At 36.6% G+C, this 72,089-nt stretch overlaps 1 protein-coding gene across 1 annotated transcript; it reads right to left on the bottom strand.

Annotated features, from left to right (window-relative positions):
• Positions 1–27,064: 27,064 nt before the first annotated feature.
• On the bottom strand, positions 27,065–66,025 carry cnr1.S (cannabinoid receptor 1 (brain) S homeolog). Its single transcript, XM_018264217.2, has 2 exons — positions 65,729–66,025; positions 27,065–28,900 (listed from the first exon to the last, which is right to left on the bottom strand). Exon 2 carries the CDS (start codon positions 28,839–28,841, stop codon positions 27,429–27,431), a length of 1,413 nt encoding a protein of 470 aa, XP_018119706.1. The 5' UTR covers positions 28,842–28,900; positions 65,729–66,025; the 3' UTR covers positions 27,065–27,428.
• Positions 66,026–72,089: the final 6,064 nt, after the last annotated feature.

The following is a 72,089-nucleotide window of genomic DNA, read 5'->3' as shown; positions in this document are numbered from 1 at the left end:
CAGTCCACTTTGGATCCAGGTTGACATCTCTGTATTTTAATACTTTCAGATGAGCAAATCAGTGATGGAAACTGTCATTAGTGTCTCAAATCTTAATAAAATGTAGAAGTTAAGCAAGAAAAAAATATGTACAGAATATTCTCATATTTAGTTATCCATGCAAAGTGTCTTAAAACTCTCAACTGATAACGGTGTTGCTTCCAGTGCTAAAGCTGCATCTAGTAGCATCTATCATATCTATCACTGTTTAAATCATGTTTAACAGCGCTTTTCAAAAAGAATATATACATCAAAATTGTAGGATATTCACATTGTGGTTGAATCAAAGAAATAAATTCCATAACATTCTGTTTAAAAGAGTAGAACAGTCTGTGAAGCTACCTTTAAATAATTAACACTTGTGGAAAATGCTGTTGGGTTTAGAATTTTGCGATGGTTATCAGATTTTCTTTCTACGTATATATATATATATATATATATATATATATATATATATAAGCCTCTTCAGGCAGAATGCTCTGGAAATTTCCACTGACCAGAACCAATTAATTTTGTATGAAAATATAGCATGGTAGTAATGGATGTTCAATGAAAATCCAGTGAAGCAGCAAAGTTAAGTGGCTGGGGCCATAGTGTGGTGAAGACAACAATACTTTAGACAAGTGAAGGTCAGGTGAAGGTGAGAAAGAAAACTCTTATAGATCTGTGTGATGCTATTGTAAAACAGTGTAGTCATCCGTATACATAACCTGTACATTGTTCTTCATTTGTAAAAATGTTCGAAAAAATTGTAAATGAATCCTAGGTTTAGGAAAGTCTAAAAATGTCCTTAAATTTGCAAAGGATAGACTGAGAGGTCTCCTATATTTTTCACATCAAAGGCTTTACAATCCATTGCCAAGTTTTAAGCTTCAACCTTAATTCCCACAAGAAATCATCCATGAAACAAAGATTTGAGGGCTCATTTATGATGTGCAGTGTGCAAAATGCAATTTTGGATGCCATGGTATTTACCCAAAATGCAGCATCAATTGACCTCATAATTGTCAGAGTGGGGATTGCCTTGTGTCTTGGGCCTGGTTGAAATTATATATGTGTTAGATTCTTAAGGTGAAAGACTCCTGTGTTAATACAGTAGGTGGACTCACCTGTAGTGATGAGCGAAACATTTTACCATGTACAAATCAGCCATGAACTTTCGGATTTCACTGAAATTTTTTCTGCAAACTGCAGCAAAAATTTGTCTCGTGGCTCGTTTCGCTTTGTGCAACAAAAAGATACGGGACTAGCACATACATCATTTTATCCTTCCTCGCTCCTTCCACATCAACCAAAGGCATCTGAGCATCCCACTGTCTATATACAGGTTAAACAGAAATAATTACTAAGTGTAGTAGTAGATATCATTACCAGCTGACCAGACGTAATGTCAAAAATCACAGGCATGTTTTTTAAGATATTGGCAACATGGGAAGCTTTTTTTTCTATTGAAAAATCAGTTGTAGCATAGTGGATAGGAGGTCATCTAACAATGTAGGGCATGTGTGTAGCAGTGAAAAATGCATGTGATTTTGTCCTACAAACTTTTATTGGTAGCCCCAAAGCAGAAACAAGGTGCCAAGAAGAAACACCCATCGACTCTAATGTAGTTTGCTACAACAATGCTACAACACTGACGCCAGACAAAATATTTGCGTCAAAAGTGTTTCATGAATTTTTCAGTGAAGCAAAACAGGACAGATTCTCTTTCGGCTTCTTCTTTCTTCAAATTTCTCAGGCAAGACGATTGTGCAGTAGAACGAAATTGGCGACTTTTTAGTTAAAGTTCTGCTTTTCGTTCTACTGCGTATGAGCAGCCGTGCGAAGAGAGAGGAAGACGGAAGAGGATCGCTCCATGGTGCTCAGGTTTCAGGTAAGTAACTGCAATCACTTGGGGGTGCCTAAAATTCAGTGTCGGACTGGTACACAAGGGGCCCATCCCGGTGGGCCAGTCCGACACTGCTAATATTTGGCACCCCCAAGTGCAAGATGACTTCCCTTCTCCTTTAATTATTAACTGATGGAATGAAGCTAATGAGACATACCTTGTGTTTCAACCCCTTCTCCTTTTCTATTGTAAACTCTTTTAGATATGGCCCGCTTCACCTCTTATTTGTATTTGTTGCTTTGTATGTAATCTTTATGTTCATAAACTATGTTGAAACATGTTGGTGCTTTATAAATATGTTGATAACAATAATAAATTGTGTAGACAAAGTATTGGTACTATATTGTTCTCTGTGGAAAGAATTGGTGCACTCACTGACCTTTTTATAATATTTCCCTTAATGCAATTTACCTGCTGCTTTCCCATTAAATTGCTTACACCAGGCCTATCCAACAGAAGTTTCAGTTTAAGGCATTTTACAGTCCCAAGCCTGCCCACTGGCACCAAAACATCATCATATAATTCTGCCCAGAGAGAGAGACATGAATCAAAGTCAATATTATACTTTTTAAGTGCCAACAGTGTTCCATATACAGCAATCATGTTTTAACAAGCATAGATACAAATAAAACTTTACACTGATGAATGAATGTGTTTTGCTAGCTGTTTCGTTGCTCAGCATTTATGCCTTTGCACATGCTGCACACACTGTAAAGACAAATATCCACTGTCATAAGTATATTTTTAAATAATTCGTAATGTCTGCTCACTGCTATATTTATGCTCTATGTGACATTTAGAAGCCTCGCCAAAGAAATGACATATAATTTAATAAACTAATACTCCTACTAATGCATTCCCATTCTTTGTTGGCTTTTCCATCATTTGTGATAAAAATGTTGTTTTTCTGAACTTTCTCCTGTTACCAGAAAGACTAAGATACACATGACCCATGATTTACATTTAATGTAGCCAAGAAATGGATGTCTGCCATTACATGCTAATCAAGTTAACCTCACAGAACATCCAAGCTAATGGCTTTTTTCTTAACACAAATACCAGCAAGTCAAATCTGTGCTGTTTCCTAACTGCTGTATTTCAACACTGTTTTTGAAAGGGTTAGCACTACACTTGAACCATAAAGGAAAACCTGGCACTAATTTAAAAGATAAAAAAAACCTTGTCTTTTTTATGAGTTGGATTTTAATATTTTTTTACATTGCATTAAGTCAGTGGTTCCCAAACTATGGGGCTTGCAAACTAGGTAGGCCTAGTAGAGAAAAGGGGTTTAGAAATATTGGTGTGCTTATCACCTTCTGTCTTTAATACCCCCTCTCCTTTAGAATTGTAAGCTTCAATTAAGAGGGCCACTTTCCCCTTAGATATTGATCATTTGATTGTATTATAATAACAATAATAATAACTGTTATTTGATGTCTTGGATATCCTGCAACAATAGATGAATGACTGTTAGGACCATCATGGTTTTATTAAACCTTCAACCTTTCCTTAGGCAGAGGGAGGCCCATAAATATGTCTGTCTGCAAATGGGAAACTGAAGCTCTGCAATAATACCAAATTAACACAAACAACATTCTGGGTCAGCTGTTTTGATGCTGTATTATGCGCATGAATAAATGAGGAAAGCCATATTATTTTATTTCATCCTGACTGTCGGGCAGCATATTAGAGATCTACGAAACTGTTAATTTAGGCAAAAGCTAATTGGCTTTTGTTTTGGACAGACATTTATAAAGAACATGCACAATTTGCAGATCTTACTGTCACTTGCAAGTGAGTCAAATTTATTAAAACAAATGTTGTCTTTTTAATGCCACTGACTGACAGTGACAACTTAAAATAAAAGTCTAAGCCTCAGCACCTGGTAGGCCGTGGAACCTTGAAGGGTTTTAACTACATGATCACCATATACAGTTCTCAGCTATATAAATTATGTCAACCAAAGGAGTAAAATCTTTGTGTAGCCGCACGATAGACTCCACACATTGTATCCCACTGCCATGGACACCTGCAGAAAAAAATGTGTCATAATATAGAAACCTTAAAACATATATGGTGGGACTGTTACATTCACAAACGACTTTGGTTACAAATAAACTCATTTCTAAAATAATAGTTTATAATAATAAGAAAAGTTCAAACATTATTTTGAGAACCTTTTTTTGTTGATAATTCTGCTCAGATTTCAAATAGTGCTTCACTGTTTTCTATTTGTAACAAGGGCAAGAATTGCAAAAAATATATAATTGAGTATTGGTGGGAAAACCTTTGGGTTGTTTGGTAGGTTAGTCATACTTTGAACACAGAATGATACAATAAAAGCATACCGAATGGTATAACCACTGCAGCAACAACAGCCTTCTAAGTGTTAATTGGTTTAACAAAAATGTAATTTAAAGTTGGTGGCAGAGCTGTTTCAGAAAAAAAACAATGATTAGAAGCAGGAGTCAGCTATTTTTCTTTAACATAAATCATGTTTCAGGCACAAGACCTTTGCATTTAACACCTTTCCTAGGTCACTGAATAATATATGACGATTGCTTTGTATTATATTATAGTGGCCTCTACTAAACCCCATTTTTTTTATCCAGCATTAAAGAGAAACCATGCATAAAAGAGTGTTTGTGATTTTATAAATCCGTATGAACTCAAATGTAATAGTAACCATATTTTAGTTATCTACTTGAATGTAAGCTATTGTCTCTTCCACTGACTTATTTAGCCATAGGGTGGGAACAGTGGCATAACTAGATATTAAAGGGCTCCACAGTAAATAATTTTTCAGGACCCCAAAATGTCTAGAGGTTGACCTGTTTTACCAATATTTATTTAACTTCTATATGAAGGGGGTCCCTATACCTCCTGGGCCCCCCTGCAGCCACAGGGTCTGCTTCCTCTGCAGTTACACCCCTGTGTGGGAATGACTATAGAGCTTGGAAATACAGAAATACTGTTTCCCTGAGGAACTCACTAGCTGTTATTTTTTGAGGCTGACCATAGCATAACTAATGCAATGGTTATTGCGCCCTTGATTCAGTGTGAATTGCTTTGAATGCACTCTTATTCAGTCATTTTGGTGTTACTTGTCCTTTTGTATTTTTTTAAACTGTAATTTCAATATCTGTGTTAATATATTAATGACCCCAGTGGCAGTTTTAGAAATCATGCTTGTTTTTTATTTATTTTTTCTTGAAGGGTCGGTGTTAATAAGTGAAATCTAGTAACAGGCAAGTACTCATGAAAAATAGCAGCAGTTAGTGCACAAAAAAGCCATTAATTCATAATACAATAGGTGCTAGGAGAAGGCAGAAGAAAAGGACAAAACATTACTTGGCCAAAGTCTGAAAGAGTAAATCCTTGAGACTGAGGGAAGAAAATCAATGGGATGTATTTGAGAATCAAATTAACATATGCTCATCATATGATATGAAATAATTGCTCCATTTGTTATACTTTACCATGGTCTAAAAAGATCTGAAAAGTCTAAAAAGATGCAATATTCCCAGATTAAAGGGAACACTTTAAAGGTATTCAAATAATCTGTTTTCAGAATTAGATTTTTAATAATTTTTCTAAAATGCAGGTTTAAAACATAAATTAATTTAATTTTCCTACTTACACCTGTAGTTCTGTTATATATCTAATATAATTGTAAAGCTTAAGATATTAGCTGCTCACCTTTATAGTCTGGGTGGATATTGTTTGTGTCATTTCAACAAAATGACTGCTCATAGAAACTGGTCAACATTAAAATATTTCCAACTTGGCCAGCCTTTCTTCATAGCTGTCATTAATTTATCAATTAAATAAAAGTGGATCCTACTCCGTGTAGAGTATGTACCATTGACTGAATCTTTTAGTCAGCTTCCTATAATGTACAACCATTACCAAGACCACCAGACTTTAGTTTAGGAAGTAGTTGTTAATGCAGCATCAGATCAAACACTTTGGCAAAATCCAAATAGATTACATCTACAGCAACCCACTACATTCCTACATACCTCATCTTAAAAAGTTATTATGTTTGCCTGACGTTCTATCTTTCATACATCGATGCTCATTACTACTTGTAATGCTATTCTCCAGAACATAATATTATATGTGATTCCTTAAGAAACTTTCAAATACCTTACCCAGCACAGATGTCAAACTTACAGGCCTGTAATTGCCAGGCTCAGATCATAATTAATTTTTAAATACTGCCATTACATCAGCTTTTCTCCAATCCATAGGTCCAATACCAGATGAAAATGAGAAAACCAGAGAAAAAATTTGCCTGGCTAAACTTGAACTAAGCTGTTAGTACACCGTAAAGTCCTGGTGCCTTGCTCACATTAGCTTTAATTAAATATTTAAGTACCGTATCATGTGTTAGCCATTAGTTTGATACAGCTCAGTCATCTGTGTCCCTGCCTAGTTGGTTTTGTATAAATGTCCATAACTGGTCCCCCGGTTCTTGCTTTATAATTAATTATAATTTCTAAGTGCTAATTAAAGTATGATAAATGCATATTTAAACCTTTTTATTTAATATTTCAATTTGTTTGTCTTTTACCTAGTATCTTAGCTTTAACAGTGTACAGTAGTGCCACCTGTCTGTCACAAAAATAGTACAGTGTAACAGGCTGACTAAACAAATGTAATGGAAAGGATTGTGTAGTGTGCATAACAAAATCATTGTGTGATGATAGCTTTGTAAATAAGCGCTCCACACTGAAAATTGTTCCACCACTACTTTTATACGCATCCATGTTTCTGCCTGTATCAGGTCCGGACTGAGAATTAAAATAGGCCCTGGCATTTCAGGTACACAGAGGCCCAATCAGCCCACATAGAGGCCCAAACAGCCCCCACCAGCCCACTAAATACTGACTTTCTATGGCACCTTATAGCAGCCCCTCTGGCATTTGCCAGAACCCACAGATTGCCAGTCCAGGCCTGGCCTGTATCTAACCCCTAATCACAATGTCCATCACAATGACTATCAATCCTGAAATTGACATTTTAGCACAATTATGTACAATCCCCTGCAGATAACCACAAAACAGAACAAAAGCAAATGATCCTGGATCTCTGTATTGATTTGTGAATGAAAGCATGCATATTCATATGTGATGCCACAAAGGATACCTTAGTGTATCTTGCTGAATAAGTGCTTTTGACAATGAATAACTTAATGCAGTTTCAGAAAGAAGAAATTGTAATCTGTAATTTATTTCTGTATTTTATATTGCAATGCAAACTTTTAGTCCTGGATTTCAAATACATGTGGGCCATGTTAAATTAGCTAGTTATTCTCCTTGTGTAGTCCTTTTGTGGTTGGTCTAGGTTAAGCTTGCATTTGCTGTTTCTTTAATTAATGTAAGGCTTAAGGGTACATCCCAGGGGATATACCCCTAGACCGCCTGCTCAGTACATATTGCTTTCTCATCTTTCCTTTCACTGTAATACAAAATAGAAAGCTGTTGTTCATTTCTTCACCTTTAATAATCAATTTCTGTTTATATGTTGACATAGTGTTCATATGTGTAAATTTCCTTCCACTTTTACTAATGGCCTCAAACCTCACTACATAAAATAAAAATTCCATACCGCAACACAGATCATCTTTACTTACCTCTCTGATATCTCAGGCTGGGGTTTAATGGAGAAGTAAAAACATTAGTCAGAAATATCCAGCCTGTGGAATGTGCAGTGTTTGTTGTGTGGAAAAGCAGAAGTGTTCAATATATTAATAGGTGTAGTAAATATAATTTAAAAAACATATTAATAAAACAACTAGGGGATTTGTTGCCACAACCTGTCCGAAAAAGAATAAAGAACATTGCATAAGTACTGTAAGTATCTCATGTAAACACCAATGTTTATTTTCACTATATATTCATACACACACACTCCTTATATGGCGCCTTGTGTGTCTTTTTTGCCTCTTTATCAATCACTATTCTGGGTATAAAAATGTATGTGTTAAAATCTTGTGTAAAATGTATGAGGCTAAAGGGCAGATTTATTAAGGGTCGAAGTGAAAATTCAAATTTTCTATTATTTTTTAGTGGAATTCGACTAGGAAATAGTTAAAATTCAATAAGAGTTTTTTTTAAAAAAATTTAATTAGATTTTTGAAATTTATCATGTACTGACCCTTTAAGAATTCTAAGTTTTCGAGTCCAGTTATTTTGTGACTCTCTCATGTCTAGTTTTCCTCTATAGCATAATCTAAAATAATAATGCAAGCAAATTAAACCTTAGGGTCCTGCTAGAGAAGAAGATTTGCTAACAATTGAGATAATGAAGTCAAAAACCCTCATTGACCTGATATGCTGGATGTTGTTTGTGCCCTGCATTACATCTGACTACAGGAGAATATTAGTTTAGGACATTCTGTGCTGTTTGAATGAAAGAACACCTTGTATTGGCATATCCAGCACAAGGACGTCTGGTTGCAAAGGAACCAGAGCTATATTACTGTATCTGGGAGACAATGCATAGACTGAAAAACAGCTTCCAGTTCTCCTCTTTACAAGTTTTCTTGGAGAATACTGATTTGAGATATTTTAACTCTCACATGAAAGTAGACCTAGGCACTACCTAAATTTAACCAAGTGTTTCCTAACCCCTTCAAACAAACTAATTCCCTTTAACACCTTCTTATCCTTTGCATATTTTATATATAAATCAATCACTAGAAAAAGCTTTTGCACTCAAGGGACTTTGTGAAAAATAAAAAATAAAAACTATTTAGATCAACCAAAGTGTTTAAATGAATATTGCTTGCTCATATTTGTCTTTTCTAGATGAATGTTAAAAATGGGCTTTTAACTTAATGAGTTAATGACTACATGTTTTTATTTATTTATTTTTGATAGCTTTGTGCTTTACCCTTACGTGGCAGTGTTAATTAATATCTTCACATGGATAGTGGGAATATTTGGCTTGGTGTTGGACACTTTGATGGGGCTGGTCTGTGGGTGTGTTTGGGGGAAACTTTTAATATGTTGTTTGGAGTTACAGGATTTTTTTAATAACCACCATCCCACCTATCCCATAAATTTTAATGCATGGGTTTTAACATAACTTAAACAGTGATTGTTTAGTGGTAACACAATTTACACATAACAGTATACAAAAATGGATATACCATAACTGTAAAATAGCAGAAATTCCACAGTCATGTACACAGCAAGGCCACCAGCCCACCTACATTGCAACAAACAGTTATTACTAGATATCCCTGGGAACATATTACAGGATATTTCATAACCTTATAGAGTTAATTTCATAACCTTATAGAGTATACATTATAACACTGTCAATCTCTAGAAATCCTGCCCGTTTTCCTTAAAAAAAAAACGGCATACCTCCCAACTGTCCCTTTTTCGGAGGGACAGTCCCTCTTTTGACAGCTCAACCCGCAGTCCCTCATTTGTACTGGAAAGTCCCTCTTTTCTCTGCACTGAACAGCCAGAAAAAGAAACAAAGTTTCTCACTTAATTGGCTTTTAGCAGAGAGCCCAGAACAGCTAACAGGTGCAAATAAGATACTTTGTAACAATTTTGAGACACAAAAACACAGTTTAGATAAGGAGAAATATTTTCAAACTTTCATAAACTGCCAAATTTTGTAAAACAAACACGGTAATTAGGGGGTGTGGGCACAGAAAGGGGTGTGTTCAAAAAATTGCTGCGCTATGTGCGGAAATTTTTTTTTGTCCCTCTTTTTACTTCCAAAATGTTGGGAGGTATGAAAACGGGCTGTCCGAGTCAAAACCGGACAGGTGGCAACCCTAAGCAGCCATCTTGGGATGTACCATGTGCTCTGCAAGGCTTCACTATAAACTTCAGCTAATCTGCAGTGTAAACTCTGCAAAGTTGCGGCACAACACACAGTAACTACAGCAGAGAGTATAGGAAATCCCTGGAGCTATAAACGCAAGGGCTGCATGACAAGGGATCCGAATGACCAGCAGCCAAATTATACTGGTCTAGGTCAGGGATGTGCAGAATCACATGTAGCTGTGTTTAGGTGAGAAGGAATGAGTTAAAGTAGGACATGGCCAGGCCCAGGAGTGGAGTAAGAGAGGGATGTGATGTCAGGGGAAGAAGCTGTTCACTTCCTTCTCTTCTGAGCAGGTAGAAACATCCCACCCACAACCTCTTTTTTTTTTTTTTTTGCATATTTTGTGAAATGTCAGGAGTTTCTCGTTATGTTCCCATATTGTTTATTAATAAGCAAATGTGGAGGCATTACTGCATGTACTGTTATATTGTGGTTTATACAGTATAAACATGAGAGTGTTTGCATGTTATTATTCATGTTAAATGAATGTCAAGTGCTTGATCCAGGGAATGTTTGCAATCGCCATTGGGGTCAGGAAGGAATTTTTTCCCTCTGGAGGCATAATTGGCACTGGCTTCAGGCTGGGTTTTTTTTTTTGCCTGGATCAAAACAGTGGATATATGATAATGTATTTAAGTTTTTATTTGCCACAGCAACGGTAGGACCTTGTCAGAGTACTGCACAGGTAAATTTAGAAGAGGGAGAAAGGAGGTTCTCTCCTGTGACTGCACAGTGGGTTGATTGATACAGACGCTACTACTGTTTGTGCTAGGTTGACGTCAGCCTGCTTGGATTTCCTATTATCGACCCACTGCAGATTCTGGACCGACAGCAGGGCTGCTGAACTTCTCTCATGGTAGGAGATGCAGCTCCTACTCGTAGCAGAGTTTGGGGCCATCCTCTCTGTAGGTAGAGGCAGCCTAATACTCAGTGGTGGATATAATGACATAGTGCTGATCTCAAGTGAGGAGCGGCAGAGCATAGTCACGACCCCTTCTGGAATTCTGGCTTTGAATATTGCCTTGGGGAGAGGATGGCAAGGTCCTATTTGCTTGATAAAATGTGAATAAATTCTGTGGCCATTTTCACCATTTCTGGCTCCTTGTGTTTCATTACTGTGTGTAACTAAGGAGTTCAATGGGTAGGCTGAAGGCGAAGGGTCAATTGATGAGTCCCATTGTCAATAACTTAATGCAAAGGAAAAATTAACTTCTAGAACAGAATATTGTACTTTTTCATTAACACAACAGTGACAGAGCTCTTACCCCTCCCATATGCACTGGGGAGGGACTAGACCATTTGGCAGCATTCACTAAGGGATTTAGGGAGGGCCCATTACATAGCTATGGTCTGTATATATTCTCCACTGATTTATTCTACAATGTGATATCAAACAATCAGGTTTAGCTTCTGCCAGAAATCACTTGTAACCAGCTTTGCTCCTAATAAACAGTTGCATGAACAAGTTTTCATTGCAAATCCCGGTAAACGTGTTGGCAGAGCCCAAAGGTTTTCCTTCCTATTATTCCTTTCACCATTCACAAACTTACGTATATATTTTGGGAAGATTCACTGTATATATAAATTACATCACATAAGTTTCACAGAACTTAAGGAAAGAAAATTGCCCCCTCCCCGAGGACTGCAATTGTTCTGCAATTACAAGGTATTACTCAAGACTGTCTAGGTTAATATATAAACTAAGCATGTTAGAGCTTTCATGTTGCATTATATAATAAAATAATATTGCCATTGGCAGCAATATGTACCCTGTCTATGTGACTTAGTCAGTCAGACATATTGAGGCCAAATATACCCAACAGTACAAAATTCTACTGATGCATTTTGTGCTGGTAGCATTTTATAACTGTCATCTAATATTTGCAGTAAGTGTATGTAACATACTGCTTGCTGTTGCTATTTAGGTTAATGACATCAATATTAATGTCTGAAATACTTATTGTATGTTGGCATAAATTGTATTGTTATGGGATAATTTCACATGTATTGTTTCATGTATGTAATGTAAATGAATGTTCTTTACCCTTTTAGAACTAAGTTAAATGAGTAAACAACAGACAAAAACAATTTAGAAAAAAATCAGAACAGAAATATGTGCCAACATATTATTCAGTGCCTATAATGAAAGCAGTTTTACAATGATCAAATAAGGCTTCAGAATATAACTGTAGAAATAGAGGGCCCTGTTTAAAAAAGCAATACATGCATACTACTACTGTATGTCAGTAAACACGTAGGTCTCAACTGAACAGAAGCATATGGGATAAAACACACTCAAGCGTCACTGTCATGCAGTGAATGATTCAGTATGTCAGTTTCTGAAAACCAGCAGAACCATTACAGGAATGTTATGTCATTAATGAATGTTCTTGCTTATTTTAGATACAGTTGCCACTGGTGCATTTTGTCCTGTAAACCTGTCACCTCACATTCTCTTATTGGCAATTGTATATATATATCTATATATATATATATATATATATCTATATATATATATATCTATATATATATATATCTATATATATATATATATATATATATATATATATATATATATATATATATATATATATATATATATATATATATATATATATATATATATATGAAGATAGAAGGACTCACACACCATTTTTCAGTGAATAAAACAGTGTTATTTTATTCTTTGATGCATCAAAGGAAATGCATCAAAGAATAAAATAACACTGTTTTATTCACTGAAAAATGGTGTGTGAGTCCTTCTATCTTCCTGTATAACCAAAATTGACCAACGCACCCGAAGTAACTACAAATCTGGTAAGAGTGCATACACACAAAAACTTTGTGTGTGTGTATATATATATGTAACCCTATCTAGGCTGAGCTAGACCTTGTCAGGCTAGGAAACAGGCAGAGCATCGGTTACATTTGACCCTCTCTCCACAGGATGGGCTTTTGCTACATGAAAGGGTGAAGGGATGGTGTTGAGCAACTACACCTCACTTGTGCTGTATGTCTAAATAAAAGAATTGGATGGCAGAAGGTTCTTGAACAAAACATAGCAACAGGCATTATTCACTTAAAGCGCAAATCAGGGTTTTATTCTCTGAGGTATTTACATACATGTCAGGTAACATCACAGCATTTCAGGTCAGAACCTTGTGACATCCCTGTGAACATAGTGTACCACATGGATAGATGCACCCTCAGGATCTCTGTACTGCGACCTGAATCCCCACATGTTAGACTGAAAATTCTATTAGGCTGTGATCCCTACACTACAGGCCAGTGTATGTTGCCTGAAGGGAGAGCTATGCCCTTGCTATCACTCCTAGTTGGTACCAAGCTGCTCTTTGGCACTAGTTCTATCTGCCTAACTTTCCTAGAAAGTGTTTTACAGAGAACTACCCTGTCCTGACTACTCCTCAGGTCCCTAGGTCCCTGTATCCTTGACTTCACCAGGGGCCTTCCCTTTACAAGGGCTTAAGCTCCAGGCTCCCAGTGCATTCACTCCCTCCTGGAGTGACAGGGGAAAGCAGAAGCTCCACTCTCTATCCAGCACTATACTGAAGTGTAGCAGGAACTTGTCATCAGCCTCTGGGCCAATGATACACTGTACACATTATGCTAATGAGCAAAAGCAGATACATGAGCTTTCACCCAGCAACCAGAGAACAAGGAAGTGTAGGCATTTAAAGGTGGGTATATATATATATATATATATATATATATATATATATATATATATATATATATATAGATAGATATATATATACCTTCCTGAAGACAGCCCCAGTGATGGCGCCGAAACAATGAAATAAACACTAAATATTTTTGCACTATAAAGTGCATTTTTTTGGTATGTATTTATATATATAATATATATATATATAGGGGCACATTTACTAAGGGTCGAACGTGAAAAAAACGTTGAAATTCGACCATCAAATTGCATAGTTCGACATTCAAAGTCGAAGTTTTTTTGATCGAATATGGCCATATTCGATCGAAGTAAAATCATTCGATCCAACGATTTTCCTAAAAAAAAACTTTGACTTCTAGAAACTTAGCCAAATGTTGGCTATAGGTTCTAGGAGGTCCCCATAGGCTAACATAGCAATTCGGCAGGTTTAAGGTGGCGAAGTGTCGAGGTTTTTTGAAGAGACAGTAATTCGATTTTCGAATGGTCGAATATTCAAAGTCTTTTCAATTTGAGTCGAATTACCCAAAAATCACTTTGAAATTTGACGTTTTTGAAATCGAAAATTCACTTCAAATTCACTTCGACCCTTAGTAAATGTGCCCCATACTGTATATATAGAAAATGCTGGCACACTGCTGCAGCAAAGCCAGGTTTTCACCTTGCCTCAGGCAACAGTAAGTGGCCAGTTACAAGGGGCCGAAAAAATCCACCTCCTGTAACTTCAAGAGCTGAATTTCCACTATATGTTCATTGCACTAGCAATGCAGCCCCTTTTGACCCACTCTGCCACTAACGCGTGGAGCTGCCTCAAGCGGTAGCTGATTATCCATGGCGTTCTACAGCTACAATACATACAGTATTCAGTTCTAGTACCTTTGCTGACATACAGTACAGTACTACAGTTTTTATTACATGTGGGGGCAGATGTATCAAGGGTCGAATTTCGAGAGGTTAAATCCCTCGAAATTCGACTGGAGAATAGAATCGAATAGGGAAATCGAGCGAATTTATGCGCTGGCGAATAGTCGAATGGGCGAATATTCGATAGAAGGATTTTCATTAGATCGAATGATCGAAGTAGGCAGTCGAATGATTTTTAAAAGAGACATTACTTCGACTATCGAATGGGCGAATAGTCGCAGTGTTTTTTCGCTCGATCTATTCGAATCATTCTACTCAGGCGAATTTACGCCAATTCGATAGTCGAGAAACACAAAAAACTCCTCGAAATTTGAGTTTTTTTCCCTCTATTCATTCACCCGAGCTTAGTGAATGTGCCCCGTGGAGTATACACTTATTCATTTTAGATTTGTCTGCTCCCATAATGCTGGAATCAAGAGCAAGAGCCCATCCCTGTTATGTGAAACATATTTTATACATTAGGGGGGTCAGGCAATTACTTTCACTTTCCATTCAGCTCTTACTGCTGGGTTTAATTCATGTTAAAATGATATTTTAGTAGCCTAAAGTTATGAAGATCTCAATTACGGAAGGACCCTTATTCTGAAAACCCCAGGTCCTGAGCAGTCTGTATAACAGGTCCCATACCTGTACTGCATATGCTTTAACACTGAAGGTTTGAAGGGTACTTACTTATGAATCTGCCCTTCCTTGCACAAAGGACATATGCTTCGTAACTTGCTCTACTTCACTGCATCCAACTACAAAAAATTCTAGCAGTATTCTTGTCTACACCATATATCTTTTAACACTGATAGCACCTATATGAAATTGCAAAGTAAGAAGTTGTTTATAAGCCCTACATAGCAAAGGAATTAAGATCACATTGTCTAAATGTCTGTAATTAGCAAGTGACAAATAACAATGTTTTTAAAAAATGTAAATAAATATGAAACAGCAGGTTCTGATACCATATTCCTTTTTAAATGGGTAAGTGATGAAAATGTTTGGATTAATCTGATGGGGTCATACCCTCTCCTTAGAATCTGGTTTGTAAGAGTAAGACTGTGGTTCCTGAGTTCTCTGTTTAAACATAAACGGGGTCATTTATTAATAATTAAATTTTTTTCCAGAAATGTGTGGTTTTCTAATTTTTTTAAAAAAAGTTAGAAAAAACTGAGACTTATTAAGTGCCAAAATTTACTTAACATCTAAAAGTTCTATAGAAGTCAATAGGAGCTTCTCTGATCCTAGTGGACTGCTCTTAGGGTAAGGCCACACTAAGCGATAGCGCGGCGATTTGACTCGCCGCGACTATTCGCCGCGACTTTTAATCCTCAATCGCTGGCGAAACTTTGGCGCTGGCGTCTATGGGGAATCGCTGCGTAAAAACACACGCGGCGATCTTTTTTCTATTGTCGCTCGAAATCGCCTCGCTAGGCGATTTCGAGCGACAATAGAAAAAAGATCGCCGCGTGTGTTTTTACGCTGGCGATTTTGCGCGATTTCCCATAGACGCCAGCGCCAAAGTTTCGCCAGCGATTGAGGATTAAAAGTCGCGGCGAATAGTCGCGGCGAGTCAAATCGCCGCGCTATCGCTTAGTGTGGCCTTACCCTTAGACTTTTAGATGTTTCATATTTTATTTCACTAGGAATTGGCCGAAAGCTGAATTTTTTGGAGATTTTAAACATATCTTTTTGAGCATCATTCAATGTAATTTTCCATTCTTACTTTTTTTATTCAGATTTTATTATGTCTCAGTACATTAATAGTTTTATGGGTTATTTACTATACTCCGAATGCGAAATCACGAAAAATTTGTAATTTTTTTTATAAAATCTGACTTAGAAATTACAAATGTTTCGGAAATTTATTAAACCCTGAGGATGGAAAAGTCAGAATCTGAAAATCCGGCATGTTAGACCTGTCGAGGTTGCATAGTCAAGTCAATGGGAGAAGTCCCAATGATTTTTTGATGTGCACTGGATTTTGGGCAATACCCCAAAGTTTTCTGAGTTTTCGGGTAAAAAAATACAAAAAAACGTGAAAATCGTGAAAATTCTATGAAAAAAAACAAAAAAATTTGTGAAATTTACATTTTTTTTCCGCAAAGCAAATTTTCGGGAAAATGTAATAATAAATAAGCGTAAAAACCCTGAGCGGATTTGATCGGAGTTTGCAGCAGAAAATATTGAGATAAATTCGGACTTTGATAAATAACCCCTTTAGAGTTTGTGAGTTTAGCTGAGGTTTCAAAAACCTCTAAAATCAGACCTTTGATTAATTGGCCCCTTATATACATCCATTAACCTTCTGTCTGTGTTTGACAAGTGAAAATAGTGGGTTTTAGTTAGGACAAAATACAAAGTACTGTTTATTATTACAGAGAAAAATAAAACATTTTATTTATTTGATTAAAATGGACTCTATGGGAGATGCCCTTCCTGTAATTCAGAGTTTCCTATATAATTAGTTTCTGGGTATGTATAACACTTAGGGGCAGATTCACTAAGGGTCGAATTTCGAAGTAAAAAATACTTCGAAATTCGACCCTCGAATTGAAATCCTTCGACTTCGAATATCGAAGTCGAAGGATTTAGCGCTAAACGTTCGTTCGATCGATCTAAGGATTTTTCGTTCGATCGGACGATTAAATCCTTCGAATTGAACGATTCGAAGGATTTTAATCCAACGATCGAAGGCAAATCCTTCGATCAAAAAAAGTTTAGCAAGCCTATGGGGACCTTCCCCATAGGCTAACATTGACTTCGGTAGGTTTTATCTGCCGAAGTAGGGTGTCGAAGTTTTATTTAAAGGGAAAGTACTTCGACTATCGAATGGTCGAATAGTCGAACGATTTTTACTTCGAATCATTCGATTTAGTTCGAATTCGAACGAATTTAACCAATTCAATGGTCGAAGTACCCAAAAAATACTTCGAAATTCGAATTTTTTTCATTCGAATCCTTCACTCGAAGTTAGTGAATCTGCCCCTTACAGTACTTAATTGTTGGGCTCTGGATTCTAAAGTATACTGTTTTCTATTATGATACGCTTCTGTGCCATTGCACTGCAGTCCATCAGTTTTGCAAAGAGTTTCCAATATGTAGGGTCTCCTTTCAGTTTGCTATGTATAGGATTGCTGATATTTATACTGTGAATTTTCTCTTCTGTTGGGATCATTCATGGGATAGCGAATTTACAAACTTTTTTTGATTTCTCATGATTGTGTCACTACAATGATCTGATCTGGAACATATCTATGAACAGAAGATCTAAGATGATCACTTATTTTTAGCAATCTGAAATTCAATGCCTTTGGATTAGCACAAACTTTTTATTTTATTTTTTTTAAGAATGCACTTTTACAAGATCCCTCAAATACCTATTCTTACAGTATCCTACCATAGAGAGAGAGCACGTTTAATGGCAAATGTGTCATACAGGCCTTCTACTCATCATTTTTTCCATAAGCTAAAGATAAAACCCCATAGACTTACTTTACATTGACGTGGTATTGTGGCTTATCAACTTTATGATAATAACTTTGTAACTAAAAAACCCCTGTCTTTGTGAGCACATGTACTTGCATATATACTGAATTACTTGGACAGGGGCCCAGGGAATGTGCATTGATTAATTTGGCCAAGTCAGTAGCACTTCCCTTATACTTTAATACATTTTTACTTAGCATTAGGAGTGCTCCCACAACCCTCCTTTGTATTTAATTTTACCCAAACCTGTAATGGGTGGTAGAGGGGTAATTCTGGCCTATATTATGATGCTAGAGTGAGTTAAATATATAAGGGTTGCACATTTAATTCAGTAACAGACTGAGATATACTAATCCTGACAACTGGCTGCCTTTTGTTTTCCAAGGTCAGTTCCTACATTTTTATCAGCATTTTTTATTAATGGCTATGAGAATAAGGCATATTATAATTTTAGCCAATTTGCATTTATAAAGACAGAGTGTGTCGTTATTTAAATGCTTAAAAGATGAGGGTTCTAACTCCAAAGGAACAAAGATTAAATTTTTAATGTGCAAACAGCCACCTCCAAGTAAGTTTCAAGCCAGAAACATAGAAACATTTTGCCTGATTATTTTTGTTCCCATAAACTCACTGCAAAGTAGTAGGTGTGATCCTATTAAAGGAGAAGGAAAGGTTAAAACTAAGTAAGCCTTATCAGAAAGGTCCATCTAAATATACCAGTAAACCCCCAAAGTAATGTTGCTCTGAGTCCCCTGTCAAAAGAAAAACTGCATTTCTTTCCTTCTATTGTGTACACATGGACTTCTGTATCAGACTTCCTGCCGTCAGCTTAAACTTCATTGCCCTGGGCAAGAGCATGCTCAGTTTGCTCCTCTCCCCCCACCCCTCCCTTCTCTACTGTAATCTGAGCCCAGAGCAGGGAGAGACTCAGGCAGGAAGTGATGTCATACCACATTAATACTGCAGCTCCTATTCTAAACAAACAGAGAGTTTCTAGAGCTTTTTACTCAGGTATGGTAAAATATTCTACAGAATAAATATAGCATTCTAGCTTGCACTACTGCAGCTAATCTATTGGCAATAAAATGCCTCCGTAGCTTTCCTTCTCCTTTAAGAGATAATTTTGAAGAAAATACAATTTGTAGCTTAAAAACTGGATAGAGGATGGAGCTCAATACAGACACTACTTACCTTGTATTCTCCTGACCGGCTTCCTATGGTTATTGTACACCTACTTCCCATCTAAAGGGTTAGGGTAAGTACCTAAGGAATTTCTACCAGTAATGACAATGGAATGCTACCAAACCTACTGATGATTATCACCACTGCACCACTAGAATTATTGAATTGCATACCTTCTCTCCCACCCCTGAACAGGTTGAGGATCTTAAGGAAACTCTTTTAAATTTATCATAGAGCTACAACATCACTGACGATATTTCCAGTACAGGTTTCTTCTGCACTATTTCAATGTATCGCAGAAATGATTTGAAAACCCTGCTGATTTATTATTTTGCATTTGAAAAAAAAAGCACCACATATTACCTTCCGAATAAAGAACAATTTAATTACTGAGTATTAATAAAATATGGCATGTTCGTTTTACATTGTAAATATTACAGAAATACACTTTCTTACAGAGAGTGAAACTACTTTAAAATACATTTATACTAATACTTGTGCACATTCTTTGAAACAGGTTACCGAACAAAAGATATAGTAGCCATTACACAGGATGTTACCAGTTCAACAAACATCAAATTACACAATAGTTTAATTTTTATTTTTCAAAGGAAGTGTAATGTGTGAGTCACAGACAATACTGATTAACTGTCACTGTTTGCCAAGTACCTTGCAACTGTCAAAGTCAATGGAGGCCTACTTTCAATTAAGTAAATAAAAGCATCCTGCCCATTGACTATAATACAGTGATTTGGTGCTTAGTAAACCTCAATCAGAAGATTACAACTGAGAAACAATGGAAATAAAGTTTTGGCTATTTTGGTGTTCTACGTCTACATCTTTGAAGGAACAGAAAAAGGGATTTTTTAAGTGCGCTTAGCAATCCTAAAGGATACAGCTGGACAGAAGACAGAATCTTTTTTTAACTTATCCCATCCATCACAGGTATATATAATAATTTAAGCTAAGCCTTTTTTGTCTCAGACAAAATATGTTTCTTATATTTACATACATTCAATCCTGCATGAGCAGGCAACTAGTCCATCTTAAACCATTTCAACAGTTTTATCAAAAGGCAAGAAAACATTGAAAGCAATTGCAACAACAAGGAGAGTCTCTGTATGATACAAATATACATTTTCAGAATCTATATTTACACAAAATATGAATGGTATGAGCAGACAAGTAACAAATGGAAATGCAAAATGCAACTATTACTTCTACAGCAATTCTCCTTACAAAATAAAAAGGGATGGCAGTGCACCTGTTTGTGTATGTGTGTATATATGGAAAGGTGCATTGTAGTCTTGTAGATATCGGTCACTACCCTCCTTAAATAACATTTTTTCCAAAGAAACTGTGTGCTTGGAACAATCTTTGTTGAAAATGTCCTGATTAAGGCACCTCACAGGACACCAGAAGTAGTTACCCTCATGTCCACCACTAAGTCTTGCATATGTGCTTCAAACAAACAATTCACTAGTCAGTAAAGCCAACCAATTAGAATAAGAAATGTAAAGTAAACAGTATACTATATCTTATAGGCAAACACATAATTGTGATTTGATGATGTCAGAGGTGAAACAGCCATTGGTGTAACAGGGACAGTCAAACCGGTGTCCCATAAACATTAGATAAGCATTAATGATAAGACTAAAAATACTGCTGTTCTCATTCATTTCTATATATGTTATATGAGAGGGCACCTACGAATATACCTGCACTAGGCCTCTGCGTTGTCTTGTTCCACCATCACGTTGTGTTATGAGCACCATACAAAATAAATATCAATAGCACAGACCATATTTCCTCAGTAAGCTACTGGTGCATTACAAAAATGATGTGATCCACTCAGCTAGCCAAAGCAAATTTAGTTTTCTATCACACATTGACTCCATGCTGCAGTCATTAAGAATGAAGATAACACCCTCTGCTGACAAGGCCCTTGAATGTTTATGCTGCTTCATGTTTATAATTGAAATACTTTGATTTTTTTTAAAATGTACGTCTACACACTTGCATTACATAAACAGATGTCTTGAGTGAGTTAAATTAGCCTGATTTGATAGATCAAGCAATTGTGTCATTCATTTTCCATACAACCAGGAACATTTTTAATCAGCTGACACTTTAAAAAAAACTTAAATCGGTGTCAATTCCTCAGAATAAGTTGACTGCTTTGAGTAGTTAAACTCCATTCTGGTCTGTGGCATGGTAGTACTCAGAACTGCTATCATCCAACTAATCACTTGCACTAGATAATTTATCCAGCAATTGATTTGCGTCTGAACTATAATTTTGCCAGCACCAAATGGTACAAATGGCTAAGCAGCAGGGAAGAACTGCAATGGGATTTTGTTTTCCAAAAACTGATTGTATATCTTCCCTAGTGATGGGTGAATTTGTGCCGTTTCGAAGTACGAAGTACTGTCTCTTTAAGAAAAACTTCGACCCCCTACTTCGGCAGCTAAAAGCTACCGAAGTCAATGTTAGCCTATGGGGAAGGTCCCCATAGGCTTGCCTGGGATTTTTTGATCGAAGGATATTCCTTCGATCGTTGGATTAAAATCCTTCGAATCGTTTGATTCGAAGGATTTAATCCAACGATCGAAGGAATAATCCTTCGATCGTTCAATCGCAGGATTTGCGCTAAATCGTTCGACTTCGATATTCGAAGTCGAGCGATTTTAGTTCCTAGTCGAATATCGAGGGTTAATTAACCCTCGATATTCGACCCTTCATACATCTGCCCCTTTGTGTCTCTTGGCTCTCCCAAAACATTTTGCACCTGATTATGGTGGCTGCATTTAACATGGAAAAAAACCATGGCAAAACTGTAACAACTTTGAGCCCTTTGCATTCCTTTAGTAAATGAGATCTTTTGTACCCTTACATTGTACATAACCACTAAACATAGTAATGCTACTTCTCAACACGTCTACAGTATATAATTAAATGAATACTAACAATAAATAAAAATGTAAGGTTATTGCATATGGCAAGATATATAGTATGTTCCTATATCACTGCTATTAAGTAACAACAAACTATCCATATGCCATATACCTGCCGGCTAAGTACAATTTGGTGGTGGCAGATGCTTTTAATTTAACAGTTTACACAAACTCATAGGCAAGTTGTTGTTTACTTAACATATAATAATCTCAGTCTACCAGATCCTTTAAGAACTTGATACAAACAAAAAGAAACTGAAATGAAATGAGTGAAGGATGTGGTGATAACAATATATATTTTTAAACAACATCAGTTGTCACATAAATTAGCACTATGTTAGTGCCAGACAGCCCCATTGTCCCTTGATTTTCTTAAATAAAGTTTAAATCATTATTGTATAAAACAGCCTGCAAAAGTGTTGTTGCATGTACAAGAAGACAGTTTCCAAAAATGGCTCTTGATCGCTTATTCCATTTTATTTCATGGACTTTAAGAATAGTATTAAGCACTTTAACTAATATCAGATTTCTAAAGCCTACATTGGCATTTTGAACATTCTTAGTAGGTCACTCCAATTTAAAGACTATTACTGTATATCAGTTGTTTTCAAACATTGTGAAATTAAATTGCCAACAGGATTCTGGGAGATACTCTCATCAACTAGAAGGCCGCAGCTTTTTAAATTACTTTGCTTGTTTACTGTTTAACGCAAGAGTGAAAAACCGGTGAAACTCATAGTAACAACTAACAAATTAGCTTTGTTACTGGTTAAACTAATGAAAAAAAGAAGTGAACCTGTGCATTTAATGAACCTAAGTGTCTGAGTGGTATTTAGTTAATGTTCTTTCTTTAGATCTTCAAACACAAATCACTCGATAAGGATTATTTTCAAGGAATTTGATCAACACTTTTTAAGTTTCTTATAACAGACCCATTTTGTTTAATGTGCCACATACAGGAACACGTGTATATCTATTATTCTATTTTATCTGTGTACAGTTCTATCAATTTATCACAGTGAGCAAGACATTTGGTAAGCAACTTCTTCACACCAGCCTTATAGGCTGTTCTGTTGGATTTTAGCATTTCAAGTATAGAAAAACTGGTATCTGTTTGTAGAACATTTGGTAGCTTTCCTTCAATGCACTTCCTATACCGGGGGTCCCCATTTTTCCTACTCATGAGCCACAATCAAATGCAAAAAGAGTTGGGGAGCAACACAAGCATGCAAAATGTTCCTGAGGGTACAAAATATGGGCTGTGATTGGCTATTTGCTAGCCCCATGTGGACTGGCAGCCTACAGGAGGCTCTGTTTGGCAGTACACGTGGTCGTTATGCAACCAAAACTTGCCACGAAGCCAGGAATTCAAAAATAAGCACCTAGGCCACTAGTAGCAACATCTAAGGTGTTTGGAAGTAAAAGGTTGCTCTGCCACAGGTTGGGGATCACTGTCCTATACCATCCCAATTGTGGCAAGGTTCTGCACTAGAATAAACATATATTTGTACTCCTGGCTGTTAGGGCTTACCCTGAGGCCAATAATTACAGGGTAAACTTTGTTCTCCAACAAGATTGCTTTTCACATGATCATGTGAAGTATGATTACGCCCAGCTGTAATCCAACAACAAAATGATTAAGCATCCTTTATATCCCTCATCCCTCATAATACACAGTAAAGGAAACCATAGCTTTGTAGCTAAAGTTGATCTACAACCATAGATCCAGGGCATGTGAAGGCTGAGAGTTATGGGAAAGAATAGCAGTGCAGTGGGTACAGAAGAAGTTCTCTGGGATGTTTTTTTCTATTAACAGTCAAATGTATAGGAGATAATCACTAAAAAAACAAGCTGTAATTAATGAATGAGTGGCTGTGTATAAAAATGGTATGCACAATGTGCTTTCACCTTGGCTTACTGCAGTGTGTAGGTGGGTTAGATGGACATCATCTCCAACAGCTACTACTGCAGAGAACATTCAGTTTGGAATTTAGGCTATTAAGAACATCATCAATCCCAGTTAATTTAACCAACATTAAAGCTAAGCAAAGTCTCTTTGCTGTATATATTATGTTGTAAGGGACAGGAGCAAAACTGAGTCTGTTTTATTTACTTTTCATGTTTGGGTATGGTTTGCTGTAAAATATTACTGCCCTTAGTAATGAAGGTATCAGTAGTAGAACTGACCTAATAAACATGAAAGCTGTTTTAATAGTTAACATTTTGGGCACAATTTAACCACAATCTATTTTGTGTTATGCATTTAACCAAATTTAACCTTTTATTATTACCAATAGATATTATCTTGCTATATCTGCAGACATATCTGAAAATATATAATAGCTGAAAATATTCAATAGTTCTTTAATATTCAGCTGTATAACATTAATAATAATCTATTTGTTTCATTCTCTTTTGTCCTGGACCTGCAGGGCCAAATCAGTTTTATGTGCTAATGACAAGCAAGACCTGTAACTTCCATAAGGGAAAATTGCAACCTAAAGCAACGGAATCCACGATAAGCCACATGCATTATTGTCATCTATTAAGTTAAATGGAAAGTTACATTGAAAGAGACAACTGTAAGGGGCAGATTTATCACTAAAACCACATAAAACCTGTTGAATTGCTGTTTGAGTCAATGGGAGGGGTCCAGGGATCAATTTGGAGTTGTTTGCAGCCTTCCTGACATTCATGTTTTTTTCAGAGAAAAAACTAGAATCGAGTTTTTTTAAATTTCGAATCAAATTTATTTAAAAAATAAATATTTTTAATAAATTTCCATTTGTCAAATTTTGAATTTATAAGAGTTTAGGGGAGTTTTTAAAAACTCACATGAATTTGAAATTCGACCTTTGATAAATGTGCCTCTAAATGTCTGTGGGCTGAGGACCAAAGGAATATCAACTTCATTATTTACTCATGGACCCTGCTCATTCCCACTAGTACTTGGCACTGGGAAACTACAGCCAAGGTTAAGAGTTGCAAATCATATGACAATAAGCTCATGAGTAGCCATCCACAAAACCTACATGACTTATCCTAAGTATGTTTAGTTAGACTCATATACATCTCTTGGGCTCATTTATTAACACTAAACACATTTACACCTGAGCAATAACTCACGGCAACCAATGAAAAATTTCCCTTTCAATTGGCCCAAAAAATAAAACATCACAGATTGGTTGCCATTGGTTCATGCCCATGTAAAAATTTGCCCAGAAAACTCCAAATTACGGAATGGCCATCCCCCATTGGTTCAATGTTATCCAAATAATCCAAATTTTAAAAAATAATTTCCTTTTTCTCTATAATTATAAAACAGTGCCATGTACTTGATCTAAACTAAGGTATAATGAATCCTTATTTAGGTTTATTTAATGTTCACATGATTTTCTAGTAGATTTAAAGTATGAAGATCCAAATTACAGGAAGATACGTTATCCAGAAAACCGCAGGTCTCGAGCATTTTGGATAACAGGTCCCATACCTATACCGCATTTCACTAAAACTGTCAAACTGATCAACTGGACTTGAAAAGCATAGTAACTTTTTGATTTTATAAGTGGAATGTTTGATTTGCCATTTTCTAGCCATTGTTTGGTCAGTCCCAAAATACTCTCTACTGTATATAAATATATATAAGCTGTTCTGTAGAGGTTTCTGTATTTCAATGTGGAACTTTCCAAAAGTGATTCAGCCAAACTCAAACACTATTTTGTGAGTTTTGTTAAACATAAATGAAAGACAAGCACTGTAAAAAGTTGAGGTGGAAAATTACCTAAATTGGTATTATGAAATTAGCTGGAAGATGATGCTGGTATGATCTTTTAGCTAATGTTAATTAGTGACACATTTAAGACTGTGGCTCTTCTCGTGAAGTTGAGTAGCAGCTCCCAGCATTGAATAAAAGTCAGGGGGTCCAGATTTACAAAGGCATTGTGCCCTATATATACTGTTTTGGAACTTTGTTCTCAAAGAAGATTCAGTACTAAATCACATAAATTAAATGTTTTAAACAATGAATGTATTAATACCCCAAGAAAACTAAATTTTAGAAACTGAATTCATGTGCAAATTGTGCAACAATAGCAATAGCTAAAAAAAATCTAATCAGTGTTTTTTTGTTTTTGTTATAACACTAAGACCTATTTATTTACAAAGTCATTACTACTAGCAGACATACATGCACATAACACTGACTGACAAACAAATCACAGGTTGAACCTCATTAAGGGCAGAGACAGACACGAAGATTCGGCGATTAGTCGCTGGGCAACTAGATCTCCCAGAATCTTTGCATCTTTCTCTGCCCTAAAAGACGACTTTTGTTGATTATATGTGCACATACGGAGCACATACAGATACCATTTTTTTATTGACGTCAAACCTACTTCTACAGTAAAATACACAACAATGGCTACCTTGCTGTTACTCAGTAGCTTTGCAAACAGTTTATGTGCCAGCAATGTCCATTTTGCAGAAGTCAATAATTTCATCTCATTCAAAGATATGTAAAATATTGTGTCATATATTTTCTTCTTTTTTTTTTACCATGTGCCAGTTAAGATATTTTCATTTCAAGATATCACCTTGTACAATTAAATAAACGACCATGCCTGCTGGCTGGGATATTGTTTGCTGAAATTCTTCAGTTTTGAAATTGACTCCATATTCATATGACAAAGTCAACAACCAATCAAGGCTTTTTCCATCCATTGTATGAAAATAGCAAACTCACCCTTAGCATTACAGATAATGAAATCCCACCTCTGCTTAGCAGTGAAGAAGAAGCATTGCTTTTACTTTTACAGTTCTGAAAAGAGTAGGTGTCATTTTAGACGTGTGAGGTATTGCAATTGCTTCTAGTGAAACCTTAACATGTCTTCTTTTTTTTGTAATTTGACAAAAAACAATACATGTGTAACCAGGCAGAAGTCCATAAAGATCACATATAAGATTTCAAAGACTATGAACAATCCTTAAAAAATGTAAATCTATATATTAATTGTTAAATACATCTCTCAAAATAAAAGAAACTATATATAATCAAAAAATATTTTATTTAAGAAAATGAGTGTTCTTCAAGCCTGGGGGGTATCACTGAGCAGGGTTTCTCAATTCTAGTTCTCCTGCCAAGCAGTGCAGTGTAGGTTCTCAGAATATCCTTATATAAGAACAAGGGAACGTCTATCAGGTAGGCATGTCTCGAAAAAAAACTACTCAATCAAATCAGTTTCATTTGAAGCTCACTGAGCACTGGAGTTGGGAAACCCTTTGATAAAGAATATTTTGACATATATACTTATGTTTGTAATCCAAGTGGTTTAATTTAATCTATCGAATGGTGAAATTCCTAATTTCATAGGGAAAACAACTTGTGTGTGGTTCTTTAACCAATACTATTGACTTATACTGCTTCTGCAGATGTGTCTGTTGATACAGACATAGTAACTTTGGCAATCTTAACGGTGCTTTTAATGCAGCTCTCAGCTGCTCTGTGAGCATTACTATTATTTACATGTCTATTCTGACAGTCAGACTCCATGCTATTGTCAAGAGGTTGTGCAGTCCCCTGGCATGATGGGAACATGCTACAGAAAGCATTTCTCAAGTCTTTACTTCGAAGGGCATAGATGATAGGATTCACAGTTGAATTAAGTAAGCAAAGGACGCTGCAGAAGGCAAACACTGTCTTTATAGTCTTGTTTATCTTTCCAAAAACATCATAGACCATGATTGCCATAAGAGGGCCCCAACAAATGATTAACACTACTAAGATTAGGACCAAGGTCTTGGCTAACCTAATATCCATGCGAGTCTGGTCCGGTCTTGTAATATGCACTTTTCCATCTTCTGAGGTGTGCACTATGATGCTCTTTTGTGTGCCACGTTGAAGCATCCGAACAGCATGATTGTGAGCTTTCCATAATATATACATATATGCATACACAATAAATAACAATAGAACACTTGTCACACCGATCCAAAACATTAGATATGTTTCATCGATTAGAGGGAAAATATCTGAGCAAACAGATCTCAGCTTTATGCAGTTCCACCCAAACAGAGGAAGAACTGCTATTACAATAGCAATTGTCCACATCATGCAAAAAGCAATGACAGCCTTTGTCCTTGTGACTATTCTTTTGTATGACATTGGCCTATGTATGGATATGTACCTGTCTATTGCAGTAAGGAAAAGACTGCCAACAGAGGCAGTGAAAGAGGCTGTTACACCTCCAAGTTTGAATAGAAAAACATTAGGGCTGTCTTTTCGATGAAAAACATGAAAATCAACAAAGCTGTAGACAAAAATTACACTGCCAAGCAGATCAGCTACTGCCAAGCTGCCAATGAAGTGGTAGGAGGGCCTACATCTTAGACTTCGAGACTGCACGATGACAACCAGAACTAGCATGTTCTCCAAGACTGTGAATGTGCCCAGGATTATTGAAAGAGCTGCAATTACTAGTTGTTGACTTGGGGTAAGAATCATGAAGCACTCCATGTCCATAAAGTTTTTTCCACATTGTACATTGTCATCAGTGTCTTTGAAGATGATTGATTTATTATAAAAATCAGTTGCATTTATTTGATCCAAAGGGATACTCAACAGGGGATCATCTATTATAGTCATTTTTTCGTGTAAAGGGTCACCTCTCAGAGAGGACAGAGGCAGCTTCTGAGGAAAATAGACCAGTTTGGAGGATATATCTCCTTTTGAGTCATCATATTGAACTTCGTTTGGCCCCAAGTAAAGAAGGTCAGTTGTAATTGTCCGGAATGTGGTGTCTGCAAGGCCATCCAGAATTGACTTCATTACCCCAGTTTTAAATTGAAAATACTTCAGGTGGAATCAAATTCTCTTTGGAGATAAACCTGCAGATAAGAACGAAAAAAAATGGTCAACAAATACAAACGTTTACAAATGCATAAATGGTTGCCTAACAGGAAGCATAGCTTAGTTCTTGATGATACATATTAGTACTGAAAATGACTCAGAAGGTAAGAGTAGAGTGTCTAGTCCAGTTCAACTAATTTAATAACAAATGCTGCAATATTGACTGCACATATATTTAAGCCACGTGTTGAAAAATATATATGCAAATCAGGCTTCTCTTCATGCAATGCATATTAATCATTTTATGTACCTTGCCACAGAGATGGAAATGACATGTATAAGATGGAAAGTAACTGTGGACAGAAGGTAAGAGGGTCTATCTATTAATGTACTACCATTCAGCATAAAACATAAAAGGGTAATGTATTGAGAATGTTTTTTAACCTAACTTACTATGTTACTATGTATTAACAGTGAGGCATTTGCAGAAATAAAAGCATGTATTCTTTTTAATTTCCTCCTAAATACTGTGTGTTTACATCTGCTAAAACAAGAAATATTCCCACCATGTACTGTATCTACAACAATAGTTGAAACAGCAAGCACACTCTAATTTTCAGAATAAATCAAATGTGAAATATTTATGCCAAATGTTTTCATCTATTGCTGCTAAAAAAAACACATGAACTGACATTACTCATGTTATATTTAAAATGTTATCTTTTTCTTTTACATTTCAGCAGTGCCATTTACTCTGACAGAAACTGCAGCCCCAAAAATTACATTAATATTGATGCTCAGCGCTATAGAATTGCCTCTGTTTCTGGGTTAAAGGCTCTGATAATGTATGCTTATCCACAGACTTGATAACAAGCTAACACCAGGCCATTAGAACATCACACAGCTGTGAAGTGGGCTTTGCATTAGTAATTCAAAGGCTACTGAGACTGCAATGTTTGTTAAAGGCTACAATGAGGCAGTTGTTGGAATGCAAGAACAGAAATTATTTTTGTTATAAGAAACAGCTATATTTATGCACATAGGGAATTGAACATTTTTTCTGCAATATAATAAATGTAAACCGTTTTGATATTTGTGTGCAGTTTACCGACCTATAAAACTTCATCTTAAATCTTGATTAATACTTTTTTTGTTTAATTGATAGTAATGGCCTGTTCAACCACTTACCAGTTTCTAAAAATTCCAGCAAAGTTCAAATCCATCAGGAAACCTGCAGTGACCCTAAATCATAATAATGATAAATTCACCCATAGATATATTTTGAGCTCTCAGGCAAATGCCATGGCAAGGAACAGGCCCTTGGCTTTGTGACATATAATTCTGAATTCCTCTGCAGTTGAGCATCCTTAAGTCAGACGCTTTAAGAAGCACTGTTATAAAGTACTGGTTCTCATTTAAAATGTCCCAAACCCCAAGCCAGTACTAATGGTATGGTTTTCTACATACTCTAAAGGTGGCCATACATGGATAGATCCGCTCGTTTGGCGATGTCACCAAACGAGCGGATCTCCCTCCAATATGCCCACCTTGAGGTGGGCAATATTGGGCAGATCCGATCGTGGGCCCTAGGGCCCAACGATCGGATCCTAGCATTCGGCAAACGGGCTGTCGGATCGCGAGACCGCATCAACGAACAGATGCGGCCGCGATCCAACGGGATTTTCTGTCCCATCCGATCGAGATCTGGCCGACTTTTGTTTGACTTCCTGAAGACGGCCCGAGTTAAGCGTGCCGAAACGTTGAATTAAACTTTGTCACTTTTTTCATCATCTCAAGACCTTGGAGTGCGGTTTTATTTCTGTTTGTAATGCTATGCTATAACCAGCACCCAGGTGGTTGTATACATTGCGAGTGCTCCACTACAGACTGTATATATGTATATATATATTTTTTGGGGAGCTCAACTCACACAACAGTACTGTACGCTTCACCCTGCATTATGATTTTGAGAAAATTGATTTTCTGGATGTGACTATATATAAGCAATGTGGCCAATTACATACTAAAATATTTAGGAAACCCACGGATAGAAATACACTGCTGCATTTTAACAGTAGCCACCCTAAACACCTCCTAAAATCTCTCCCGAAGTCACAAATGTTGCGGGCCGTAAGGATTACAAGTGAGGAGCAGGAGAGACAACGGGCAATACAAGATATGGCAAGTGACTTTCTGGCAAGGGGCTACCCCGCAGCCCTTATAGAGGAAACAAAGTCTTGGGCACTAGCATTGGATAGAGCCTCAGTGTTAAAAAATATAGGAGACTCTAGGAAGGTTGGGGATGGTGAAAAAAACAAATTGGTTTATATGACAACTTATGGCCCACATACACCTCTAATCAAGCAATCTGTTTTGCAGAATTGGCCAATTGTTGCAACGGATCCAGACTTGGGCAAACTGGTAAGTGACGGTTTTTCTTTTGGCTATAAACGCAGCAGGAACCTCAAGGAACTATTGACACAGACGGATCCAATTAACAAATACATTTGTCACTCCAAAGTATTGGCAGGTAGATTTGGAGTGTACAGATGTGGCAACTGCAGTATGTGTAGTACACTTATAACGGGCAACCAGTTCTTTCACCCACACACAGGCAAAGCGTACAAGATAAAAGACAGGCTAACCTGTACGTCTAAAAATGTGATATATATAATCAAATGCCCGTGCGGACTTGTGTACTGCGGTAAGACATGCAGACAACTGAAAGAGCGCATTAGTATGCATCGCTCCTCAATTAGGGCAGCTTTGGATCCTAAACCTAAGGGGGACTCAAAAAAACAGGATATATCCAAACAGCCGGTAGCACAGCACTGGCTAAACGCTAAACATTCTATTGCAGCTTTTAAGTGTATGCCGATAGACTCCATTCCAACGCCCCCACGGGGAGGAGATGTTGATCGTTTATTGCTCCAGCGTGAGGCCTTTTGGACCTATGAACTTGACAGTGTGGCTCCTAGAGGATTGAATACCTACCTTCAATTTAATAGCTTCTTACCATTGAGATGATGTCGAATTTTATAATTCTGGTTGCACTTTGTAGAGTACTTTAAATTATACTATAAATGTTGGTAGGGATTCCTTGGGGTTACATGCTGTAAAAAAATGTGTCTATTTAAAATTATGTAAATTATAAAATGTGTGCAATTATTTACATGGCATAACAGTAGCTTTTATATGGACATTCCCACATGTTTTTAGGATATTTTTTATACGAATTCAAGCACTTTATTGTTACTTCACATTAATCAGGAGATGCTGATGTTAGCTGTCTATTATGGATGCACTAGCACTTTAGCACATGGATTATTATTTGTTTTTATATGCTAATTACTGAAGGGTCACTTCCTGTTTGCATTTGGGAGGGGAGTGTATTTATTCAGTGAATTGTTTGGCACATGTTTCACCTTGAGAAAGGTCCCAAAGGGGACCGAAACGTAACGTCGGTTACATATGCAATAACACTTTTCTACTTACAAAAACGTGGTGTTGCTGGTCTTTTTTTATTTTTATTTTTATATATATATATATATATATATATATATATATATATATATATATATATATATATATATATATATAATGTTCCACAGTACCCACCCTCAGACCAATGGAGCTAGTGGTGCACGATCATTAATATTGATATATATAGATGAAGGATCAGCACTCACTGTCATATAGTGAAGAAAAGTGTTTTATTTCATGCGAAATACATCTTTATTATGAGTGTTGATCCTTCATCTATATATATATATATATATATATATATATATATATATATATATATATATATATAAATATATATATATATACTGTATATATATATATATATATATATTAGTTAGAAGTTAGTTAGGCAATAGGCCAAGAGTCCATGCTCTTTGGAATTAAAGGTGGCCATAGACATGACCAATCAATCGTTCGGTGCCCACTAACTTCACGATAATTTGATCGTTAGGGTGAGAAAAATCTTAACGTCTATGGCCACCTTAAAGGAGAAAAAATGGGTAAGTAAAAAGTAAGGAGCATTGGGGGGGCAGTTAGGCTTGGGGAGGAGGGAGGAGGGTCTACGTGGGGTGGGGTAGGGGTTTTTTTGCTAAAGGGTTGAATTCTCCTTCAAGTCTATCTTTCTGATTGCTAAAGAGACAGTTTAACAGTCCCTGTGTCTTCCATTGATCTCTACACATCTAGGAAGGAGCACAAAGAGCTATGCCCAAATGTGAATGCAAATGCATTCTATGGAAGAAGCGACATACCAGTTGGGTGACTTAAACCTTAACAATGTCCATAAGGCATGTTTTAGGAGCACCTGTAAATGCTAATTCATTCTTTGAGCCAGATGAACCATAAAAAGTACAAAAAGTTTAAGGTGTATAGCACAGGAGCTGCACTGGTGCAATTACTATATGTACTGTGCCCATCAGCATTATGGAAAATGAAAGAACTTCAATAAATGTACTTCATTATATAGTAAATCCTGTCCTAGGAACTCTGTCAATCAATGCACCTTGAAGAAGCCAAGGAGAAGCTTCTTGCCCCCTGCATATTGTATGTGTGCAAAGTCACTCTGCGTCTAATGTCACTATGGGGCCAGAAAGCAGGTAGCCTTGGGGTGCTATGTAAATCTGAGGCTGAATGTACTACATGCAATTGCACTATGATTGCTGAAGGATACATGCTGACTATGAAGCATCTACCTAATGATAGTCCTTTTCTCCTTTGTACTTAATCTGGAGCCAACACAGGGCTGCAGGTTAAAGGAAACTATCGCAAAAATGAAAATTTTATATATGCTTCAACATACTAATGTAAGAAACTTTCTAAATACAATCAATTAAAAATTCTGCATTGTTTTTTAAATAATCAAGTTTATCTTCAATATTCCTATCTCAGTATCTGTTTCTCTTCATTCTGTCTTTATACAGGAGCTGGGTGTCAGATGAATGATCCAATATATCTTATGGGGGGCTCCCTTTCTAAGAAGATGTGTTAGGGCTCACTCAAATATCTGATTCCAGTACAAACAAAATGCAACAATCCTCTTGCACAAATTCTGCATGTAGAGAGACATGATTTCCGGTGATTTTAACAGAGTGAGCTCTAATACTTCCCCCCGATACAAGCCCCCTTATAAGATATATTGGATGTAACTGTCAATGAATATCTGACACCTAACTCCTGCATGAAGACATGAAGAATGAAGAGAAACAGATACTGAGAGATGGATAGTGAAGAATAACTAGATTATTTCCAAAATGGTACAGAGTTTTTAATTGATTGTATTTAGAAAGTTTCTTATTTCAATATGATGAAGCTAATTTGAAATTTTCATTTTCAAGATAGTTCCCCTTTAAGAACAAAGCGAAAAAGAATCTTTAGATTTCCATACAGATTGTCTCATAAACTATGCTACAGTATAGGTAAATCTAAAACAACTGGACTTGCTGAGTAATCATTGAAGACGTTTCACTACTCATCCGAGCAGCTTCTTCAGTTCAACTGACTGGTGTGGGAAGTTCTCAGCATATAAACTCTTCCACCAATCCAATCACAATGGCACATTGTAACTCTTCAATCTGAAATTTACAGAGGTGTTGATTCTGTGTAGTTACTGTGATAGGATTATCCAATGTGTCATGCAACTGCTAGAAACAGGTGTAATTTGTGAGAGTTGCATGAATAGATGTGTGAAGTTTTCTGAATCCGCCGGGGTACAGATGTTAGAACAGCATTGTATGTAGCAGACAGGTGGTATTGAAGGACCCGCCTTTGTTCAGGGATGTTTTCTCCACCTTGACATGAATCGCCTCTTCAAAATCAGCGGTCTTCTTTATCCAAGATTTGGACCTTGCTATCTTCAGGAGTGTTCCTTGTCTTTTAGGTGTAGAAAGACAGCTGAGTCTTGCCCTGTAGAGTTTGCACTCCTATGCTGAGCCATTCGCTTGGTGAGCAGTTGTTTTGTATCCCCGATGTATAGATCTGTGCACTCCTCGCTACACTGGACTCCGTATACCACATTGCTTTGTTTTTCTTTTGGTGTTAGAACCTTTGGGTGTACCAGTTTTTATCTCAGTGTGTTGCTAGGTTTGAAAAACACAGGGATGTGGTGTTTGTTGAAAATCCTATTGCGTTTCTCATACACTTCAGCTACATATGGGATGACTATGTTTCGCCTACTATGTGTCTCCGGGCGGTTATTTCTTCTGGTGTTCCTGTTGGGCTTGGTTGCTGCTGTTTTGACAAAGGCCCAGTCTGGGTAGCCACACACTCCAAAGCTCCCACATTCCACCGTGTGGGGCAGAGTTCTCATGAAACCCAGTTTGTGTTCCAGCGGATGGTGGGAATCAAACAACAGATATTGATCCCTATGAGTGGGGTTCCTGTATATTTCCATTTTCAAGTTACGCCCCTCTTGGATGCATATCAAACAGTCCAAAAAGGCAAGTTTGTTCTCGTGGACATCTTCCCTTGTGAACTTGATGTTATTGTCCACTTCATTGGATCTGATTTTAACCCAAGTGTCATCCACATACCTGAACCAATGACTCGGTGTAGTTCCCTGGAATGTAAATAAGGCCTATGCCATCACAGTAACTACACAGAATCAACACCTCTGTAAATTTCGGATGTCACCTCTCTGAAGAGTTACAATGTGCCATTTTGATTGGATTGGTGGAAGAGTTTATATGCCGAGAACTTCCCACACCAGTCAGTTGAACTGAAGAAGCTGTTCGGAAAATAATGAGACATCTTCAATGATTACTCAGCAAGTCCATTTGTTTTAGATTTACCAATACTAGATATACCATGACCTGGATGCATGCAAATCTTCATAGTCATATGCTACAGTTTGCTGAGATAAATTAGACACTAACATTTATGTTGCATTTTTTCTATAGTTTTCTTATCTGTGCATTCAACAATAATTCATACAGCAGACAAATCATTTCACTTGTTGCACCAATGTACACTGTCGGTTACAAGAAATGATAAAAAGGCAAATTCAGAACCCTTGAGAATAATAGGCAGTGAAACTCAAACTGTGGGAGAAGGTAGCAATTAACAGCTCAGCTTAAACTATAAAGCTGCAAAATGAATTTCCTGTCAAATCAATTACCTTGTTTAAATTGGAACTGCTTTTCCATCTAAATGATCTAATAAAAAAATAACCGGCAAGCCCCTTACTATTTCACTGAGTTTCTAAATGATCCCTTCTTCCTTTCATTGTCATTCTTCTTAATAATCATTTCTACATTCTTTATCCTCAATTCCCATGATGTTTCACTCACATCTACAGTATAAGCATATACTGTAGAAATGAAATGTTTCTTCATCCATTTTAGAAATGTATAATCTGCATTTTTAGTTCTACCATTCCTGTCTCCCTCCCAACTTATTAATCAATTCAAAATCTTCTGTTTTAGACATGTATCATTAGCATTGTGGATGAATGTGTATTTAATTATAATGGATAGAGGGTATATAGCAACAAATTAAAAGCACATTAAAATGGATGGGCTTGGAGCCACAAAGATAGGACTACTATTATGGGTAATAATGTCTTCAAGCAGTCAGACAAGCAGATGAAATGCAATGCTACTGGCAAGAATAGAATAATAATTCAATATGGGAAGGGCAGAGAGAATACATTAGTTGTGAGCTGCAGAGTCGGTTTAGCTTGCCAAGGAAGCAGGAAATCTGCTGGATGGTTTAGCCTCATTGCATGGGGGTCCCTATGATCTGGACATTGACGCAACCAATCTTGGAAATAGCATCCCTTTGGAATCTGTCTAATAAACTCAGGCAAAGCACTACCTACATTGAACTTCCTTATTCTCCAGAATGTCCCTCAATTCCCATTGATAACAACAATGCAGAAACTGCTTTTTCATATATCTATCTAGTATATGATCTATCCAGAAATCTGTTATCCACACAACTTCTAAATATGGGAATCATTAGTCCCATAGACATTTTAATTCTCATTATTTGACTGTTTTACACCGTCTCTGAAATAATTAGTCAACATCTCATACTTTATATTAGATAAACTAGAATAAATACATTTTAAAATAAAACACAGTCTTAAATGTTTTTAGTAGCCTCAATGTAAGGTTAGGTGATACCTTTTATTGGCATAAGCTAAAAATGTAAGCTTTCAAGATGATAATAGTATTACATCTCTTTTTTCAGGCTTAAAGATGTTACATTAAATGAAACTGTACTGGAAGATAGTTATACATACTAAGACAGAATAGGGTGGGGGTTTACATGGGTTGCAAAAGTGGGAAATAGACAAGAAAAAAGCAAAAAGACATAATAAGGGTCCACTAGGTGGGATAAAAAATGAATCTCAATCTTATCGGATCTTATCTACTTCACAAGTCCATATCTGACTGCACTAAATAAACTACAAAAGGGAAATGTGACATTTAAAGATAAGATAATATTTTGGCCCAGATATTGATTAAGCTTCACTCTGCCAAGGATGCAAATACTTGCACAATTAGCACCTTGTTGTGAGGTAAAGTCAACCTAAGGAAAGTGTCTTGAGATGCAAATTGGGCTTAGCTATGTTTTTCTATGTGGCAGATCTCTTAGGGTGGCCATAGATGTCAAGATTTTTTTTCTCCATAATGACCAATTTATCGTCAAATTATCATCTACGCCGGTCAGATAATCGATCAGTCAGGTTAGAAATTTTTCATCGTTCACAGTGAAATGTATCCATTGTCCAGTTGTTTGCTGGGCCAAGCAGGCAACTGCCCACAGTTTTCACAGCTTCAACTAGACGATATTGCTTGATATGGTCTTTTTAGTTGTTGGACAAATTATACATTTAAACAATTGTTTCAGGATAAACTTGGCCTTGCAATAATGGGGGCATCTGTGTTGCCATGCTTGATGTTGAACCTGTGGGGGTTTATCCTGTTTTTTGTGTGTGTCCAGTTTCTCCCACATACAGTCCTGTAGTGGAGCATTTCAAGCACATTATTAGGTACACCATGTTGTCTGATTTACAGGTAAATTAATCTTTTATCCAGTGTTCTCAATGGCAGTGTGGTATTCGAATCAGGTCTACTGCATATATGTGTGCACGGGTTTCACCCTTTCACTCCTTTTCTGCAGGCAGGAGATTTTCTGCAGGACCTTGTAGAGAGCTACGCACCATCATTTCATTAGATTGGGGCTGCCTGTATTCTAGGATTGGAGGGTCTGGAAATATATTCTGCAGCCTCTTGTCAGTATGGAGCATTGTCAGCAGTTCCTTTATGGTTTTGTGTAGGGACTCCAAATGGGAGTTATAGGTCACAACAAGGGGCATATGGTCATTGTTGTCTGTCTGTTTGTATCTTAGAATGTTTTCCCCTGGGTGTGGCAACTGCCCTCTGAATTTGCCTTTTCTGTCATGTCAGGGCTATATCCTTTTTGGATGAATTCACTCCTGAGTTCAGACAGCCATTTATCCCAATCAATGGGTTCTCAGAAAATGCAATTATATCTTATTGCTTGGTTGAAAACAATGGATTATCTATGTTTGGGGTGGGAGCTGTCATTTATGAGAAATGTACGACTGTGGGATTTTCTATAAATGGATGTTGCGTAGTAGAGGTTAACTATAGGTTTGGTAGCAGAAGGTGACATGAGCTCCTCCTCCAATTTAGCCATGATAAGATTGGCATACTGCAGTGTAAATTGGCAGCCCATCGCAGTCTCCATCTGCTGCAAGTAGATGTCCTGGCCAAATGAAATGCATTGTGTGTGAGGGTTAACTCCACCATCCGCATAACTGGTCCTGGCGCTATTTTGTGTTGCCCCATTTCCGTGAAGTTTTTTCTTTTTCTGATCATGAACACATTCTGAAGCTTGTGATAATATACCTGCAGTGAAATTTGTGCTTCGGTGTCATCACATATTGAGGTTTTGAATCTCTCGCTGTACCCTGATGCTGTAAAAGATTTTGATAAGGGAGTTCCTGAGCCTCTCAGATATTCGGATGCAGAGCTGCTCTGCAAATCTGATGTTATACGTATGCAAAATTGGATTGCACAGCATAAGGCCTTAAGGGATTACATTTTCCTTCTTGCCCTGTGTCAAGAAAAAGATGTCAATGTCCAGGTGTGACTGTTTCTTCCTTTTAGGACTAATGCAGTCCTTGAGAAAGCGGATTGAATTCCTTTGTTTATCTGTCTGAAGTCCCTCCGCAAATGAGTGTTAAACAAGAGAGCTCAAGATCCTGACCATAGAAAGATTATTTGCCGGCACAGGACTGATTCCGAGCACTGGACACACACAGGGGCAAATTCACTAAAGCGCGAAGTGGCGGGCGCTGGCGTAAATTCGCTAGTGAAGTGGACCTACTCTAGCGCTACTTCACACCCTTACGCCAGGCAAAGTTGCGCTATGGCGAAGGGACGTAACTACGCTAATTCACTAACTTGCGGATTTTCACGAACGTTAACTCTTGCACCAGACTTGCCTTCGCCAACTGAGACCAGGCGAAGTGCAATCGAGTAGATAGGGCTTGCTTCAAAAAAAGTTTACATTTTTTCTAAGTCCCAAAAAACGCTGGCGTCTTTTCCTTTTTTAAGGGTGATAAGCTGAAAAAGATCGTACATTTTTTTGGGGGTACCCTCCTTCCCCCCTACATTTCCTAAAATATGGCACCTAAATTATACAGTGGGCACATGTATAGGGCAAAATAACAACTCTATTTTATTTTATGAAGGTTTCCCAGCTTGTGTAGTGTAATGTATTTGCTGCAACATATACGTCCATTGAACTTTAACTTGGCGCCGTATGCAAATTAGGCATCGCTAGCGTAACTTCGCTTTGCTTGACGAATTAACGATAGCGCAAATTCGCTACCGTTCGCCTCCCTGAGCGCAACTTCGGATTTTAGTGAATTAGCGGCGCCCTGGGGAAACTTTGTCTGGCGAAGAGCGGCGAAGGCGTCACTATCGCATTTTCGCTGCTTAGTGGATTTGCCCCACAGAGTGGGACTGAGAAGGACACATACGGACAGATAAGAAATTTATATGCGATATTTAAAGTTTTTATCCTGTGAGTGTAACTATTTATGCAGGGATATGTTGAACTACAACTTATAAAAGATTCTTTGTCTCTTTGCGCTTTTATTTCTTTTACTACAGATATTTATTGTGTAGTACCAGAATATAATATATATATATATATTTGTCCTTGAGAAAGGTTCCTGTGCGGAACCGAAACGTCGGCTAAATAAACCTTTTTTTTTGTTTACTCAGAGAGAGATTTTTGTTCATAAGGAGGATCCGCACACCACTGTTTTTCATCAAAGTAAGTGTTTTATTCGGTACATAGATCTGACATTTCGGCCCACATTAGGGCCTTTTTCAAGGCCTTTTCGTAGGGACATCGCTAATTCACTAACAGGAGTAGAGGAAAATTCGCTAGCGTGAGAGCATCGCTAACAAAGTTTGCATCCTTTCGTCAAGTCGAATTTTCGTTTAGACGAACAATCATTACTACGCAAATTCACTAATGTGCGAATCTTCCATTATGTTACCCCTTTCGCCAGAGTTTCCTGTGCCAGGTTATACCTGGCGAACCGATAAGATGAAGCTACATCCTCCTCAGCCTTATGTCAGTGACATCAGATACTGTGTGCCGAAAAGTTATAAAAAATGGAAAAAAAACCCATGTATGAATTTTCAGAAACTGCGGCAAAAATGTGCAGTGGAAAATTTCCCAAGAAAAAATACCCATTCACTTTAATGCATTTGGAGCGAGAAAAATTGTTGCGCACATAAAAAAATTGTCGCACATGAAAAAACTTTTGACACCTGTTGACTTCAATGCGTTTCCCAAACTTTTTACTTTCGCAAATTTTTTCGTAGTTTCGCTAAATTTTCGGCAAAGCAAATGGGACAGATTCACTCCACTATTTTTTAATGACAAGCAGCTACTACAAGCATTAGCACCAACATCACTAATAAAGACATATATACAACCTATATGTACCCGCCTATTCAAACTGTCCTAAGCATAAGTGTATTAACAAAGTTTCTCTAGGCAGAAATTAGTGAAATTTTGCTATGAAATGCTCATGCTGAAGAATTTACGGTGGGGAAACATCAGCAGCGTTCGGCTGCCAACACTCAACTACACATTTTGATGAATAAGCGTATTAACATCTGATGAAATGGCTTAAAGTGTGGTGAAGCCTTTCCCCCATATCTCATATTTGTTTAGGCAAACAGAGCACACACCGCATTATGTATTGGAGCCTTGATGGGAGAATAAAGAGAGACAGATTGCTGAGAGTGGGAAGCTGAAGAGTGAAGAACAGAATATATTTTGCTACAGAGTGTGATGAAGGAAATATTTGAGTGTGATTAAAGAAATGTTTCATTTGTCTGGTAAGCTAAATGGGCAAATGGATAAATTAGAGCAATTTGTGTGTACGGAAAGTTTAATTGATTGCATTTAGAGAAGTTCTTCATTTTATTCCATGAGAGGAAACACATAGTACATTTTAATTTTAGCTATAGTTTCCCTATAAGTTATGCCCACAAATATCACTGACCATTTTATGGAAAACACATTAAATACAGGGTATACATGTTGTTATACATTTTTCCTTTTACTTGTATCTCCTTTCAAAAAAAAGAATCCTTGGTTGGTAAGGAGTTACAGTATACTTGGTAAATATTATGTATGCCGCCTTTCCAGTTGCAGTCTAGTTTTAGATTTATCTCAAATGTTCCTATTTGTAAATGAAGTGATTAAACAATTTATTAAGGTGCTTGAAATTAGGGTGTAAATAATATATGAATACTGCAATTCTGGAAATTCCACACACTAAAAAGAATCTTTGGAAAGTCACTCATATTGAGAAAGAGGGATAAATATTGTATGAAATATAAATGATATGAAAATGTAGTTTTTATATTAAAACTATGAAGGCTGGCAGGCAATGACAACCCTAATAACATATGAATTTCACTCATTTCAAGAAAATAATAAGAACACCATTTCAATTTTAAGAATTTGATTGATTTTTAAAAATGATTTTGTGGATTGCCTGCAGGATACCAATTGAGGGTACAAGTTGTACAGTGGGAAAGTTGTTTCCTTGGGAAAGAATATTTATTTTTCCAAATGTTGTTTTCTTTGTGCTTTTAAGCTGAACCATTATTGTGTAAACAATCCTTCCTCAGTATTTAAGTAAATAAACAGGTGTTTGAGCAAAATTTTTTGTCAGGCCCCACAGAAGTACATTTCAGTTTCCTCTTGGTGGGCACAGCTGGAACAGTCCTTGGCTTAGTCATTTTGACAGCACTACTGAAAGGACCGTATGTGCTTTGACGGTAGATCTCTAAAGCTTGCACTTATGCCTGATCTCTCAGCAGGGAACACCAAATGCCTGCTTCTCTTTTCTCACTGTGAGTTACCTTTCTAAGCTTTACTGCAGAGAGGACACAGAAATTGTATTATTAGTAAGAATTTACATGAAAAAAAATCTAGATGATAAGTTTAATTGACAATGCCAAGTTTACCATGTGGTTCAGTTTAGCATTTATTTTCATCAACATGTTTATACTTGCCTTTATCCCTGTACTTTTAAATGTAATTACTCGAGGCTAGAAAAATAATACCTTAGGTCAGCTCCAGCTGTAGTGTTGCTAAACATGCAATAGAACCGATGAGTCACTGAATTAAATAGCTACTAGTCAAGAATAACGGTTAATGTGCATATGCCTACCAATAGAACAGTTTTATTAAGAGATGCTGAAGAAAATTCCTATGTGTAGGGCCGTACTGAAATATTTTTGTATAATAGTTTACAAATTATAGTTTAGCTGCTGAAAGTAGTAATGGGTGAAACAGAGAAAATTTGAGAAAAACACATTGAAGTCAATGGATGTCAAAATAATTTTGACACACGCCAATTTTTGACGTGTGAATTTTCCATGCAGTTTCGCAAAAACATTTGCAGGCTGCGAAACATGGAAATTCGGCATGGATCCATGCCTGGCAAATTTATTCGCCCATCACTAGATTGGTGCTACTTTTATTGGTAATAAATGGATTTTTTTTATCAGAACCTTATCAGAATATCTTTGAAAATGGATGCATGTCCCAACATGGTCACACAGCAAAAGCTCAATTAACATGGACCCCACTCCAAAATGGCTTGTGGTCTGTGCCATGATGTTAATAAAAATAAAGGCAATTTAAATTCTTAAAGACACTTTGTGAGTGCTGTCCAAGACCAGACAATTCACTGGCATTCTCACTCACATTGGGATGTAGCAGTGAAGGGCTGTTCCCTAGTCTTCTAAACCTGCAAGGTTTAGGGCAGCCCCACAACAATTAATGTAAAGCATGATTAGATACCTTTTAAATGAAAACCATACCGGCATACTAAATAAATATTACAGCTAGACAGAATTATTCTTTTTGTCCACAGAAGTATAGGTGGAGCCACAACGATGTGCGTATCTGCTACACATTGCACACCATTCATTTTTATAGATAAAATGATATTACAGAGTGAGCCAGTTGCATAATTTAAGGTAGCTTTATTTATACTGTAGATGTGCTTGTCGAATTACATGTTACTTAATTATAGGAAAGTAAAAAATATTCTTCCTTTATTTCCAGCATGGGCACAACAATTATCAAATATTCTTATGCAAATGAAAGTACAGGTATGGGATCCAAATTACTTCATTTTAATTAAATAACTCACACTTTTAAGAATGTTATCTTTTTTCTCTATAATAATAAAACAGTAAGATATAATTACCCTTCTTGGAGGCAAAACAATCCTAGTGGGGTTATTTAATGATTCAATGATTTTTAGTAGACTTAGGGGGTTATTTATAAAAATCTGAATTTTTCTGATATTTTAAATTAAACAAGTTCAACCAAACTAGAACCCTTGATTTACCCTTTAGTTATTAAAAGAGGAAGAAAAAATCGGATTGGGAAAAAACACAACTTTTTCATATTGTCTACCAAAAAAAAATCAAAATGTTTCGGATTTGAAGCCTAAAAAGTCTGAATTTTTTCGTGAAATCGGTGGAAAATCCTAAAAATCTTCGGATTATTGTATGAAATCCAGCACAGGCCATGATATCTTCAAATTACAAATTGTTGGACCTCTACAGGTTGAAGTTGGAGTATTTTTGGATTCTGACTTTTTGCATCCTCTGGGTATTTTTTCGAGTTTTTTGCATTAAGACTTTAATAAATAACCCCCTTAAATGTATGGAGATCCAAATTACAAAAAGATCCCTTATTCAGAAAAGTGCAGGTCCCGAACATTCTAGATAACTGGTTCCATACCTGTATAGAAAATTATATGACCGCCACTTCAGATAAGAAGCTTATCACCTTTACAACTGCAGTAACAAGTACATAACTGCCATTAGTAGGCTATTCACCTTAGAATTTACTTCAGTGTATTTATCTGAAACATGTGAAGGTTTATTTATTAAAGGTTGGATTTTAGAGGTTATTGAAACTACAACTTAACTTCCAAACATGAAAACCAAGATTGTCATTGAATTTATTAAAAGATTTGAATGTAAAAAGTGTGAACAAAAAAAAGCACTTAATGTGGAAAAAAAACTGAAAACCTTTAGAAATTCAAATTTTCTGGACAATTACTAGCAAAAAAGATCTGAAAACCTCTAAAAGTCAGATTTGATTTAAAGTGATCCAGTAAGATCAGTGCAGCTCCCACTGACTTCTATAGCACCTCGACAAATTTTACTTAGAGAAGTCTGGTATTAAAGGGTAAAGGTTTTTGTGGTTTTTTCACTTAATGGATTTAGAATTTTTTGTGATTTTTGGAAATATAGGAAAACCACAAATTTTTCACGATTCGTGGAAAAAATCCTAATTTGATTGCTAATAAATTGGCTCCATAGTGTTAAGTATTGTGTGTCCAGGGCATACTCGCTTTATTTGCAGCTGCATATATGAGCTGCCTTGTGTTTTTTTCCCTGCAGAACCCAACAAAGCCCTTTAGGTCAGAATAACAGTATTTTTCTACATGTAGGTTAAGATGAAATTGATTTGATTGATGTAACAATAAATATCACATTCTGCCATAGCCCCTATTATGCATCACTCTATTTCTCAATATTCTGTAGCACTTTCCACGAGCATCCCGATGGGGATCACCTTAACTGCTGAAACTCAACAGTGGTCCTTATGACATGTTATACCTGCATGTTTGATACATTGGAGAAATAAAATCTTCTGTTGTCACCCATGGGACATAATTACATTTTACCCTGCTCGCAAATGCCTCTATCTTTGTAGGTAACATGTGGATCATTTGCACGTGTGAGTTTGTGGAAAATGGAAGGATGGAAATTCATTTCATCACCTATTTCTTGCTTCAGCTGGATTCACAATAACAACAGGTTGATGAGTAAAAAGTATCATGCTTTTATCTTCATTGAAATCAACTATGCATGGAACTCAGCAAAAACGCACATTTAGAAAAATGTCTCACACAATAAAAACTTGGCTCATCCTAAGCAAAAAAAAAAAAATATTGGCATGTCCAAATGCTATTCAGAAGCTCTCATATTATGGAAGAGCAAAGCTCAGATCTATTACAGAGACAATACCATGTAACTGCCCCAGTTGATCAAAAGCATGAATGAGTTGGTTAAAAATATCAATCTGACACCTTTAATTAAAAGTAGCAGAAAAATCCTGCTGCCAGCTCAGGTACAGTAATTATAGAATATCATACCAATGAGAGAGTCTTATGCGTTTCCTTGGAAATAAAGAGCTCAAGGCACTCATCTTACATTGACATTCATTGCAGGTTTATTAAATAGGGATTCTTCGTTTCTTGCACATCTTTTTGACAGTCAATATTGGCAGCCTTACAAGAACAAAAAGTATCTTAGACTTTCTCCCTGGATGCTCTAATAACAAGCCTTCTGCCATTAGCATGTTAACTCAAGGCGGATGTATTACTAAGCCTTATTAAAAAGCTAAAAAACTGTTTTACGTTAATTATACATAGTTTCTCTGCACTGATTTCTGAATTTGCAACCATGACCACAACCATCCAGCCTAGCTAAGTGTATTTTCTGTCATATAGGTATGGGATCCGTTATCCGGAAAAGCAGTTATCCAGAATGCTGCGAATTACGGAAAGGTTGTCTATTATTTTTTATCCAAATAATCAAAATTTTTAAAAATGATTTCCTTTTTCTCTGTAATAATAAAATAGAACTTTGTATATAATAATTAATCCTTATTGGAAGCAAAACCAGCCTATAGGGTTTATTTTATGTTTAAATGATTTTCTAGTAGACTTTAGGTATGAAGATCCAAATTACCGTTATCCGTTACTCAAAAAACGCCAGGTTCCGAGCATTTTGGATAACAGGTCCAATACCTGTACCATTAAGTTGCCTGTCAAGTGAAGGTGTATGCCCTCAAAATATTGGATCTCTGTTTAGTCACATCTGCACCACAGGGTACACTGTCTTTTACAACACAATGCATCTACAGTCCCTTGTTTGTTTCTATGGTCTCTGAATGGGGATACCCTGCCACGTATTCAGGGGATTTAAGAACAGCATGATACAATACCTTGTGTGCGTGAGAACTGGACTTCAAGTTATGCAGATGTAATTCCAATTTTACACAGTGTGCCTAATTCCTTAAACTAATTATTTGCTATAGTTAGTGACACACAATACAAGCCAATCAGTCTCTTCTGAGCCTAAATTCAAAATAACGATAATTTATCAGTCAAACACTGCCAATGCAAATGTTCATAATTATAAACAGGTTGTGAAATCTGTCACATGGTTGGCATGATGTACATACTAAGAACAGAGAAGTTATAAAATTATTAAAACCCACATTACAGCAGGTTGGCATAATGTACAAAATAACAGCTGAAAAACTACTAGAATTCTTGAAAGTTGTATTACTACCATGCTGTGAATTTTTCCTCTTTCCCTTGTTTTCCCTTCCCCCACATACTTCCCATTAATTAGTCACACTATATAACACGCTCAGGCGTCCTCAAGCAGCACAGAGGCGCCTGGCGTGTTTATATAAAGACACTGGTAAGTTTTTTTCACTTTATCTTAATTTCATTGATTTCTTTTGTTGGTTTAGTCATCTGTGCTACATCCCCTGGTTTTAAATATACCTTAGGTTACATTCTTTATTATGTTACTATTGTATGTCCCCTATTATGTCTCCCACCAAGATACTTGGTTCCCAATTTAGATAATATATACTAGTAGCCTATCCCCCATGTCCATCAGCACTTGTTTTCCCATGCTGTGAACTATTTCTCCTCCCCTTGTTTCCCCTCCCTCCCATATCCTTGGCCCAAGGGCATCACTTAGTATGCACACTTACCCATAATCTGAACAGCTGTATATAATAATATTTTATAAATTTGCCTGTCTCTGTATTTTTTTAGTTGGTTTTTGCTCCCGCTCCATATTGCCTGATGAAGCAGGAAATGCCTGCGAAACGCGTTGCAATACAGTTTTGTGAATAAACTACTATTGAAAATTACCACTTTTGTTGGTGTCTGCTTGGAGGAGGTAAGTTTATTACTACCTCCTCTGAATTACCCATTGGGTTTTTAAGTGCTTTTAGCTATTTTTATCCTTTTGGCGCCTCTGTTTTGTTTTACTACCGTATTACTGCATATGCTTCAGGATCACAGAAACCAGCCCTTTCAGCATTGTTATCACTCCATGCTAGATAGTACACTACTGTAGAGCAGATTGTTTTTTTTAGAATTCTGAAAGGCTACAAGAGAATGCCAATAAGAGAAACCTTACTATTGTGTTTAGGACATTGACATATGCAGAGATTTGTTGCCTGTGGGAAATCTGTACTACCCACGGCAAACAGATGTCCTGAAAATACCTGTCCCTGCACTAACATTTGGATCACCGCATGTAAAACCCGACGATCAAACTTAATTGCAGGAAAATGCCTTCTTCTGCATTTTGAAGACCAAAACTAAATACCAAGCTACATTTATCTTTTCACCCCTAGATTATCAGTTATTGACCCTTCTCTGGTTGCATCAAATAAAATTCAGTTGTCGTTTTCATAAAGGTATTTGTTATTCACTTTTGGTAACTGTCAGGCTAGAATAACACAATTGCCTGCCCTAGATGCTTTTCTCCTGGTTGAACCAGTTTAAAGGAGCCTGCATGCTGTTTAACCTCGATGTGACAAATCAATGTCTTGAACACTGGAAGCAATGTGAAGATAAAACCAAAATGATTTAATATGAAAACAAATACAAAGATAGGATGGTCTGCGCAGATGCCAGGTCCAAGTACAGGAATTGTTCTTGGCAGGCAACAAGTCAAACAAGGTTCGAGTACAAGCAAATGTCTGGGCAAGGAGCAGGCAATGTCCCTGAGACAGGCAAAGGGCCGGGGCAAGATCCCAAATACAAAAATGTGAATAACAGCTTAGGATTTATAAATCAGACAGTCATAATATAAAAGAACATGGGCAGGACACGAATTGACAGAATCTCAGGATAGGAACTCAGCACAGGAACTCTGGTCACAGCAAAGAGTTCAGTGATCCAGCCTTGTGTAAAGGCCTGAAGCTGGATCCCAATAGCTTCAAGTGTCAACAGAGTCAGGAGGAAGGTCATTGAAATATGCTGCCAGGACAAAACCACAATGCCTCTTGTGGATCAATCTGGAGAAGTAGTGCCCAGTTCACACCAGGTAGTACTAGACTATGGAGCTCCAGACACTATTCCACCTATCAAAATAAAATTGCCCGTTGAGCAATATATAAATCAGGAGATAATGTATTTTTCAACAAGGTGGCCAATCATAGACTGTAAGAGCTAGGTCAGACCCAGAGACTAGGGTGGACAGGTCCTAATGTCCAGAATCCAGGGGAGATAAGTGGTAGGACTGCAGGCTCATAGGCTGGAGGCAGGACTGTAGAATAAGAGGCTGGTGGCAGGGCTTGGGTGACTTACAGAAGTAGCATGCTGTCAAAACATCAACAGGAGGCAAAGTCCCCTGAAGGCTGACACCAGGAAAATCTGCACTGATGATAAACCAGCCCACTGCTGATGATAAACCAGCCCTGGAGCAGGTATTAATTAAGGGGCAGATTTACTAAGGGTCGAATATCGAGGGTTAATTAACCCTCGATATTCGACTAGGAACTAAAATCGTTCGACTTCGAATATCGAAGTCGAACGATTTAGCGCAAATCCTGCGATCGAACGATCAAAGGATTATTCGTTCGATCGAACGATTAAATCCTTCGAATCGAACGATTCGAAGGATTTTAATACAACGATCGAAGGAATATCCTTCGATCAAAAAATCACAGGCAAGCCTATGGGGACCTTCCCCATAGGCTAACATTGACTTCGGTAGCTTTTAGCTGCCGAAGTAGGGGGTCGAAGTTTTTCTTAAAGAGACAGTACTTAGACTATCGAATGGTCGAATAGTCGAACGATTTTTAGTTCGAATCGTTCGATTCGAAGTCGAAGTAGTAGTCGAAGGTCGAAGTAGCCCATTCGATGGTCGAAGTAGCCCAAAAAACACTTCGAAATTCGAAGTTTTTTTACTTCGAATCCTTCACTCGAGCTTTGTAAATGTGCCCCTAAGTGTGCTTTCAGTAAAGATAGAAAAACAAGATAGGACAACACTGCCTACTGTGGCTCAACCTAAAAGCATAGTAGCCAGCGCACATCAGGTTGCCTCTTCTAGAACAGGGACTTAGACCTGAGAATAATTTAATAATGGATTTTAGTTGTTCCGTTTTGAGGAAAATAAATCTGGAAATGTCCTGATACAGTATGTCAAGGTCTTCATTGGTAACCTAGATAAATCTATGTAGAGAGCACAGCAAATCTCTGGGCAAATCCGATGGGATTACTTTAGGTTTCTGTACTTGAAATTAAAGTATATTCAGAAGTTATTGTCAAATGACAGTAGGGAGTACTGTTTCAGTGGGATAAGCGGTATATCAGACACCACACCTATTAAATAAACTATTTTATTAAATACACATTCAGATAAATATGGATCTAGGAGTAGATTAATTGATATAAATAAACAAAAAGTGTAATGTATGTCTGCTTCTTTGTATATATATATATATATATATATATATATATATATATATATATATATATATATATATATATATATATATATATATATTTTACAAAATTTACATCACCATGCAGTCTCATCAGGAAAAACCCCAGTCCAAGGGTTGCAGAAATTGCATGTCCTGATAAATACTTTATTTTTTATTACTATCCTGCTACAGTATTTAATTCTGGATCTCCTTCACTCATTCTGAATATTCCAATAGATTAATTTATGCCTATTTCTTTTCAAGAACCTAGGGGGAAAAACAAAGTTTACTCTTGTCATAAATTCTCCTTTTGAAAAATATAATAGTGTCAATTAGTGTCAATGTTAGTATTAAACAGACTCTCCAGGGCACAAGTATCCTAACTTATATAACTGTAAATTACCATGCATTTAGAACCTGTATTTTAAGCATTACTTCATAATAGTTTAGTTATTGAGGGGTCATTTGATGGCAGTGTGCATTGTCTACTTTTACATGTCATGAGTGCTTTAAAATATTAAAACTATTGGCATAATGTATGTGCCTAATTACCTCTTGGAATTTTAGACCATTGTATGCCAGGGTGATGCAAAACATAAATGAAAGCATAGACTTATATGTTCAACAGGAAAAGTGCAGAGGGGGTGGACAATAGTAGGTCTTGAAAAAGTGATTATTAACTGTAAAATATAGACCTTTTAATTTAATTTTCAATCTGTACTGAAAGGGTACTGAAAATAACTTATTTTCATTACCATGTAAAGTCTGTTAAATAATCACACCATGGGTATCCCCTGCAGGCAGAATTGTAATACCTAGGCTGTGATAAGTTATCTCTATAATAAAGCTACTGTACTATGTACATTCTGTAAGTAATCACTACTAATTGCTATTACAGCGAATCTATATATATAGATTTGACGTAGTTCGCCAGCTTAAATATATTGCAATATATGGACAAACAATCCCTGTTTTGTTTAAAGGGTAAGGCATTTTTTAGTAGCAGTATGCTATTGATAATGGGTTGAGTACAGAGGACTCTTGTATTTCTCTATATGTATTTTGTGGTCACACCCTCATTGTACCCCCACCTAATGTTTTTAAAAATTAGTGGTGAGCATAACTTTCCCTTGTTTGTTTTTTCTGGTAATTAAACCTCCAAAAAGGCAATTTTCCCTTTTGTTTCAAAAGTCAAATCTTTGCAATCACATATTCATAGACAGAAGAATCCTTGCTATACTCACCAGGAAATTGAAATATGGTGTAACCCCCAAATAAGCCCTTTTTCTATTTTTAATGTAAAGATACTATATTAATACCCAGCAGTACATGACGAAAAGAAAGAATATACATAAAGTGCCTGTCTACTGTTGCCAATTATACTCCTTTATTTTTACAGGTTAAATGAAAACATACTGTAGATAGAATATGTTCCTCTAATCTCTGTCATTTTTTTACACTCTTGCTATAATAATGTGTTTTACCCCATCCTCATCAAAAGTCCCACAATCATTAGTTAATTCAACAGATATTTTTGTATTTGACTTGATTTTGATAATACTATATTTTTTAAGGGAAGTTCTATGAATATCTAACACAATGATGAACTATTTGCTGATATAATTTCTTAAAGCCAGGCTTCTCCAGCCCAGTGTTGGATACATTACAGACTTGTTAAACTTTAGGGGAAAACTCTTTTAGGAAAAAGTGGAATCCTTAAGAATCCTTTAGCCTTTGAATGTCTTCGAGTGCAATTATCAAACTCAGTGTATCATGAAGAATTTGCATCTATTAAGGTCTATTTATGTAGCAATACTTTAGCGTGCAGTAGTTTCTTACAGTTTCTTAGAATTACACAGGTATATATGACTACACAGCAACTCAAGATAGAATCAATGTATCTTGGTGGATTATCTGAATTCACAGCAAAGATCAATTTTTATATGTCCTTGGATAGACCCCCTCCATTTTGAGGAGAAAACTCCAGTACTATTATAAATAACTCAAGAAGTCAAACAGAAGTTGTCAGCGAAGAAAAATTGTTCTTGTTAAAAATGGATAAAAAACATTGTTGAAATTCAACCTCATCAGGTAGAAGAAAACAGTTTGTTTCAGGGACAGATATTGCCAAAGGCTAGCTCATTGGTGGGGAGAAGGATCACATATCATTGAAAAAGGATTCATTTCACAATAACAGTCTTAACTGTGAAAATATCATCAGTGACTACTTAATTACTAATTAATTTGATACATGGAAACACGGGGTATGATTTTTATTGTCTGCAGGTGTTAATGAAATTACTTGATTAAGACAATTAAATGATGATTGACCCATGAAGAAATCCATTGCTTATGAGGTTTTAGCAAAACATGTATCTCCCTCCAGTGTAAAGGTAAATTGTTTCCTTAATAATATTACTTTCCCCTTAAAATGCGTACAGTTATATCATTTCCATATAATATAGGGTGTGTAAAATTGCTGTTCACAAGAGACCAGTATATAATTATTGCATGTAAATTCCAATAAGGGAAGATCAACTGAAAAATGTAAACTGCATACAGTTACAGACTGATGGGTCCATGGAATTTAGACTCCCAACAGTGGGAAAAAGGAATTTGTACCTGCTAGAAATAATAATAATAAAAATAGCTTACAAAATAAATCCATCACCTTGCTACATTTATTGGTTTTTGTTAGCCCAAAAACATACAAAATAGGGCGAAGTTAATCATATATTTTTAGCAGAGCATTGTAATGTTTTAACTCCAACATATTAATATATTTAAACACACACATATATATAATAAACTCCTGGTGAGCGATAATAATGTTGATCCTTTTAACATGTTTGGCTTAATTTTTAAACAAAAATTAAATCATCTATATTTTCCTTTTTACTACATACAGCAATGCACTGCTGTTATTATTGTCCTCTAAGAGCCCTTGGTATTTCTAAGATCATACTTATGAGTGATTTCATTTTAGCTTTGGAAGACATACAGTAGCTGAAGACAACTGGTGGCTGATGGACTGTTTTATCAATAGATGCAGCTGATGGCCAGGAGGTACATACATGCATTATCAGTGGCATCTAGAGGTCAAAAGTTTATATTTATAACTTCAGCATTCTAAAAATATCCTTACAATATTATATTTGGAGATAAAGGATAACTACAATTTTATGTTAATTTTTTAAATGTAAAATTATATATATAGGCAATCACTAACGTTTCGGCCAGCAATAAAGGCTAGATTGCTGGCTGAAATGTTAGTGGTTGCCTTGTCTAAATAAACACCTTTATTATTTTTCAAGTTCTGTGAGTGCAGACCTTTTTTTCCTGCTAAATATATAGATCATTTCTGAGTAACCGTGATATGTTTTTAATGTTTTGGGGTAAGGTTATAGGGAGGGTGGGATGGTGTTCCCTCTACAGTATCTCTAGACCTTAGGCTACTTCTGTGAGTCGGGGAATAGTTACAATCGTTTTTCAGATTTTTAGGTTGGATTAAGATGGAGTTTGATGTACTTGGTTATGATTATCCTATAGCAGCATTCTGAGCATTTGTGTATGAGCTCCGATCTAGGATATTAAGGGAATTTGTTTAAAGAAATTAATGGGGTGGTACTAACCAGAAGTAAAGAGCAGTGGATCCTAATAGAATGTGGATGTTAGTAAAAAATAGCACCAATCATGGGACGAATTGAATATACAAGATATGAAATGTGTTGTATCAATTGTATTATTTGAAAGCATTATTTCATTGATCCGCATGCATATCATTACTGTTGAAAAACGTGTGATATTAATTTGTTGTATTAATCACTCTTTAGAATTATATCCTCAGGATATACAGCAAAGTGGTGGGACTCTGAACAGTGACTGGAGCAGTGACGTTCTAGACGAGCGCTGTGAAGGGGATGTGGGAAAATAGAAGATTCTTACAAGCAAACACGGTGAAGGGGGAGTGGGAAGATTGAAAATAGAAGATTCTTACAAGCTAACACGGTGAAGGGGGTGTGGGAAAATTGAAGACAACTACTAGCAGTAACACAGAGGAACTGGACAGCACGAGTCACACATATTGATTGACGCACAAGATGTGCGCACACTACACGGAATGCCGATATTGGGCTTTGCAGCGTAGGGACAATTGGGTAAAGGTGATGCACGGGTTATTGGCGGGATACACATAAGGGAAACGATAGAAGGATCGACACATGTGGAACGACGGATATGAGTCACAGGGGGTATGACAGGCACCGAAGAGGGGTATAGACACTTGGAGTGGAGGTAAGCTCACATTTTATATTCTTAATTGTCACTTTGAAACACGTTGTAGGTTAGTGGTGATTGACACAATGTTGTCGGTTTACTGATTGAGAGATATATAATATGACACATTACTGAAAGTCACTGGGTCTAGAGTGGAACTAACAAATGCCGTGTAGAACTAATATATGCTGTGTAAATGTATCAGTTGGGGATATCAAGTGACAACTGCTTAGATTCAGTTAGGATGTATTACATTAGCTTGATTAGGGGGAACACGTCAGATTGGGAGGGAACCAGGGATCCTGCGCCATCTTCCTGGTATTTAAGGGAGGTTTCTATTGCAATTTGTAACTTTGACAAAGGCTGAGATGCAGCCGAAACGTTAGTTTCTTAAATAAACGGTTTATACTTTTGGACAAGACCTGTGAGTGCGGCTTCTTCATTGGAGGATTATATATATATATAAATATATATATATATATATATATATATATATACTAAATAGAAATGATGGACAGCACTCGCAGTTATTATTCAAACTTTGTATTAAATAGTAAAAATTACATCACCATAAATGTGCATATTCATACGGGCGACGTTTCGAGCCAATGGGGTCCTTTCTCAAGCCATGTGGAACAATGGTGCTTACACCATATTATATATTGTATAAAATAAAAAGGCACAATTTGCATTTTTTTCACATGACAACTATACCTTTCACTGTTTACAAAGGTTAAGAATGTGGAGTGATCTCCTACCTAATGTACCAGCATCAAATATACTACACTTTTAGGGGGTATTTACTAAAACTCAACCTTTTCTCACTACAATAAAAAAAAAAATTGACCAAACTTCCAAACCCAAATCCCCCTATCAATAAAAGTTCTTGAAAAATTGGTGCAGGAAAAAGTTGTGACAATATAATGTGTCAATTCGAATCGTGCAACTTTTTCAAATTGTCGCTCCAAAAACTCAACTTTATCAAAGTGTCGCTTGAATGAAAACCAGTATCAACAGACAGAAACTATCATGAATCCTGAAGGTATAAAACAGGTTGCAATTGTTAAAGGGACCATCTGCCATTGACTTCTACTTTATTTAACTGGAATATTTTCAGATTCTGATTTTTAGCAGCTTCAGAACATTAAAAACTCGACCAGAAAAATTTGATGTTTAGCAAATTGGTCCCTTAATTTCATAAAAATTAATGTGTTTATTACTCCCATTATTCAGTGTGTGGACGAATTCAAAATAATACCAATAAAGAACCAGCTATTCTAGTCAATTCATCGTCTTCATGGTTTCCATTTAAAAAAAAAAACCTTCATAGTTTAATCATTATATGGAGACAAAAAAAAACAACATTCGCCATTTTACAGGGATTTGTGAACCAATCTTTTATTGGATTTTGAAAATGCTTTCTATCTCCTTCTGTATAGTCCAATCTAGACAGATGATGTAAAACTGAAAATATTTTGAGAAATATTTCCAGTTCCTTAGGTGTCTTGTTTTGGAGATCAGATGTATTTAAAAAGCCAATTAAACTAAACCTGACTGCTACCAGCATGAATAAAACTGTCTCTGAACAGACCTAGAAAGAAAGCAGTTTTTATCATCATTTACAATATAGTCCCACATAAACACTTTTGGGCTTATTTATCAAAAATCAAATTTGTGAGGTATGTACAGATTTTTTCTACTTCGAATTAGCTCAATTTAAAAACTTGAATATTTACTTATTTATGAAAAAATCAGAAGGTAAAAAAACTCAGTTTAAAATCATGAAAAAAAACGTGAATACCTCAAATTTATTGACTTTATAGGCTTAAAAAAAACTTGAATTTGCGAGTTTACAAACTCAAAAACTTGAAAATCTCAAATTAATAAAATGGTTGGGAAAACTTCCATTGGCTTCTACATGACCTTGCCAGCTTTTAGATGCTGATTTTTTTTTCATTGAAGTTTGAGGTTTTTTTTTAAAAACCAAACATTCGAGTTTTTGAAAATATCATTCGGATTTCGAATTGTGGCAAAAATTTTGAAACCTTTATAAATCACTACCTTTATGTGTAGCAGAGGCTAAAAGCTAAAATAGTTATGGTTAGCCACCTACATTTCCAGACTCCCATACAGAAATGTGTTTCTCTGCAGTGTTCCTTAAAGGACCCCCCTCCCTCCTCCCCCCAGCCTAGCTGCCCCCCCTGGATAAATGCCCCTAACTCTTTACTTACCCCTCCAAGCATCTAAGCAGATTCTGTCCTGCGGAGTTAACGGCAGCCATCTTATTCTCTTCGGTAATATTTGGAATGGGACCAGCGTAGTGGTGCATGCGCAGTTGGAGAAATTTTCTGTTTCCCGACAACTGCGCATGCGCTGAAACTCACGAAAATTGCAGAATCGCCGGTCTCATTCCGAAGATTACCGAAGCGGCTGAAGATAGCGTCAGTGAACTCCGCTGGACAGAATCTGCAGAGTTAGGGGCATTTGCCCGGGTAGCAGCTAGGCTGGGGGGAGGAGGGAGGGGTGGGGTTAGACGGGGTAGGGTTTTTTATTAAGGGTTTCTTTCTCCTTTAATGGAGCTATGTTTATTTTTTGCCTGTTCTGTAGTTTTTCTGTAATTTATCTACTCAATAGTTGACTTTAATTCTGTGATTTATGTACCACAGGATTATCTGGTTTTGAAAAACCTTGTTTTGGGAGAATTTGTGCAGGGAGAGGAGCAGGTAGTCTACACTTAACAACCTATTAGAAAAGGGCCAGGATCTCACCATTCTAAGAGATCACACAAATATCTCATGCTTGGATCAAGCCTTAAATAATATTTATTAGTCACATCTCATTGTCCCATATGCCTGTACAATGCCCATATCATGTAGCACTGAGTATGGTGTTTGTAGGAGTGTCTTCTTAATATCAAGTTCTCTATTGGACACAAATAGGCCTCCTTTAAACTAAAAGTGTTTTTGTTTGTGTCAATACATTTAGCTCCACCATCACCTAGGAGGTTATTTACTAAACTCTGAATGCCAAAAATCCAAAAAATTTGTGTTTTTTAGTATAAAATCCGAATTTTTAGTCTAAAAAAAATCACGGATTTTTCAGAATTTATTATACCCTGAGGATGGAAAAAGTCTGAATCTGAAAATCCGGCATCTCAGACCTGCCGAGGTTGCATATAAGTCAATGGGAGAAGTGCCAAAGATTTTTATGAGTTTTTGGGTGGAAATTCTGAAATATTTGTAAGATTCGTATTTTTCACGATTTTTCTCCCGTAAACAACATTTTTGGGAAAGTGTATTAATAAATAAGCCGAAGATTAGTCTTCATCAAGTGAAATACATGCTCACTTGGGTTCAGATCAGGTGACTGACTTGGCCAGTCAAGAATATTCCATTTCTTTGTTTTAATAAACTCTTGGGTTGCTTTGGCTGTATGTTTTGGGTCATTGTCCATCTGTATTATGAAATGCCTCCCAATCAATTTGACTGTATTTAGCTGGATTTGAGCAGACAGTGTCTCTGAACACCTCAGGATTCATTTGGCTGCTTCTGTCCTGTGTCATAAACACTAGTGTCCCAGTGCCACTGGCAGCCATGCAAGCCCAAGCCATCACACTGCCTCTGTCATGTTTTATAGATTATGTGGTTTAGATCATGTGCTGTTCCATGCCTCCTCCATAATTTTTTCTTGTCATCATTCTGGTAGAGGTTGATCGTGGTTTCATCTGTCCAAAGAACATTTTTACAGAACTGTGCTGGCTTTTTTAGATGTTTTTTTTTAGCAAAGTCCAATCTAGACTTGGATATCGATATGCCTATCTCCTGGAAAATGGTGTTCACTTGTTTGGCTGTTGTGAAGGGGTTTCTCTTCACCATGGAAATGATTCTGCGATCATCCATCACTGTTGTCTTCTGTGGACGTCCAGGTCTTTTTGCATTGCTGAGTTCACCAGTGCTTTCTAATATTGTAGCAATTTTTCGGATGGGTTTTTTCTGTTTTTGCAGCTTAAGGATGGCTTGTTTCACCTGCATGGAGAGCTCCTTTAACCGCATGGTGTATGTTCACAGCAGAATCTTCCACACACAAGCACCCCCCCCCCCTCAAATCAACTCCAGGACTTTTATCTGTTTCATTGATAATGACATAACAAAGGAATTGCCCACACCTGCCCATGAAATAGCCTTTGAGTCAATCGACCATTTGCTTTTGAGCCCCTGAAATGAAGTGATTGTGTTAAAAAAAGGCTTTAGTTCCTTACGTTTTTATGCAATCTTTTTGTTCAACCCACTGAATTAAAGCTGAAAGTTTGCAGCTCAACTGCATCTGAGTTGTTTCACTTAAAATTCATTGTGGTAATGTACAGAACCAAAATTAGAAAACAATTGTCCAATCTGTCCAAATATTTATGGACCTAACTGTATATAAGGCATGAAATACAGAATGTCTGAACTGGATTCTGAGAATGCAATCTATACTGTACCTAATTCAATGCATACGTAAATTGATATACTGTTTATTGTTGCTTCTCATGTAGGAAAGTCCTACAAAGGACTCATATGTGTGCATGTGTTAATGTGAAACAACATGAAAATAAGCACTCGCAGCGGTAGTACCAGAGGTAAAGATCACGACCAGTACAGTTGTGTGATATTGCTTTCTACATTTATCAGTTCCCTACATTATATCTCAATAACAGTTCACTAACGCCCAGCAAGCAGAATTAATTGATGCAAAACAAGACAATAATAATGGTGTGGAAAAACGATAAAGAGAGAAAGAGAAATGATCATCAATACAAAAATTTATTTTACATTGTCATTTATAAATGTATTTTGTGCTGTACATTTATACCATTTCCTAAATGCTGTTGGCTTGTAAAACTTAAAATATAATAACATAATGAATATAAATGATCTCTTTGCTTATGCATAAATAATTTTTTATGTTAAAAAAACAGAGGCTGTTTGAATATCAAACATACCCTGAACATCACATGCAATTAAAAATTCATATCACAGTTATTATTCCATTAGCAAGATAACTTACACCCACAATGTGTACTCTGTAGACTTCCCGTAGGCAGTGTCGTGGCATTATCCGCAGGGACCATGTCATCGATTCTTTTCAAACAGTTTCAAAACAATATGCGGAATAAAAATGGGCCAAGAACATTGTGTTAAACAAATACACCTTTCATCTCATCAAAAATCCTTTGTTAAGAGTCAAATAAAGAACAAGAGGTAAGTGTGCCATTCACCTTCGATGATGGCCAAGGGGGTAGAGGAAGGGAGATGAAATGTTAACCAAAGGCAGCATCTTACTACAAATAAGAATAAATCCAGATGAAATTGCTCACTGATCAGAGAAATCAGGAAAGAGCTTATAATACTTTGCCGTAGGCAAATGTTTGATGCAGCTGTTTAGATATTACAATCTAAAGCTATATAGTCTTCAGGATCATGGAAAATATGGATTCAGAAATGTTTCTCTCTTTCTTTCTCCATTCGATGGGCTCAGAGAGAACCATTTCCTACCATTTTAACCTACATAAATAGTCTGGCTTTTAAGTCCATCGGATATGACTGAAACCATCATACAAGCCAAACTCCAAACATGTTTGGTTTTAAAGACCTAATCCCCTCTATGGAAAAATAATAAAGCAGGAATGGATCTGTTGTAATTTTTAATTATCAATCTTTGTGTATATAGTGGAACTTGCATGGATTAGTTCCCAACTTGCATGGATTAGTTCGCCGAAAAATTCTCGAAACGGCGCCGGCGTCTCGTTTTTGACTCCAGCGTCCGTTTTTTCGAAAAAACAATTTTGACGCCAGCGAATTTTTGCCGCAAATTTTCACGGGCAGTTCGCGAATTTATTCGCTGGCGGCAAATCGCGCAAATTCGCCGCGAATTCGCGCCTGGCGAATAAATTCGCCCATCACTAGAGATATCCTCTCATGGAAATAGTGATGAAGAAAAGTAAATTAAAAAAAGAAGTGTTGAAGCCTAAGCTTTCCATCTGGATGAGTAGTTTGGAAGTTGCAGTTCAGCATTAATGTGAAAGTAGTTTTGAACTTTTATTTTACTTATTGTTTTACCAACATTTGTTATTCTGTGGTACCACCAAGGACACATAGTTACATAGTTAGATTGGATAGAATAAAGACCAAAGTCCATCAAGTTCAACCCCTCCAAATGAAACCCAGCATCCATACATATACACACTGACCCCTCCTATACACTGACATAAACTATATATACTCATACACTAACTATAGACTTTAGTATCACAATAGTATGACAATGCCTTGGATATTATGTATGTCCAAGAAATCATCCAAGCCACTCTTAAAGGCATTAACAGAATCGGACACCACAACATCATCCACCACCACCATGAACCACCTACGTTGCTTCAAATGAAAGTTCTTTTCTTCTAGTCTAAAGGGGTGGCCTCTGGTATGGTGATCCTCTTTATGGGTAAAAAGTTCCCCTGCTATTTGTCTATAATGTCCTCTAATGTACTTGTAAAGTGTAATCATGTCCCCTCGCATACGCCTTTTTTCCACAGAAAACAACTCCAACCATGACAATCTACCCTCCTCTGATATTACGGGTCCAAACCCCTTCCTGCTTGATTTTTTTACTATCACATATTTAAGAGATAATTTTGGATCTTTTTACTGCTTATATATTTTAGCTTGTCTGATTTTTTTGTCTGATTTATTAGCCTCCTTGTACCTGATAAACATTTTCAGCTGTCCCAGCTAATTGAAAGCCTTAAAGGGGTGGGTCACCTTTAAGTTAACTTTTATTATGTTATAGAATGGCCAATTATAAGCAACTTTTAAATTGGTCTTCATTATTTTTTTAGTTTTATAGTTTTTGAATAATTTGCCTTCTTTTGAGTTTTTCCAGCTTTCAAATGGGGGTCACTGACTCCATGTAAAAAACAAATACTAAGTAAGGCTACAAATGTATTGTTATTGCTACTTTTTACTCATCTTTCTATTCAGGCCCTCAGCTATTCATATTCCAGTCTCTTAATCAAATCAATTCATGGTTAAGTGTTTTATTTGCTCCTTATAGAGTTGTTTCTGCAACATAGGAGACCATGTTATGATCACTATTCCCTAAATGCTCATGCACACAAATGCTAGAAATAATACATTTGGTATTATTAGTTATTACAAGATCCAAAAGAGACTGATTCCTATTAAGTTCTTGGACTAGCTAGAATAAAAAGTTGTCATTCAGCAGATTTACAAACCTGCTAGCTTTTTCTGTTTTGTCATCCCCATTACCCCAGTCAATGTCTGGATAATTAAAGTCACCCATAATAATAACTCGACCAAGTTGTGAAGCCGCTTCTATGTAGATGTAGAGCTGGAGCGCCACTGGCTCCCTCGACTGTAGTTTCATATTCAAGGCACAGTGCAATAACTGCAGTACGATACTTTGAAATTGAACATAAGGAATAATAATTCATGTTCAGTAATGCTTGCTGTTATAAGGAAGGGTGTCCATGCCTTGGTAAAGTTTTGGATTTTATTGGGTACACATGTATCTATCATTGATCAGATACAAAGAAGGCAAGGCAAATATTCATTTGCATGTCCTTCAATAATACATTTTATTTCTGATGTTTTCATATGATTTGTTGACATTATGTTAGTTACATATTCCAAAGTAGGACATTCATAGAGTAGGAAAAAGCCAAAACAAAATTCACTGCAAAGTGCGTTTATTTACACTACGTTTCGGGTGTCAAGCCCTATATCGAGTGGGATAAAGGGATTGACACCCAAAACATGTTGTGTAAATAAACGCACTTTGCAGTGAATTTTGTTTTGACTTTTTCCTACTCTATGAATGTTCTAGTTGTACAATGAAAAGCCGTGCTTGAAGGTTTGGTTGTGTATGGGTAAGCAGTTGACATATTTCAAAGTCTTGCTGTAAGCCACTTACTAAGCCATTATTCATTTGTTCAGTACATCAAACAGCACTGGCTATAATAAGGATATAGTAAGGGGGAATAGATACTGAACACAGTGCTTTTATTTAACACACTGGATCTGTGTAGATGCACGGATACTCTTTACACTAGTATAACCACCCTGGTGTATACAATGGTATCTTAAAGATACAGAATACTTATCATGTAATGTACAAGGAATTACAAACATGTCCCCTATGACACTAGACCATGCTGCATTCATTTTGATATTAACCCCACTACCAATTATTTTGCACTACCAATAAATGTTTATGTGACTTTTTGATTGGCTTCCTTGAATACTGTAGGATGCAATAGTTGGTCACTGCTGCAGTAAATTTCAATTATCTAATCATCAGATTACACTGCATGCACAGAAGAAAACAAACACTTTCATTCAAACAACAGCCTACTGCTTTGTTGTAATTAGAAGTGGATGCTAGTCAGTTTGCACTTAATCGAGTTCCATGGCGATGGGCAATGTATTGATGTAGAATTACTACTCCTAGTATACTTCTGCTAGGTGAGCTGTCAGGAAGTATGGGGAATCAGAGCACCATTATGTAACAGAACATTTTTCATATTTGTAAAGTAGCAGCCCATGCATTCCCAAACCATTTTGTTTTATGGAGTCCCTGATAAAGTCCTTGATGTCAAAACTGTAAAAAATAACTAAAGATTCTTGGGGTTTTATTTGCCAACAGTAGAAGGCTGCAGGCAAAAACACAGAGGGCTTTCAAGTCATTAGTCTCTCATTTGTTTGACACGTTTATTTGTTAATGTATATCCAGCTGCTGTAGCCAGATGCGACCCATTCTGTGTAGGTCACCTACTGTACACAGCACATTGTCACATTCATCAGCATTAAATAGGAGTTTGCGTTACCCTGTGGAACTGTTCATGTAGCAATTAATAACCATGAATAGTATATCCAGTATACTAGTTTCAACTAGTTGTTTGATGTCAGGCATATTAAAGCACATACTGATAGGCTAAACAAAATACCATTAAGAGACTTATGTTCGCTTTATTTTTTAACACTCTCTCAATTGACAGCACTATATAAATTATTTATGTACAGTATCTACAATGCAGATTAACAGATTAAGCAGAATTTGCTGAATGCCCCATGCAAACTATTTTAAGGTACATGGCACAAATAAAAATGGGATATATATATATATATATATATATATATATATATATATATATATATATATATAATGCATAACCATTCGTTTTTATGCACATAATAAGCACACACATTGATACATGCATATGCACTGGCATAAAGAAAATATTGAAAAATGTGTATATTTTCATACACAGAGGTGCGCATACACTGAATAATCGTGCATGTTTGCATTTCAGATCATTTTGGTTCAAGAAAGGGCAATGTTTACAGTCATGTGTTTTTCTAGACCCCAAGTGGTATCTAAGGGCGGGGTTTGTTGTGAGTGAAGATTAGCAGAAAAATTATGAAATCATTTATAGCAGTGTGTATAGCTTCCCATTATACTACCAGCTAAAATGATAATCATCACCACAGCCCTAAGCAAATCTCCTGCTGAGATGCATGAAGTCCCTTTTTGCCTGAGATCAGAAGCACTGTAAGGGATCACTGCCCACTGACATCAAAGTCTGTCTAATGCCCTTTGAGAGAATATTTTGATGCTTTCTTTATGCAATTAGGAAATTCATTAACTAACAAAGGTAAAAAGCCACTTAAATAATACATTTGTTCAAGTGCTGCATGGCAGGACCAAAAATGTCCTCCAGCATAGCAAGCTTCAAAGGAATCATTTAATGTTTACCATCAAGAAACCTGAAATTAGGAAATCATCAGAGAATTATCTTCCAGATATGCTAATTGAACAAAACAATAATGAATATTCTGTATGTTGGCAATTGCTATTATAGTTTGAGGTAGATAAATATCTTACTTCTGTGTTCGCAAAAAGAAAAATTCCTTCCGCAATGAGAGTTTAATGACACACTCAAGGATTTGTACTTTGTTTATTTTTATACTCTTCTAGACAAGAGACACCATATATTATCCTGTATTAGGATGCACCACACATCTCCCTCCCCCTGTTTTCACAAGCTCAGTGAAAACACAGATAAGGAAAAATCAGTTAATGTATAAAAATGTGCTTTAAATGCTTTAAATGCTTTAAATTGAAACCCATTGATAAACAGCTTAATTCTAATCAAAACTGCCAGCATAGGTTACAAATGAACATCTTGGTGTAACCAATGCTTTCTGGGGCTTTACACCTCAATATAGTGCATTTCTTGCGAATACATTTGTGTCTTTATTGGTGGGCAAGTGGGTTTCTTATATAGTTACAAAGGAAAAGGGAGCTGACGTTGTCCAGTGACAGTACCACCACCTTATGAGGCCACCCTCATTCAACAGTTTTATACTGATAATAAATCAAGATGTGGGGTAAACTAAAGTGCTCCAAGATTGCTCCAAGATTGCTCAATAAAGACACCAATATGATTGTGCGGCACCTTATTTTGCATTTAAACCTTTTTGTCCCTCAGCAGGTTGAAAGAGTTGTAAAAATAAATAAATAAATAAATAAATAAATATATATATAAAGCTGTTTAATGACAGTTTAAAACATGCGCTATGCCAGTTCACCATAATGCAAGGGGGGGGAAACCGTGTTTACTCTTTTCTAAAATTAGTTCAGGGTTAATGTTTTTACATGAGACTTGTGGGCTTATAAGGAAACAGGCAAACAAATGTAATTTTCTGGAGAAGGACTATCCCCTCCTGTCACATCAGCATTGTTATGAAAGTGTTATTTGATGAGAATGATGGAATCAACATGGTGAGATTTACATGTAAAGATCCGCATGTAGAACATGGAGGTTGGGCTGAAAGGGATCCATTTGCTGCACAATAACAAAAGCCTCCCCACAGAGTATACTTGATTTTCCAAGCTTAACATGAACTTTCATTAAGAATCTCCACTTGAAACTTTCCTGTTATTGCAAAATAGGGTCAGATAAGCTATTATTGAAATGATGGCGCAGAAATGATCAGTTTTAACACATTGCAACCAGTAAACGTGCAGTACATCTGCTCAGCAAGTATTCCCAATATGTTTCCCCGTTTCCATGTCAATAGATATTAGCAGCATGAACTGCATCAGTCAAAGAGATAGGAAATTATCTTTTATGTAATAAGCAGGAGTCAGGCAACACTGGACTCCTATAGTAGCTCTTTTACAAACCGATTAAGATGTTGCTGCAAAAAAATCTCCAATCTAAAACATGACACTTATCCCCCAATACGTCTCTCTATAATGTTCCCTCAATACAATATAACACACCTAAGAAAGGTAAACAGGTTCCTTATGGCAAAATCGCGCGTAAAATAAATCTGATCCCAAGTTCGTGTGGGACAAGCACTAACAAGACGCCTTACCTCTGCTCACATGCCAACCTCGTACTCCGCTTATGATCTGTCGGACACAGGATTGTGCGGAAAGCAGATCGCTCTCTGATCAACTTGCCTTGTAGCTTCAACAGCCCTCTGCGCTGGGAGCTGTCCACCACACGTGGTTCTGAACTGCTGCCCCTGACTGCGAACAAGGAGAGTTCTGTACAGAGCCCCGAGCACAGGCACAAGGATGGCAGTTTTCTGCAGGAGACGAACACACACACAGTCAGAAGGCTCAACCAGGAATCAGTAAGCGCTTCAGTATTTGTCTGCCAAAGTCTGTTTTCTAACAGATTCTCTATCTGTACAGCCTTATGGGCGTGTTTATGTTGAATCCAGGCAGGGAGTTCTTCAGGGTCCTAATTCCCTCTTCCCCTGTTCAGGGTGCTGAAGTATTGACTTACCTGAGCCTACTTTGCCAGCATAAAACTATTACCACTTATTACTTACTTAGTGTTCATTCTATTATAATAATAATAATAAACAATACTACTACTAATAATAACAACAATACAACTACTACTACTACTACTACTACTAATAATAATAATAATAATAACAATTTTTTTTATAATTATTATTGTTATTATTATTATTTATAAAGCATGAATATCAGACATACAAGGACTTGCAGAGACTTAGCCCATCTGACTATATCCTTGGGTAACTTTCATACAATTGCTGTCTGTCAGTTAATGGCCAGAGCATCTTCTGATTTGTTCTTTTACTACTTTATTTAATCTGAATGGTTAGTTGTAGATCAGGAGATTACAATGTATGATCGTTTGTCAGACATAGGATACAGTCTGCACATCTATGGCCAGCTCTAGAGGGATTATGAGTAACACAGATTATTTTACCATATTGCAAATTACAGTGTTGTTGAGTACCACTTCCAATAGGAAGGCAGGGTGCAAAGAGAATGGACTTCTGCAGCTACCCTCTTAAATGTGTCTGCTTGACAGCACTGTATTCATGAGGGTGTGTGTGCATAGGAGACCCCTCCTCCATCTATCGTCCCCTCAAGCTCTGAACTTTTCACTTGATCTGTGCTAGCAGTCCATTAGTGTTTTGCATTTACTACTTGCTGAGGGCTGCAAACTGCAAGAATATAGGTGACATTTTGTTGGATGGATATGTAGGGATGGGATAACATTTTGTTATTTATTTCATAATCAGACAGGGTTTCATAGTATTAATAGGGATTCAGTGTGTGACCCCCACACCTATGCTTATGATATTTGTGTTCCCTGAACAAGGTATAGGAGATGAGTTCTCCATTTGCATGTTTCCCCTTCCACCCAACTACAGAGAGGATATGGGAAGGAGTATGATTTTTGGAGCTCATATGGATCACTATAATCCCATCCAACAGCAAATTCAACTGAAGCACAAAGGGAAAATAGGTGAAATAGTCCTGGTCAGGGGAATTTCAGGGTCCTTGCAGCTCTGAGATGGCTTTTCTGATGCCCCCTCATCACTAACATCAAACATGAGTTCTGGGTGCACATGCAAGAAACAACAGCATGTCCCATTATCAGGCATAGTAAATTAAAAGTAATCACATGTAAGATACAGCTCATGCTTAGGCATTTTGGGCACATGGTACTTAACAGCAGAGCCTATGATTAAGTGTTGTGTGCGCAAAATACATAAGGCTATGCTGTTTCTTATGTGTTTAAAATAAAGTTTACCATTAAGCTACTCTGCCTGAATAAGGCAAAGGGAATAAATATGAGGGATTATCAGTTAATAAAATGGGCACTTGGTGAACTTAGCTTGTAACATACTGTAAATATAATGCTCCATGTCATATTTTTGGGCTTATCTAAATAAAACTTGTGAGGTTTGAGAGTTTTTTTCTACTTCAAATAAACTCACAATTGAAAGAAAACTTGAATGCTTATTAATGAAAATATCTGAATGTATCACCCAATTAGCTATGTGCAAATAACAAATTCTTATTCTTCTTTAAAGGGGATGCCTACTGCCTGACAAGTGTCCGATTATGAACAACTCCTGGGCCCTCTAGGAACATATTCTAAATTAGTTGTAATTTTGTAAAATAATCCATGGTAATTATGAGTGAAGGAGCACATGGTTCCTATGGGAAGGAACTCTTCATATTTGGACACTTGTCCAAAGGTGAACATCCCCTTCGCTGGACTGCATTTTTATATGTAAGAACAGTTGGCAGATCACGAATATGTTGTATATGTTAGTAAGTAGATGACATCTAGATGTCGTTACAAAAGATAACCAACAGCTACTGAAAGTTCACCAAAGACATTTGAACATTTTTATGGGTGATATAATACTACTTACCACACCGCAGTTGAATGAGCAGTTTTGAGCACAATTGCCATTATTTTTCCCCCACAATATAGCATTAGATCCTATGATTTCAGCATAATTGCTGTGACCAGCTGTAGCCAAAGCATTAGAGGGGATCCGTCACCCAAAAAAATTGTTCAAAATCCTATTTTATCACATTAGTCAAGAAAAAATAACTTTAATTACACTATATAAATTATTTGAATCTTGCTTCCTTAAGTCTGGGATTTCAAAATTATAGTAAGCAGGCAGGAGCCATTTTGTTATTAAGGCAAGCCTTGTATCATCTCAGAATCTTGTTTGTGCACCAGAATGGGGGACCCGATGTCCATCCCCATGCACTGGTTACACAATTAAATGTTAAAGAGAACAGTGGAATGTGGGGAGAGCAGTGACATCTAGGAAGTGCTGAATGAAAAGTGAAAGTAATTGTCTGCCCAGCCTCAATGCCCAGGGCATAGAGGAGGGGGCAGACAATATTTGATTGACAGCTGAGAATTTTAAACAAGCTTACAACAGTTATGAATGCTTTAATAAAAAATAGAAATTGGATTTCATGTTTAATTTGAAAAGGAATTTTATTATACAGATTTTTGACTGGGTGACAGGTCCACTTTAAAATTTACCAAATTGCACCTGCACTTCAACCAGATTAAAGAGAAATTGCTCATTAAATATAATTTTCAAAGTCCGGTTTACAAAATTTCAAGGCACAAGAGTACTCCATTTGGAACAGGAGGCAGGAGGAAGGCTGTGGTGCTGGAGCAAATGAAGTACCTTCAATGAATAGGATTTTTAATTCAACTGTTGTAAAATTTGTCCCGCAATTGTGGTGCAGTAAGTAAATGACCCCTTATAAGTGTAAACAGATGCACTAACCTATAGAAAACAGATAGCATTTACAGATACATGTTGAAAAGCAAATGTCTTATTGGTCTTATTGGTCACCTTTGGTTACTACACCAGGAAAAACAGTGCATTTTATTAATGCGGGGGTTAAATGCTGATGTTTTGCAATCCAAAAAAAAAGACAAACTATTTGTCATGTAAGAATGGCCTTACTCTTCTCTTCCTGCCACACTAGATCCTTTCAACCCACATTCCCGAGCCTCTGATGTCACTTGATGTCATTCCCACACTTGTTCCTAGCCCTGTCACTGTCCTCCTCCCTGTACTTTATGATCCTGTCCAGGGTCCCTAATACAGAATACCAGTTTTACAAATCATGGCAATTGATGACAATGATAAAAGCTCAAAGATTTTAATGAGTGGCGGCAGGTACAGTGCGCAGTTAATTGAATATATAAGGGTTCATTTACTATACTGATTCTATGTGCATAGTGCTAAATATCAGCCCATATTTCTGTGTTTGTAGCCACAATGCAGCATTTCACCCAGAATACAGGCAGCGTTTGTGGTTGTGCAAAAAACTGTTCATAATGAAATGTGCACCGCATTTGCCAACATGGGTGCAAATGTTTTGACCGTTTGGTAAATATGCTACTAGTTGCAACAGCATTTACAGTAAATGGGTGTGGCAGAGAATATGCTGCTAGTATTGGCCCTTGCATATGATTTACTTAGGACAACATGCAAAGGGGAACCTGGTTTTACAGCCTCCTCAACTGCCACTTGGTAGCACAAGTAATTAGCAGTTTAAGAAACATCTAATGTCTTACTCAAAGCATACAGCCTAGCTTCCCAGACTTTAGGAGATATATATATATATACACATATACACACATACATATATATATATATATATATATATATATATATATATATATATATATATATATATATTTATATCTTAGGAAGAAGGCAGCGTTTGATTAAAAAACAACAGAATGTGTTTTCATTATGGGGCAGATGTATTAAGGGTCGAATATCGAGGGTTAATTAACCCTCGATATTCGACTAGCGAATTAAAATCCTTCGACTTCGAATATCAAAGTCGAAGGATTTTGCGCAATTCGTTCGATTGAACGATCGAAGGAATAATCGTTCGATCGAACGATTAAATCCTTCGAATCGAACGGTTCGAAGGATTTTAATCCATCGATCGAAGGATTATCCTTCGATCAGAAAAAACTTGGAAAGTCTATGGCGACCTTCCCCATAGGCTAACAGTGACTTCGGAAGCTTTTAGGTGGCAAACTAGGGGGTCGAAGTTTTTTCTTAAAGAGACAGTACTTCGACTATCGAATGGTCGAATAGACGAACGATTTTTAGTTCGAATCGTTCGATTCAAAGTCATAGTCGAAGATCGAAGTAGCCCATTCGATGGTCGAAGTAGCCAAAAAAACACTTTGAAATTCAAAGTTTCTTTTCCTCTATTCCTTCACTCGAACTTAGTGAATGGGCCCCTTAGTAAGTGCCATGCAGTTTATTTACAGTACAGGCATGGGACCTGTTCTCCAGAATGCTCTGGATCTGTTGCTTTCTGGATAATGGATCTTTCTGCAATTTGGATCTTCATACAGTGAGATTCAGGTTAGCAGGGATCAATCGCACAGCACTGTTGTAGAACACAAACATAAGTCGACGGCCACCTTTAACAGATTTCTGCAGCTTAGCTGGCTTTTATTATAAAGAAAATGAACAGGTAAAACACACTTGCTTCAACATAGGAATAGTAGTCCCACTTAAACACCCACGTTATTGTATACAGAAACAAAAATGTCCAACACTTACAGCGGTACTGAGTTCCAATGTCCTCTGTTAAATTTTCAAACAACAATTAGCCTTAGGAGGGTTTTTCCAATTCCTTCCTCCAGTCACTTGTTGATACTTCAGATAATTGCACCTCAATATGGAAACACCCAGTCTCCTTCCCAGCTCCTCACACACTCAATCCCTCATTGGGAAAGCTGTATAAATTAACCCACCTGAGTGCAAAAAAACCTGGCCGGAACCATTCTGACATAAACCTGGGACACACATAAACTGCGTTCAGGACTTTCCCAAGTCATTCTGAACAGCCATTCTGTTACAATACCTTAAGTCTACTAGAAAAGCATGTAAACATTAAATAAACCCAATAGGCTGGTTTTGCTTCCAGTAAGTATTAATTATATCTATAATTATATGGATCAAAGTACTGTTTTATTATTACAGAGAAAAATTGAATAGTTTGTGGATTATTTGGATAAAATGGAGTCTTTGGCAGATGACCTTTCTGTAATTGGGAGCTTTTTAGATAATGGGTTTCCAGATAACGGATACCATACCTGTACCACCAGTCTCTGAGGTAGAAGACTTTGTTGTGATAACTTGACTATAAGAAGACCTCCTCTTTGGTTCAGCCTTGGTCACCTTTGGTCTATACCTTATATTGAGTTATAAAATACATAAAACAAAGTTTCTCTGTAGTGGGTAGTAATATTTAGAATACAATATGACTGTTCTCCCTAGTGTGTAGAGATATTTAGAATCAAAGAGATGTAGAGTATGTCTGACTGGATTGGAGAGGCAGGGCTATTACATTCATGGCAACTTCAACACACTGGATAAAGCAAAGAAACATATCAAAGTTCTTTTATAGAAACTGTCAGTGCAAGCAAGTTAAAGTTTCTAGCAGATCAGTCACAAAGTGAAAAGAAGGAAATGGAAAGCAAATGTCATGTCTCCAGAGTAATGGTACAGAAATTTGCCTGAAACTTATTATGGTCTAAAAAGAGAGTTGTACTTTACTCTTACTTAACAGAGAAAACCAGAGAACACGCAGTAAACCAACATTCATTTTGTAGGAACACTGGGGGAATGTGCCATGGTATTTCCTCAAAATTCCTAAAAATTTAATACACAAGATCCATGAATATCCTATAAACCATATATATGGTCATGGAACTCCTCAGTGACTTATGCTATCTTTACATTTTACAATAGGGAGCACATTATTCACTATATAGTACATAAGAACCATGCAAGCTGTAAAATGTATTCTTATAAACTGCTATATGTGGAGCTTAGTCATTAGATATAAACCGCAATGGTATTCGTGTCACATGAC

Source organism: Xenopus laevis, chromosome 5S, assembly GCF_017654675.1.
Source record: "Xenopus laevis strain J_2021 chromosome 5S, Xenopus_laevis_v10.1, whole genome shotgun sequence".
Taxonomy (NCBI): Eukaryota; Metazoa; Chordata; class Amphibia; order Anura; family Pipidae; genus Xenopus; species Xenopus laevis.
The sequence above is the reverse complement of the archived record's forward strand: the minus strand, read 5'-3'. Positions and strand labels throughout refer to the sequence as shown.

Coding starts and splice junctions, on each gene's coding strand:
- cnr1.S (XM_018264217.2), bottom strand. CDS start 28,841: ATGAAGTCAATTCTGGATGGCCTTGCAGACACCACATTCCGGACAATT.